Source organism: Bos indicus, chromosome 7 (genome assembly GCF_029378745.1).
Source record: "Bos indicus isolate NIAB-ARS_2022 breed Sahiwal x Tharparkar chromosome 7, NIAB-ARS_B.indTharparkar_mat_pri_1.0, whole genome shotgun sequence".
NCBI lineage: Eukaryota > Metazoa > Chordata > Mammalia > Artiodactyla > Bovidae > Bos > Bos indicus.
This window is the reverse complement of record NC_091766.1, coordinates 103669520-103741608: the sequence shown is the minus strand read 5'-3', so window position 1 is coordinate 103741608 and position 72089 is coordinate 103669520.

The window sequence follows — 72089 nt, the reverse complement described above, 5'->3', positions numbered from 1 at the left end:
AGAGAAAGAGCCTGTTACATATGTACTTGGTCTCAAATTGAAAATAAATTGAAAAATAATATAAATAATATTGAATAATAATATTTATAACTATAAAAATTTTACTTATTTGCAGTCATTCACATTACATAGACATGTACATGTACATACATACCCCCACAGACTGCTATACTTGCAGTAATACTTGACCAAATACTTTCTGTTTTTCCCTTACCTCTAAGACCTTACCACATCCTTAGGGTGAAAAATGGAGTATTATCGGTACCCTAATGTGCTACTTGGAAGAGTGTAATGTGAAACTTAAAATCAGAAAAATGGAATATTTTAAATGTGGGCTTCCAGCTTCTGCTCTGAAGATTTGTTTTAATCTGTATTTTTAACTCTCTATGATATTGAATGTAAAGTTAGATGCTAAATTTACTGGATGTATAATGATACTAAATAGACAGCATGGTCCAAGTTTCTGTTCAGACTTCAGGATAAATTTAGCTTGTTCCGTCACAAAGACGTCAAACCTCCATTTTCATAAATAGAATACGTGGATGGATGGCACCAATTAAAGCAAAATGATAATCACAGTTAAAGAAATGGAAACTAAAGAATCACATAGTCACAGCCAATATTTTTCCGAGCATTTTAGATGGAATCAAAGTCAACATGAAAAAGAACTGATGAAGTCTGCCTAATTAAAGATTTGTTTTTTGCACAAATGAATAAACAATGACGAAGTTTTAGAAATGATAGTACTGAAGCAAGAAGCAGCTATTTCTGCACAATTTTTCATTGTAGAGTATGAGAAATAAAGAGTATAAAAAGAGACTAGAAGAACCAGGATTATTCATGATTATGTTTAAAGAGTTCGGTTCGGTGAATTATTTTTAATCACTACCTCTGTAAAGAAAGCTGAGCGCCAAAGAGTTGATGCTTTTGAACTGTGGTGTTGGATAAGACTCGTGAGAATCCCCTGGACTTCAAGGAGATGCAACCAGTCCATCCTAAAGGAGATCAGTCCTGAAGCTGAAAGTCCAATACTTTGGCCACCTGATGCGATGAGCTGACTCACTGGAAGAGACTCTGATGCTGGGAAAGATTGAGGGCAGGAGGAGAAGGAGATGACAGAGGATGAGATGGTTGGATGGCATTACTGACTTGATGGACATAAGTTTGAGTAAATTCCAGGAGTTGGTGATGGACAGGGAGGCCTGGCGTGCTGTAGTCCATGGGGTTGGAAAGAGTCAGACACGACTGAGTGACTGAACTGAACTGAACAGCATCTATATTTGCGAAAAGAAAGTTAGTCTTGATTAAGGATATATTTCTCCAGTAAGTTCTTTTGTAAGCAGAATTCTAGATTGTCCCCAAGGCTCACATGCTTGGAGCCATGGAGTACATGGCTTCTGTAATCTCTCTCCTTGCTTGTAGGAAGGACCCTTGAATATGATGAGATTAAACTCTATGATACATTGTGTGAAAAACTGTATGATACATTTTTTCAGATATAATTAAAGCCACTAGTCAGTTGTCTTTGACTGAATTAAGATGGGAGATTATCCTGGGGGTCTTGACTTAATCAAGCAAGCTCTGTGAAAGACAGACAGGGACTTTTCTGTAGGCCATTTATGGTTGCTGAATGGCCTGGAGTAGCCACGTGAGCCAAGTGTCTATGCGGAGGTCAAAGGGCAAGGACCTGATGGGCGCTTTGAAACTAAGCAGCCAGTAAGAAAGTGGACCCTCAGTCATGCAGTCACAAGGAAAGGAATTCTGCTAACAACCACTTGGGTTTGGAAGAGGGCCCTCAGCAACAACAAAGAATGCTGCATGGCAACAGCTTCCATTTCCGTGTTTTCAGACCCTGAGCAAAGGGTGCAACAAAGCTATGCCCAGATTCCTGTCCCACAGAAACCATGAGCCAATACATGTGTATCACTTTATACATGTTTACACTGTTTATTGCTGTCTGGGATAATTTTTTACATAGTCATAAAAAAACTAATAAAGCCTCTAACCCTCAAAGTAATCTCCAGCATCTACCTATAGAACCAACCTAAGTGTTCGCCATTATTTTCCTGATAATAAGCAAATTTTAAATTTTTGATGATAATAGTCATATTAATCAATTTATTGTCTATTTTATGATAAAAATCATACTTCACAATAATGTTTCTTAATTTCTCATTTTCAAAACAATACATGCTTCTTGTCAAGAATATATTTCATGTACAAATTCCCTATATATTCCTGTATGAGGGGAAAATACACTCTTCATTTAGAGACAGCAGTAATTTAAATAAACCCCTTACTGTCAAACAGGTCCAATCTACTGCTATTTCAGCCATTAACACATATCTAGTTGTGGAAACTTAACACCCAGAACTAAAAAAGTTAATGTTTTATAGTGCATGTGGCAGCCCAATTTACAAAGTACATTAATGCAATACACAAAGAATTGTAGGAGCATGCAGCCGTGTACAAGCATAACTCCTTGAGGAAGGAAATCATTGCTGAGTTTTAGTTTGCCCTGTTTTTAAATGAGACACAAAGTAATATTTTTTTGGAAAAGCCAAGCATGTTGTTATCTCTGATATTCATCCCATTTGCTTATATAGGTTATTTGGCCAATGCTTATGAATGTGCTAGCCAGGGGGTTATTGATACTACGTGTAAAGCTCTCTTCAATGTACTCTCAGGGATGCTGAGACTGCTAACTCCTCACAAAGGGCTTAAGCCTCATTGCTAGACTGTAGTTATTGTTTCCCCTTCTCAGAAATAATTAACTCCTGATTCCTAATGTTTCTACCTAAGGATAATTAGAATAAGTCTATAACATTGATTTTCTCTCTCTTTTTTTAACCTTTTTCACATGGAAAATCATAACACTTCAAACTAAGTAATCATTCTTCATTTGCTTGCACTCCCTGCTAATAAATTTTCCCAAATAACTTTAACAATTTACTAAGCATCTATACTGGGGAAGCTCTTGTGCACATTGATCTTGTATTTCTTATAGCAGCTCTAAAAGGCAGGTTTCAACCCAAGCTGTAAAGGCTAAAGTTCAGCAACTTAACTTGAAGGCACAGACCTTGAAGCATTGAAGAGATGCTAACCATCTTTCTGACTCTGAAGCCATTTTTCTTGCCCAATTCAATGTCGCTCCATCTTGTCTATGTCTATTGTATCAGTGGCAACTGAATAAACTGGTTTCCCCTCTTTTATTTCCCCAAAGTTCATCCTAAGCCTCATGGTCCTAATCACCCAGTTCTGAAGCCACAGTTAATGAAGAGAAACAAGATGGAAAAAATAAAGAACTGTGTTCTTTCTTGTATATATTTTCATTGTGAAGCTTGTTAGAAAAAAAAAAAAAAAAAGAAGAAGAAGAAGAAAAGAAAGACTGAATAGGGAGGCAGGCTTAGAGTTTTTATTCTTCTGTGGGACTGGGCAATCTTATTTTTCTGAGTCACTGAGACTAAAAGTGATTTTTGGACTATTTATGATATATAATGTGAAGTAAAAGCATGATCCTGTTAGAATTTTCATCTGGATCAGGGAAGTTTACACTCAATCAATGAAGCTTAAGAGGACAGTGGAAGAAGGTAAGTTGTTCCTGCTCCAAACCAAAGTTTGAACATCTTCTTACCTATGTCTATTTGCTTTTCATGCTGCTCTATAATCTTGCTCAAATAGATTTAGTCTCTATAATTAACTATTTTGGTGACAGAAAAATCAATGGAAACCGCCTTAAGCAACCAGAGACTGTATTGACTCAATAAGCACAAATGTAAATTGTAGGCTTTAGTGGGAGTGGCTCAGACAGTAAGGAATCTGCCTGCAATGTGGGAAACCCAACTTTGATCCCTGGGTTGGGAAGATGTCCTGAAGAAGGAAATAGCAACCCACTCCAGTATTCTGGCCTGGAGAATCCCATGGACAGAGGAGCCTAGCGGGCTAATAGTCCATGGGGTCACAAGGAGTCAGACACGACTGAGCAACTAACACTAAATAAATGATGGTGTTGGCTCCTGTTTTCTTTCTACCTTCAACATGTTCACTTCATTCTGTGCTGTGCATAAGGGCAAGGTGTATGGATACAACAGATGCCCCCTTGTTACAGTCCTGTGGAAGGAGATACTGTCTTGAAAGAGACTTGAGAGTCACCTGGTAGCTCAGATAGTAAAGCGTCTGCCTAGAATGTGGGAGACACAGGTTTGATCCCTATGTAGGAAAGATCCGCTGGAGAAGGAAATGGCAACCCACTCCAGTATTTATCCCTGGAAAATCCCATGGACCGAGGAGCCTGGTAGGCTACAGTCCATGGCGTAGCAAAGAGTAGGACATGACTGAATGACTTCACTTTCAGTTTCACTTTCACTTTGATTGGATTGGCTTAGCTTGTGTTCACTTCTAAATTAATCATGTGGCCAGGAAATCTTGTTTAAGGATGGACCTGGTTTACATAAAGCAGAACCTCAGTTTCAGGCCACATAGACTGAGCATGGGGGAAGGATGGAAGACCAAGTGAAAATCAGGGGCCACCTCAGGATGAAAAGAGGAATAGATGATGGGAAAGCAAATAACAGCCCACTGAGAATGGGTTTATGATTGTTACCCCATGGACTGTAGCCCACCATGCTCCTCCATCCATGGAATTTTCCAGTCAAGGGTACTGAAGTGGATTGCCAATACCTTCTCTAGGGGACCTTCCTGACCCAGGGATCGAACCCAGGTCTCCTGCATTGCAGGCAGATACTTTACTGTCTGAGCCACCAGGGAAGCACACTATAGTCTATCAAGATTTATTTATTTCTGCATGTTCCTATAATTATAACAGACGTTAAGAACCAGATTCTTTCTGCTGTGTGACTGCAGCCTTCATATTTCTTTTTCTATTAGCTTTTTACATCTTCCACTGTTATCCACCATCTGCAGGTGTTCAGCCCTGGGTTATCATAAGCCCTCTTCAGAGGTTTTTCCAGAAGCCTGATGACGGTCTTTCTCCCTTGCCCCATTGGCGAAGGTAGATTTGAGTATTGCTCATAAATGTTTCAAGAAGTGAGATGAAATGTCTAAATCAGCCAAATGAGTAGTTAAATGTGTTTTTCAGTCTGTATAACCTTTACTTGATGCTGTGTAACTGAGATTTTTGCAGAAAGCCTCCAGAACTGCAATGTTTCTAGAATTTCTTTGTCAGAACACTCACGGAGTTTAAAAAGCTGAACTGCAATGCTGAAGCCATATAATGGCCTTCAGTTCCATAGCCATTTGCTTCCACTTGCTCATTTATTTCTAGTAGAAATCTAAGTGTTTAGCTTAATTGCCCTACTATGAAATACAGAGATTTATGAAAAGATGTTAACAGCTTGTCCCCATGCCGTCATTGAAAAGGCTCACTGGGTATTCAATAATAGGAAAGAAATAAAGCTTAAGTATAAAGAGGCAAAAATTATTTAGATCAACATGGCAGAGGTTTCTAGGGTACAAAGAAAAATTAAATCAAACAGTGGGGTTCTTTTCAATTGAAGCTTTAAGGAAGCAGGAAGATGTAATGTTCTTTATTTGTCAGATAAGTGACAAAGTTAATCAGTGCTAATTGCCCAGGATTGGCCTCTCAGTTATGACAGTTAATTAAAGTACACCCTCATATATACTGACCAAATCCTTCTATGTGGTGGGTAGGCAGACAAATGAAAGGCATATATAGTAAGACCCTCTTCTAGTGGGAAAAAGAAATCAATACTGATTTAGTTGTAGCAGAATTGAGCCATTTTGTCTGCAGTCTTTATCTGCAAGGCCCTGTGGCCATCAGTGTGGGAAAACATTCATGGAACGAATGCATTTAGCAAGAGTAATCATCATCATTGTGAAGTGCTTATCAGAAATGAAGACAAAATGCAATTAGGCTAGATTTACAGTTGGACCAATAATTACCACTCAGATGTTTCAGCTGAATGGAAAATACACGATTCCAAACCGTGACATTTGTGTTCGATTGCTTTCTCCTCCTTTCTCTTGTAATCCCTAACCCTCCTCCATTTTCTCCTCTTTTTTTTCTTTTTTTTTATTAAATATGTCAGTCATGATGTAGCACAGCTGAATAATTGTCATAGAGTCAAATGCTTGCAGATGGTTAATGGAAACAGAAAATTAAATGAACAGCAGTAAAGAAACTCATACAAAATTAAAGAACTCTATTGCAAATTTAAAGGGTCATTTGGTTTCATCAAAAATCAAATAATATGAATATGTTATCCTCTGCATGAAAGAGACTATGTTAAATTGTTTTGAGAGCTGAAAAATGAGCAATCAATGATGTGCTAATGAAATTTGTGAAAAAATCATGCGCTATTGAAATATGCTGTAAATTGTCGTTTAGTCTCTACAGAAGAAAGTCTACTTTGGGGGATCAGTTTTTTTGAGTTTATTGTTTATTTAAATTATTGAACTAATGATAGGACTTGAAGCTAGTTAAGATTGTTACTAAAAAGAAATGGCAGTAGGATTAAACTTAAGAAAAAAAGAAAAACTAATATTCTTCAAAAGTATCTTGTCTGAGATATTTTCCCCATATGACAGAAACCCAACAATTCATAACACATTCATGATATGTCCAAAGAACAGAATCAATGGCCCCGTTGACCTGCTGGGATTTAAGATGGTTTAGGCCAACTAAGCTCTCATCTGCCTGGCATTTTTGAAATACATAATTGATAAAACTTTTCTGAAAAGAAAAGCTGTCTTTCTGGTGAAGCATTAGATATAATGTTGTATGGTGTCATTCAGAAGTGGATATCAGTTACAGATTCTTTAAAAATAGATTCCAAGATTACAAAGCATTACATTCTTTATTCACTCCTTTTTATTTTTCATTATCCTCTCCATTCTCTGGGAAACCTCGGAGTCAATATGAAATGTCTTTTGTCCATCACAGAAATGATTTTCGTCTCTGATGGTTGCTCATATCAAAGGGGAAGAAAAATAAAGACATGTAATTGAGTCTGCATTGAAAATAACTCAGCCATTTGTAACACTGCCTTGAATGGCTATCTAATAGCTTAATATTTTTAATGACTAACAAAATCTTAGGTGTTTGAAAGTGAGTCAGTTTTTCACATAAAAATTCTGTAAAATAAATATTCCTTAAAAAAGTAGACTTTAAGTATACATAAGACCGTATAGAACAGTCTTATGGACTCTGTGGGAGAGGGAGAGGGTGGGAAGATTTGGGAGAATGGCATTGAAACATGTATACTATCATGTATGAAATGAGTCGCCAGTCCAGGTTCGATGCACGATACTGGATGCTTGGGGCTGGTGCACTGGGACGACCCAGAGGGATGTTATGGGGAGGGAGGAGGGAGGAGGGTTCAGGATGGGGAACACATGTATACCTGTGGCAGATTTATTTCGATATTTGACAAAACCAATACAATATTATAAAGTTTAAAAATAAAATAAAATTAAAAAAATAAAAAGAAAAAAAAAGAAAAAAATAGTAAAAAAAAAAAAAAAAGTAGACTTTAAAAGGTTAAAATAAGTATTTAAAAAGTCCTTAGGATGCTTCATAGTCTTCAAATACAAAACAAAATGTATCTTTCCTTGCACTAATTTTTATTAAAAAAATTATAAATTTTTTTAAATAAATCATACATATTTTTCTTTTCAATATATTTTATGCTTTAAACCATTAAAACTATCTTTGGTAGTTCCTGTTTTCTGCTCTTGCATTTCTGAGTTGTCAGTAGTTTTTTGTATACAAAACTGTTACAGACATGAACATATTGGTTCAACTTTTCATTTGACTAAGTTCAGAATATCTTATGTTAAATCATACCTGGCAAAGGTAACATTTAGTTTCTTGTTATTTCATGTTAAATTAAGATGAGAACAAAAACAGCTCAACAATTTAAATAGTTTATATGAATAAGTTATAATGAAATGTCCAATTTTATTGAGTTAAAGCATTTTTCTGTACATTTTCAAATGTTACTCCAATTTAAAGACGTTCTGCCTTTTTCCTAACTAGACCCTTTTTGCGTAAGAGTGATATTGCTGTCATTTAAAACTCAGCCATTTAAATACCAAATGTATAAGCGTTATCTAGACACTATACAACAATAGCACCTTTGAAAATTCATTACTGAAAAATAATTATCTGTAGATGAAATCTGTAGCAGGGACATTGCTATTAATCCCACTTAATATTATCATTCTTCAGTTTTTCTTATAAATTAAAATTTTACCTTTTTTCAAATAAAATGTAAAATATTTTCATGACAAAAGCATTTAGTTGTGAGTTCTACAAATATCAAATACAAAAATCTCACTGATCTCAAGTTTTAATGAGAAAGACAGATATGTCCTGGTAAAGGAAAAATGCAGGCTTGTTTTATGGGAAAATATAGTAAATTAATCAATCTAGAGGGACTGTCTCTTACTACTACTACTACTAAGTCGCTTCAGTCGTGTCCGACTCTGTGCGACCCCATAGACGGCAGCCCACCAGGCTCCCCCGTCCCTGGGATTCTCCAGGCAAGAACACTGGAGTGGGTTGCCATTTCCTTCTCCAAGGCATGAAAGTGAAAAGTGAAAGTGAAGTCGTTCAGTCGTGTCCGACTCTTTGCGACCCCATGGACTGCAGCCCACCAGGCTCCTCCTTCCATGGAATTTTCCAGGCAAGAGTACTGGAGTGGGGTGCCACTGACTGTCTCTTAGGTGATGATAAAACAAATTAGTCCACATAAATTTAATTCAATTATATCTATATTTGATATTCTTTACCTGACATGTCTTAAAAATATAATACATTTTATTGTGCCTTTAAAAATTACAAACATTTAATCAGGAAGAGTATACCTAAGAAGCCACCTCCTCTGGCTACCTCAGGTGCCAGATTCAAAAAAATCCTTATTCTTCAGGCAAATTTGTAAAATGTGGCATTGATATCCACAGACCTCCGTGCATGAATAATTACAGGGAAAAGATTAAGCTAAATAATAATGTGATGATAATAAGCCAATAAGGTGTTGGTTTAATCCTAAATACAGTCAGTAACAGTGCTGGTTGGGGATCATTCCCATGCAGAGGAGGGGGGATGTGGAACTCACCTCCCCCAACACATCAAACACATCAAAAATATATCTCCACGTGGAACAATTCTCCCAGCATGACAACCAACTGGATACTGACCGAGCTACTCCTTTACGACCAAAACTGCAAGAAAAAGTTCCATATAATGACGTAGGATGGAAAAAAAGGCACACAGTTGAAACCTCCACCCGTAGGGGAGGCATCTGAAAGGAAGGGAAGGTACATACCGGCAGACCCTTATCCTGGGGAGCAAGCAGGCCAAGCCATAGACGGGGCATCCCAGTGCTGGGTCCTGCGTAGAGGAGACGAGCCTGCCCGATTGTTGAGAGAACCGCTGGGACAGATCCGGGTGCTGGAGAAACAGAGACACTCCATTCATAAAGGGTGCAGGGATGCTCTCTTGCAAAAAATAAAAAACGTGGCAGAGAGAGCTCAGCACTGGCGACTTTCGCCTCACCGTGCTCCCCGGTCCAAGGAAGGCGAACCCCCTGGCCATTTTTCACTCCACCTCACAGCTTGGGGCAGGGTGCGGGCCAGCCACAGCCTCAGAAACAACTCCTCCTAGCTATGCAGAGACAACGTCAAGGCCTGGGGCATGACCCTGGAGAAGCAGCAGCGGTCATCGTGAGGGCCCTCTCGAGCTGTGCCTTGAGAATCCCAACACCAGCAGGCCGTGGCTGGGCCTGCTCTCGGCTCTGCCCACTCCACACCATCGTCTGGCGCTCCATCTGGGGCAGACGGGACCTGGATGAAGGGTGAGACAGGGACAGAGCCAAGGCTCAGAGGTGTGGCCTGTGGTGTGGGGCGGGGAACGTCGAGCAGTGACGGTGCTAGTCTATCTGCACCCCCCACGGATCTCTGAAATCTGCACAGTCGCTTCCGTCCTCGCAGCCGCAGTGCCCCAACTCCCAGTCCAGCAAATGTTCCAGCCCGGCCACTCTCTGCCAGGGCCTTGCACTAGGTCTGGGATGAGTACATCAGTGAAAGGATGCAGCCTTGAGAGTAAAGCTGTTGCTTCCTACACAGACAGCTCAGCAGACCTCTGAGCACACAAGCCTTACATACTTCCGCACTCCCTGCAGACTCAAAGGGGAGAGAGAGGCTTGAGCCTGACCCTCAGGATGATTCCTTCAGCAGTATGACAGCAGACCTCACCCCTGACAGGGCAGCAAGAGCCACTGAGCACAAAAGAAGTCCTGCCTCACACACTATGCATTCAAATCCGCCATCAACCCCTCTCCCTACCAAGGTGACAGGGGCCAGTATACCTTAAGGAAGGCTGTGGTTAGTGTCCACGTGAAAATCTGCCCCTGCACAGAGAGACTGGACACACAGACTACAGAGGAATATTCTCACATAAAAATCCCTTTCTAAACCACAATACATAACTATTTCTCCTAAATTCATAGAGAAAGAGAAGGTTGGTAAAATGAAAAAGCAGAGAAACTACTCTATATAAAAGGGAAAGAAAAATCCCCTGGCGGAACAAATAATGACTCAGAGATCATTAATCTACCACCCACAAAATTCAAAAAGGTGGCAAAAAAAAAAATGCTAACTGAATTAAGAAATATTATCAATATAAAGACAGATCATTTTAACAAGGAAGTAGAAAATAAAAAGATGATCCAAACGTAAAAATGACAATTCAATTTCTGATATAAATAGCAATCTAGAAACAACAGCTGGCTACATAACACAGAAGAATGAATGAGTGATCTGGAACATAGAATAATAGAAAAAATCCAATCAGGGCAGCAGACAGAAAAACAAATTTTTAAAACATGAAAGCAACATATGAGATCTATAAAACATGCCAAGTTATGCATAATTGAGGCTCCAGATGGAGAAGAGAGAGAAGGGGATTAAATATGGGTCTGAAGAAAGTATGGCTAAAAACTTCTCAAACCCAAAGAAGAAAACAGATATCCAGGGACAGAGGGTCCTGCCGGGGTCCAGCCTCGGCTGATCCAGGGTATTCGAAGGAGAGACAGCGTAGGCGAAGATCAGGAAACAATTGCTTAATTAAATGTTAATTAAGGATATAAAGAGTAATAGAATGAGGATAGCTCAGTAGGAAAATTCAGTGGAGAAAAGAGGCTGAGTAGCTTGGTTTACGCGGGAGACCAATAAAACTTCAAGACAAGAAGTTTGCACCACTTATGTAGGCCGCAGGCATCCTTCCGTTCTCCCGAAGGAGAGGAGACACTGAGGCCTCCCAGGTCGGATCTTAGAAGCCCAGGCATAATTAGTAAGCATGGTGGGTTCCGCGCTCCAGATGGAGACTCAACCAGAGTGAGAGAGAGAGCGACATGGGGAGACCAGTATTTCGAGAAACTGATCCCAATTCTTTATTTTCCATGGTCTACTTTTATACACTGAGATGTTATGCAAAAGTCATGCGGGGTCAGCAGTCCTGACTTTTATCAAAGTCAGGTGCTTCATACAAATGTATACAGAGGTCTTAGGGGTGTTACATCATCTTCTGGCCAGGGGGGCCTGCTGACAATTTATGACCCTCTCCTTGTGACAGTGGTCAATCAACCAGGACACTTATTTCTCCAGGGGTGATTATTCCTAAAACAGACACCACCCAAATAAAGTTACATTCCTATAGGGTGGCGGTGTAGTGGGTTTTAGTTAAGGAAAGAATTTACTTAGCCTAAGGTCTAACGTGATTAATATCAAAGGTTAATACTTATTTCTTCTATATATTCATTAATGTGTGTAAAGGCAGGGCATGTGGAGACTTAGCAACAAACATTGGCTCAACAAATGAAAAACCCTTCACCAATACAATTTCTAATCAGCCCATTATATTTATACTAATAGTTTTCTAACTTTTCTAAAGAGCCTGTTTTTAGAGGGTTTAAAGCATCTCGTGCCTCTCACGGTTGGGAGGCTGTGAGCAATCACATGTGGCTGGACGAGCCTGTCAGGCAGGCTAGAGAACCTTCAGAGGAGTTTGTAGGTTAAAACACTCTTGTCACACCCAAGAGTTTTTATTGACTGGAGCTCTAGGTTAACTCCTTCTCCGAAAAAGGTGGTGGGGGACAGCCCCCCGTAAAGTCAGAGGTGTAGGTGAGAGCACAAAGTAGTAAAGTAGGCAGGCTCTGGTTATGGGGGTAGATGCTCGAGGATTTCCAGGGGGACTCCCGAGGCTCGATCCCGCCTTTGCGTATGTCGAGCCTCCTTCCTCATGACCTTTGTCACGGGCAGAGTACCTCACTCTGGCCCCCAACAGGGTCCCAAACAGGATTAATTCAGATAGATGCAAACCAAGTCAAGGCATATTATAACAAAAATGGCAAAGGGTAAAGAGAGAACTCTAAAGGCAGAGAAGAACAAAACAGTCATATATGAGGGACTCCTCACAAGACAGATTTCTTGTCTTAAACTGATTTCTTTCTCATAAGCTAATTTCTCTGGAAGAGAAAAATCTGAGAACTTGAATACTCTAACCAACAAGATTGTCATGTATAATAGAAATAATTTCTCAAACAAGTAAAAATTGAAAAAATTCAGCAATACTAAGCTTGCCTTACAAGAAATATTAAAGGGTCTTCTCCAATTGGAAGAGAAGTAAGAATCTACAGGAAACGGAAAATCTCAGTAGGAAATGAGACTATATAGTAAGGATTGAACATTGCCTAAATAAGCCAGTGCACACATCAAAAAATTGTAAAATCAACTATAACAGCAGTAAAATGATAAGCATAAAGATGTAAGAGGACATAAAAAACACAAAATGTGGAGGAGGGGAGTAAAAATTTAGATTGTGGAGAATGTGAATGCAATGATTATCAATTTAAAGCAAGTAGATTTAAAGCAAAATATATGAACTCCATGTTAACTATAAATCAAAAACTACAAGAGATCCAAAAAATTAAAAAGAAAGGAACTCAAATATATTACAAATCAAAATCAAACCACAAAAAGAAAAACAAAAGGAAGGGAAATGGACAAAGAAGAACTATGAAAACAACTGGAAAACAAGGAATAAAATGACAATAAGTACCCAGCTATCAATAATGTCAATGGACTAAATTTTCCAATCAAAAGACATAGGGTCGCTGACTGGATTAAAAAAAAATAATAATAAGACCCTTCAACATGCTGCCTACAAGAGACTCTCTTCAGGGTAGAAGACAGACATGCTGAAAGACATTTCAGTCAAATGAACAAAGACCAGACAAAACAGAAGGGCAAAAACGGTGCTATTTAATGATAAAGTGATCAATACCCGAAGAGGATATTATAGCCAGTAACATATATGCACTAATACAGGAGTACCTACATATATAAAGCAATACTAAAGGGCAGAAAAGGACAATAATATAGTTAAATTTGGATTTAATATATAAATATTTAATATTGAATAATAGTTAAATATTAACTATGTCAATGGGTACATCATTCAGAAAGAAAATCAACAAGGTAACAGAGGTCCTAAATGACACAATAAATCAGTTGGCCTTAATTCATATCTATAGGACACTACATCCAAAAAAGCAGAACATACATCTTTTTTTGTTTGTTTTTTTCAAGTGCACATAGAGCATTCTATAGGATAAATCACATACTGCTGCTAAGTCACTTCAGTCGTGTTCAACTCTGTGCGACCCCATAGATGGCAGCCCACCAGGCTCCCCCATCCCTGGGATTCTCCAGGCAAGAACACTGGAGTGGGTTGCCATTTCCTTCTCCAACGCATGAAAGTGAAAAGTGAAAGTGAAGTTGCTCAGTCGTGTCGACTTAGTGACCCCATGGACTGCAGCCCACCAGGCTCCTCCATCCCTGGGATTTTCCAGGCAATTGTACTGGAGTGGGGTGCCATTGCCTTCTCCAAAGTCACATACTAGGTGAAAAAAAAGAAAACAAAAAAACAAGCTTCACTAAATTTAAGAGGATAGAAATTATATCAAATATCTTTTCCAACTATAGAATACGAAATTAGAAACCAACTACAGAAAGAAAACCGGGAAGAAAACAAACATGTGGTATCTCATAAGAAAATACGAAGAACAGTTCTGCACCAACAAATCGGACAACCTAGAGAAAGAAGACAAATTTCTGGAAACATATAGCCTGCCAAGACTGAGTCAAGAAGAAACTGACAACTTGCACAGACAGATCACTACAAGTGAAATAGAATCTGTAATTAAAAATAAAACTCCCTGCAAATAAAAGTCCAGGACTGAATGGCTTTTACAATCATATAAATATATGCTATATCAGGATAGATATATCAATCTTATAAAGAATATGAGGCATATAGATGTAAAAATTCTCAATAAAATATTAGCAAAACAAATCCAACAATACATGAAAAGTATCATACACCATGATCAAGTTGGATCCATTGCAGGGTTACAAGGAAAGGTCAACATGTGCAAATAAAACAACAATTGTATTGATATACAATCGATAACATCATGAGAAATGCTGGGCTGGAAGAAGCACAAGCTGGAATCAAGATTGCCGGGAGAAATATCAATAATCTCAGATATGCAGATGACACCACCCTTCTGGCAGAAAGTAAAGAGGAACTAAAAAGGCTCTTGACGCAGGTGAAAGAGGAGAGTGAAAAAGTTGGCTTAAAGCTCAACATTCAGAAAAAGAAGATCATGGCATCTGGTCCCATCACTTCATGGGAAATAGATGGGGAAACAATGGAAACAGTGTCAGACTTTATTTTGGGGGGCTCCAAAATCACTGCAGATGGTGACTGCAGCCATGAAATTAAAAAACGCTTACTCCTTGGAAGGAAAGTTATGACCAACCTAGACAGCATATTCAAAAGCAGAGACATTACTTTGCTAACAAAGGTCCATCTAGTCAAGGCTATGGTTTTTTCACTGGTCATGTATGGATGTGAGAGTTGGACTGTGAAGAAAGCTGAGCACCGAAGAATTGATGCTTTTGAACTGTGGTGTTGGAGAAGACTCTTGAGAGTCCCTTGGACTGCAAGGAGATCCAACCAGTCCATTCTAAAGGAAATCAGCCCTGGGTTTTCTTTGGAAGGAATGATGCTAAAGCTGAAACTCCAGTACTTTTGCCACCTCATGCGAAGAGTTGACTCATTGGAAAAGACTCTGATGCTGGGAGGGATTAGGGGCAGGAGGAGAGGGGGACGACAGAGGATGAGATGGCTGGATGGCATCACCGACTCGATGGACGTGAGTTTGAGTGAACTCTGGGAGTTGGTGATGGACAGGGAGGCCTGGTGTGCTGCGATTCATGGGATCACAAAGAGTCGGACATGACTGAGTGACTGAACTGAACTGAACAATTGATAATGTATATAAATAATACATTATGTTAGCAAAAGAAAAGGCAAAACCCACATGATCATCTTGATAGATGCAAGAAGAGCATTTGACAAAATTCAACATCCCATTCACAATAAAAAGTCTCATCAGTACAGAAGAAATATACCTCTACATAACAAAGGCAATTTATGACAAACCCACAACCAACTTAAGACTTAAGTGTGAAAAACTGGAAGCTTTTATGCTGGATTCAGAAACAGGACAAGGATTTCTCCTCTTTCTGCTTCTATTTAACATGGTATTGGACCTCCTAGCCACAGGGATTAGACAATAAAATGAAATAAAAGTATCCAAATTGTAAGGGAAGAGGTAAAATTGTTACCAATGGCAGTTGACATGATACTCTACACAGAAAACCCTGAAGTCTCCACCCCAAAATTTTTAGAATAAATGAATTCAGCTGTTGCCAGTTAATATACAGAAATCTGATGCATTTCTATATGCTAATAATGGAATATCAGAAAGAGAAAACAAATCCCATTTAAAATTACCTAAAACAAATAGCTAGGAAGAAACTTAACCAATGAGGTGGAAGACCTATATGCTGAAAATTATAAAACATTGATTAGGGTAACTGAAGATGATTCAAAGAAATGGAAAGGTATCCTGTGTCCTTGGGTTGGAAGAATCAATATTATCACAATGGCCATCCTACCCAAAGCAATCCCTATTTAATGCAATTCCTATTTGAATACCCAGGACATTTTCCCACAGAAGCAGAAAAACACAATCCTAAAGTTTATATGGAACTACAAAAGACAGCGAATTTCCAAAGTAGTCTTGAGAAAAAAAGAACAGAGCTGGAAGTATAATCTAGATTTCACATATATTTCAATACTCTAGTATTCAAAAGTATGGTATGGGCACAAAAACAGACAAATAGATCCATGAACAGAATAAAGAATCAAGGAACAAACCCACACATCTAAACTCATTTAATCAGTGACAAAGGAAGCAAAAATGTACATTGAAGAAAAGATAGTCTTTTCAAGCCAAGAAAGCTTGACAGCCATTATGTAAATCAATGAAATTAGAACATTGCTTCACACCATACGCAAAAGTAAACCCTAAATGAATTAAAAGCCTAAATTTAAGATATCACACCATAAAACACCTAGAAGAGAACATAGCTGAAACACTCTTTGACATCACATCAGATCAGATCAGTCACTCAGTCGTGTCCGACTCTTTGTGACCCCATGAATTGCAGCACACCAGGCCTCCCTGTCCATCACCAACTCCCGGAGTTCACTGAGACTCACGTCCATCGAGTCAGTGATGCCATCCAGCCATCTCATCCTCTGTCATCCCCTTCTCCTCCTGCCCCCAATCCCTCCCAGCATCAGGGTCTTTTCCAATGAGTCAACTCTTCACATGAGGTGGCCAAAGTACTGGAGTTTCAGCTTTAGCATCATTCCTTCCAAAGAAATCCCAGGGCTGATCTCCTTCAGAATGGACTGGTTGGATCTCCTTGCAGTCCAAGGGACTCGCAAGAGTCTTCTCCAACACCACAGTTCAAAAGCATCAATTCTTCAGGGCTCAGCCTTCTTCACAGTCCAACTCTCACATCCATACATGACCACTGGAAAAACCATAGCCTTGACTAGATGAACCTTTGTTGGCAAAGTAATGTCTCTGCTTTTGAATATGCTATCTAGGTTGGTCATAACTTTCCTTCCAAGAAGTAAGCATCTTTTAATTTCATGGCTGCAGTCACCATCTGTAGTGATTTAACTGTAGCAATATTTTGTTTCAGACCAGTCTCCCAGGGTAAAAGAAAAGCGAAAATAAATAAATGGGACCTAATTAACTTAAAAGCTTTTGCACATCAACAAAATGAGAAGAAAACCTATCAAATAGAAGAAAATGTCTCCAAACAATACAATGACAAGAGGTTTTGATCAAAAATATTCAGAGTTCATACAAATCAACACTTTTTTGAAAATCCAAATATTGTCAGAAGAATTGAAAATAAATGTTTCCAATAAATGCATATAGATGACTGTTTTATAAGATATTCTATATTGCAAATCAATAGAGAAATGCAAATTAAAACCACATTGCAGTATCACCTCACACCTCTCAGAATGACTATCAAAATATCTATAAATAATAAACATTGGAGCATATGTGGAGAAAAAGGAACATTCATACACTCTAAGTGGGATTGTAAAATGGTACATGGAAAGCAGAATGGAGTTTCCTTACAAAAGTAAAAAGAGAAGCACCATATGATCCAGCAATTCCACTCATGAGTATATATCCAGCAAAAAGCAAAACACTAACTCAGATACATGCATCCCAATGTTCAGCAATATTTGCAATACTTAAGATATGGCAACAACCTAAGTGACATCAGCAGATGATTGAATTAAGACAATGTGTATGTATCTACAATGAAATATTATTCAGCTACAAAAAGATGAAATATGGCCATTTGCAGCAATATTGGTTGACCTAGAGAATATTATGCTAACTGAAATAAGTCAGACAAAGGCAAATACTAAGATTGCTTATATGTGGAGTCTAAAAAATAATACAAATGGATATATACACAAAACAGAAACAAATCTATAAACATAGAAAACAAACTTATGGTTACCAAAGGCGAAAGGGAGGAGGGGGATAAAAATTAGGAGTAAGGGATTAACAAATACAAACCACTATACATAAAATAGATAAGCAACAAGGATTTACTGTACAACACAAGGTAATATATGTATTTCTTATCTTATGTGAAAGTGAAAATCATTCAGTCGTGTCTGACTCTTTGAGACCCCATGGACTATACAGTCCATGGAACTCTCCAGGCCAGAATACTGGAGTGGGTAGCCTCTCCCTTCTCCAGAGGATCTTCCCGACCCAGGAATCCAATCAGGGTCTCCTGCATTGCAGGCGGATTCTTTACCAACTGAGCTATCAGGGAATTACATTATCTTATAATGACCTATAATTGAAATAATCTGAAAAAAAATGTATATGTTAACTTAAAAATGAATCACTTTGCTATAGGCTTGAAACTATTGCAATAATGTAAATAAACTATGAAAGTGAAATTATTAGTCACTCAATTGTCTCAGACTCTTTGCAACCCCTGCCAGGTAGCCTGCCAGGTTCCTCCGTCCATGGGGTTCTCCAGGCAAGAATACTGGAGTGGGTTGCCGTTCCCTTCTCCATGGGACTTTCCCAACACGAGAAGGGAACCTGAGTTTCCTGCATTGCAGGCAGATTCATTACGATCTGAGCCACTAGGAAAGCCCCCCCAAATCAACTATAAATGAATATATATAAATATATATATAATATAAATCAATAAAAATGAAGTACTAGTTATATCTCAATTATTGAATATGTACTGTGTCAGATACAGCACTAATAACTGACTTAGTTTTCATTTAGCATAGCACAAAACTATTGACAAGTGATAGTTAATCTGGAGAATCAGTGAAAGCATCTCTGATAAAGAAGTAGAAGTATTTCTTCATCTCTGAGGAAATATTCAGATTCACACTGAAAACGTTTCTTGCAGAAGGAACACTGTGCACAGACCTGCTAGGAGGAAAGAGTGGAGGCTGTCATAACAAGAAAATTGCTAGAAAGGCCCTTGAATCCTAAAAACTGCAATTTGCCCCAAGTAACTTAGATCCAACCTTTATTTATATTTGGTATGATTCCTTTATTTTTTTTCTGATAATTTTGGTTAAGTTACTAAGAATTCTCAAATGGCATTGTTCTAATGGTTTCTCACAGATTACACTGAAATATATTTGTAAGAATAAATTTTATATATCTCAATTTTAAGAGATTTCAAGATATCTTGATTTTAAGAGATTCTTAAAAGCTTGAGATTCTGAGACTATAACTTATTACAATGTTATTATACTCTGAAAGAAAATACTGATAATCTGATAATGAATTCTGAACTTCAACATATATAAGGTGTTATTTCAAAGTCCAATAAAAAAACATGATTTTTTTGCAGTATTTCTGTATTCATTTAAATAATGTATATCTTTTCATAATGCTTTTACACAAATTTTTAATGTAATTGTATGCTCAGATTTTTAACACAAGATACTTTATTAGAATAGCAAGACTTCAACTAGAATTGAAAAAAAAAATCTTAACAGAATGCAAAATTGAGAAAAAATATCTTTTGTGAAAGCCAAAACATAAGTTTTTCACAAGACCATCTTTGTCATTTTTCTTCAAGGCAAAATTAATTGCCACATTGGGGAAATTCTATTGCCTGCAGTGCTGACCATTTTCCTTTACTTCTCATGGCCAGAGTCTATGAGAATAGGTTAATATGAGGAACAGTGATCTCAGGGAGAAAAAACATTAAGGAAACCTCAAATTTCTGTAACTAACCATTTTTTTTTCAAATGATGTTCAATATTGCTTCAAGCTTTTTTTTTTCTCATTTATTCTCTAAATGCTACATAATAATGCATTGGACATTTGCATACCATCTTTCCCTCAAAAATATATTTTAAAGATATATTTAATATATATTTTATATTTATATATATTTATATATATTATATATATACACAAAATATATATATTATATATTTATATATTTAATTTATATTTAATATTTTATATTTAATATATATTATATTTATATTTATATTATAACTTATATACATTTAATATAGTTATATTATATTATAATTTATATATATATTTAATATATTTTATATATACTATATAAAATATACATTTATTTATATATATATTTAATATATATAAAATATATATATTTTTTATATATAAAATAAATATAATATATATAAAATATATTTATATTATATTTATATTTATATTATATTATATTATAATTATATATATATTTAATATATATTATGTAAAATATATATTTATTTATATATATTTAATATATATAAAATAAATATAATATATTTTATATATATATAAAATAAATATAATATATTTTATATATATATAAAATAAATATAATATATTTTATATATATATATAAAATAAATATAATATATTTTATATATATATAAAATAAATATAATATATACAAAATATATATTTAATATATATTTTAATAAAGATATATTTTAAATATATATATTAAAGAAAAAGATGAGTGAATATGAGTATCCTAAGAACAGAGACCTTTAAAACATCACCAAGACTGTTACAAAATTGTTGTTCAATATTATGAAGACAGAATTAGGAATCAAACTGATTTGGAGGAAATATTTTTTTAGAGATGTGAATGCAAAGAATATAGAAAGGAGATATTTAAATATAGGAGAACTCTGGATAGAAAAAAAAAGATTTTATAAAGGAGGAAAAGAAATGGTGATAACAAAGAAATAAAATTTTCTTCCTAAATCAAAACCAGAGAAAATGTTGCATACTGTGTTTGGGTTTTAAGACCCAACAGAAGGTATTTGAAAGTTGACCGCAGTGGAGGGCTGTCGATCTCAGGAGGACCAGGAAAAGAAATAAGGACGCCGTGAACGTTGACAGGCACTCGACCTGGAGAAAACGCGCGGCCCCTAACTCTAGGTAATAAAAGGTGGCACAAAAGTAGGTTGGAGACGTTGCACCATGTGAAGAGGGAAAGTAGAATTACCTAGAAAGTCATCAGGTACAAAGTAAACATACAGCTGTGTTAATTGAATTATGCCTACTTGTGATAAACACACAGGACGCATGGGAGCCACCTGGGTTGGATAGAAGGTGACAATTTATAATGAGAAGCACTGAGATCCTCACAGTGTGAAGGCCTCATTTATATTTTGTCCCTGCTGTCATCTAGGGGAGAGTAAAAGAAAATAGTATATGATTTGAAGTAAAATAGAACAAGGTGAAAATCTTCTATATCCTACTTGTGCAAATCATAAGAGCTTTCAGTTTCCTCATCTCTAATATGGAAACATGTATCTTCATACAAACTAGTTTATAGGTGAAGAATGAGGGGTAAAAAAAAAAAAAAAACTAGGAAGAATATCACTCATATTAAATGTCAACTGTATGTTTCTTTCCCTTTTTATTCCTTTCCATTTCCATGGTCTCCTTTATATCCTCATACCTTCACCTTTAGAATACAGCAAGGTGTACTCTCCAGCATCTTGGTTAAGTGTCTGTGTCCCTCACTAGTATCTGTGAAGGCGATATCATTTTATTCTCAGCCCACTAAGTGACAATGACTTCCTCAATGAGTTGAATTACTTGGTATAGCTGACATGGCCTTCAAACCTATTTCCTACATCCCCATTCATTTATATCTCCAGTTGTAAACTCACATGAACTCTAGCCAACACTTTCCCTGTCATGCATATTGTCTTTACCATCTCCCTTATGATTTCATATTTCCAAAAAACGTTGAGGCTCAGTTCAAGGTCTCAATTTTTCCTTGAAACTGTGTATTTATGTATTTAGCCCCAAATTATTTCCTACAAGCTGGTCTCTTTTGACATTTATTCCCAGAACACCATAAAAAATTTCTATCCACATTTAAAAAACTTGAGGGAGTTTGTTCCCACAAACTTATTTATTTGTTCCCACAAATAAATAAGTTCCCAGAAGCATGGGTGTTTAATACTATTTTTGTATCTGTTATTGAACCTAGTAGAGTTCTGAGTGCATGATCATTAATTAAAAAAATACTTACAGATGGGTTATATGTGAAGGTTATAGGCAGCTTTCTAAATATTAAAACTAGACTGCCCTTGAAAGGTTGTTCAGTGGAAGATACTGATTAAAATAGTCTGTTCATTTACAACATGAGGAGGTTTCCAGCTGATCGATTTTATTGCCTGTTATTTAGACAATCCAAACACTGTAACAGGGAGTATTTTGTAAACAAAATTTGCCTTGACTATTGGGCATAACCAGCTTTAACTGCTATTTTCAATCTCCCCTAAAGGCTCAGAGGGAACTAAAATGTGAAGTGTTTAGCAGGGAGATAGACCAAAAATCAAGTTAGTGCAGAAAGTAACTTGAGTAAAAAACAGAGACCACAGAAATCACACATGCTCTAAGAATCATGCCCTGTATCTCTCCAGTGTTTCTTTCATTCATGTTTTTGTACCACACATTACATCTTCTCTCAGTACTCACAAGTCTAAGGGTAACTTGCTATAAATCTTGTCTTCAAAGAGAGGTTTATACATCTTTGATTACCACTGATTTAACTATTCTTAACTCCTATCATTTGGATAATTGAACCGTGGCCACCTCCTTCCTTTATCCCACCATGCAATTTAATGCATTTTAACCGTAATTTATGGGATTGAGATTAAATAAACAAGGCATGGATGACAAGCGTGAAAAGGATCCAAAGGGAGCCAGAGAGCCATTGGTGATCTAAAATCTAAGACATAAGCTGTACTTTTTTTTTTTTTTTCATTTTTCTTTTCCAGCAACAAAAAATAGACTGGTGAAAGCATGACTGGATAGCTTGTAGATAGTACTTTGTTTTTTGAAAGAAAGGACTTTGCCATTTATGTCTTATGGATCACCTAGAACTTTATAAGAGTAGAATTACAGAGTTGGAGTGAACCTTAGAAGTAATCTTGTTGAGACCTTACTAATAACTGCTAACTAAATTATTTTCTATGTCGCCTGTTTCAGAAAATTGTTGTCTCTTCCATTGCCAAGTATGTGACTGAGCCACTGATAAAATGATGATATATATGGTTCCATAGGAGATCAATGATTTGAGTGGCCTATCAGTGGAATCTTTGCCAGGTCTGGGAATGAGCCTTCCCAGTACCATGGGACACAATGGCCATGAAACGCCTCTGCAAAGATTAAATCATGACCACTACAGCTGCTGCCCTTCAACACCCCCTAAAAGGAATTCAGGGCGCATATTAGGAATTAGGCACTTGCACTGTGCTCTTCAGAAAACGGGCAAAAAGGCCTTCAGAGAGTCAGATATTTTCAGATATATATACATATATATGTCGAAATTCTTGCATCTTCTCATACGTAGAGAAAGGCTAACATCATGGGCCAAAGTCTGGTCCTGGTTCTCCTGGCTAGCCTTTCTTCTAGGCACATTTTCAACTCTTCTACCTTTATGCATGCTTTAGTGAAAGTGAAGTTGCTCAGTCGTGTCCGACTCTTTGTGATCTCATGGACTGTAGCCCACCAGGCTCCTCTGTCCATGGGGTCAGGCAAGCGTTCTGGAACTTGCATGCTTTAAGATAGTTTCCTTGAAAATGCAGCAAGTGGATCTCTAAATGGTAATACAAGAACATGCTCAATCGCTCAGTCGTGTCCAGCTCTTTGCGACCCCAGGGGACTGCAGCCCACCAGGCTCCTCTGTCCATAGGATTCTCCAGGCAAGAACACTGGAGTGTATTGTCATTTTCTTCTCCAGAGGATCTTCCCAACCCAGGGATCAAACATGCGTCTCCTACATTCCCTGCATTGGCAGGCAGAGTCTTTATCACTGAGCCACTGGGGAAGTCCCAGTACAAGAATATCACCCAGCCAAGACCCAAGACAACTTCACCTGCGCTACTGCTGGTCAACAGAAGAATAAAAACATACACTCTTTCAAATGTGATTTTAATGTTACTCTTCCTGCCCATACAAGGTGTAGGGTTGGATGGACATTATGTGCCAATTTCATGTGTTACCTGTTGTTTTAGAGAAAAACATTGATTACCTCATTTTCACCAGAAATTCTCTAAGTTTTGATAACTGCAACCACTTACTGACAGGCTGTGACAAGGCCACAGAAAGACTGGACCAACTTCTTGAGTTTGAGAACACTGCTTATTGGAACACTCCATCAATTACAGTGAATGGACTGTTTTCCCTAAGCCTGCAGTATGTTGTGCATTGTCAATTACAGAATGAATAAGACTGCTCTTGCTGTTATTCTGCCAGATTCCTATGCCCTTCAACCTATAATACCCTGGGGCTGACTGTTAGGAAAATTAAACAGTCTCGTTTAGGCTTCAGAGACAAAGCGTAACAGGCTCCTTGCGTTGCTTCTAACCTGCCCGGGCATTGCTCTGACAGTGAGTGCCTGTCCTGAGTGCCCTGACTGCCTGCTGTGAGTGCAAGCCTTGCAGCACCATAGATGGTTGAGCCCCTAGAGGGGCTCTGGCCAAGCAAGCCCCAGGCTTAGCAGCATCCAAGTTTTAGAAGACAAAACAAAACAGCACGAGCATGAAACCAGACCTGCGATTTGTTCACAGATTGATGAAGATGTCAGTTTGTGTCCTGGGATTATAAGCAGAACCGAACTGCAGTTTTTCAAGTCTCACCCATGGAGGGGACTCGCTGCCTGGGACCTTTTCCCAGTTGGGACTCCAGATGTGCTGTGTCACAGGACTTCCCAGGATTGTTTAAGTCTAGATGTTGGTCAAAACCCAATTTGATGACGCATCCTCTGTTGCTTCTATTTCTCTTTTCTTTTAATGCTAGTTTACTGAAAGTAAGCTAGAGAATTCTCTAATAAATATTGGTATTATTTATTTGTGAAAAAAAAGAAATAATCTTGTTGAAACTTTTGGACAATACTGTGTATATTAAATAATTAAGATTGAGGTTTTATATCCACAAAGTATGGATAATATTTTCTCCTTGATCTTTATGATTATTGAAATTGAAAATATGAAAGTCACTTGGAATTACAAATATGTTTTATAAATGAATTTTTAAAAAATGAAATATACTGGCTCCTCAAAATGTTAAACATAGAACTAACATTGACCCCGCTCTGCGTACTCAGTCATGTCTGACTCTTTGTGACCCCATGGACTATAGCCCACCAGGCTCCTCTATGCATGGGATTTCCCAAGCAAGAATGCTAGAGTGGGTAGCCATGTGCTCCTCCAGGGGATCTTCCCAACCCAGGATTGAACCTGCCTCTCCCAAGTCTCCTGCACTGCAGGCAGATCTTTACCACTGTGCCACCTGGGAAACCCCAGAAAGCATCCTTCAATTCCAGTCCTAGGTATATACTCAAAAGAGCTGAAAACAGATATTCAAGTAAATACTTGTACACATATATTCATTACCCAGAGGTGAAAACAACTTACATGTGCATGAGCAGATGAATGGATAAACCAAATGAAGTATAATCATACAATGGAATATTATTCAGTCAAAAAGAAGAAATGGAGTACTTATGCATGTAACAGTGTGGATAAGGCTGAACTTTCAAAATATTATACTAAGTGAAAGAAGCCAGACACAAAGCCTACGTATTCTGCAATTCCGTTTATATGAAACATCCACGGGAGGTAAATCCATAGAGAAAGTAAGCATATTGGTCATTATAAGACATTGGTGGTAGATAGACATGGCACCCCGCTTGCAAGTATAGGGACTCCTCTGTGGATGACAGTTTCTTAGAACTAGACACAGATGATGGAACAACGTTATTAGTGTACCAAATGCCACTACACTGCATACTTTCAAAGGGTAAATGTTATGTTATATAAATTTTACCTCAATTTAAAAAAAGAAAGAAAGAAAGAAAAAAGAGGTTGAAATGTTTCTATCATACAACTCATGTTGTAACTGACAGTATCATCCAGTTTAAATCCTCAAATTTTTCCTTGTACCCTCTCCCATTTCTCTTCATGATCCATATTAATTTCACTAATATTATATTTGGCAATTCACAGAGATCTATCCAACATAAATAGCTGCTTCTGTTTCTAAGTACATCTGTGGTAATTGGTTGATTTTTAAAAAAAGAAATAGTACACATAAATATAAAGATTATAACCCTTCTGTGATTTACATTTGAATGCCATTTATGTTGCATTTGCGTATTCTTTACGGAAAAAGCTACACACTTCAGTTTGTATTCAGCAATATCCACCACTTTAAATTATTGGCAGGGAGCAGCTATTTTGCATTAGTCATTTTGCACAGTTTATAATTTAATGATTATAATCCAACCCGAAGGACAAAATACTATATTGCCAAGAATGAATTGGACTAACATTTATCTTTAATGTAGAATACATTCTATTTTAAAATGCAGAAAAAAAAATTTTTTTTAAATAAACAGCAGTCATGGAGGGTCAAAGTTGGGAAAATCTGTTATGGACTAGCTCGGGCATTAGTTTTTGACTGTTCAAGACATTAGTGAATCACCTATGACAAGTCTAATTAAAATAATCTCAGCTCTGTAGCTGGGATACTAAGCAGATGGTAGAAATAAAGACGTGCTGAACTAACCATAAATAACCGAGACAGGGAAAAGTACAGAGGGAAGTGCAAGCTAGTGCCAGAAGTTTGTGTGAGCACGGGTAGCCTCCCAATATGTTAGCATATGCCTTTAGCATTGTACCTTTGCAAATACACGTTGTGAGATATACGACATTATCCTTGGAAGCTGAGCATTTTAGATGCTATAAAGATAATCCATAAAATGTAGCTAAGGCTTAGGACAATCTATTGAGGAATGACATAAAAAGCATATAAATGAGATAGACAATTGGAAGGTGATATAAGGGTTCATAGTCCCTATGAGCAATGAATTGATAGTAGTAATTTGATTATATAATTTCTCATCATAAAGCCAATACTCATTTTCATAGTGAAATCTGCTTCTCCTCCTGTCCAGAGGCTGCCAACAGAATGGAATTTTACTGTGATGGGATTTAAAATGTTAAAGCGGAAAATGATCCTTTGTAAGTTCTCCTGTCTAAACCATACAATAGTCAGGGAACCGCACAGCACAAGCAATGACTGTTCACAGAGCATGTATTCCCAGAGCAAATTCCTTGACTTTTACTACTACCCATGACACTTGGTCAAACAGCATCTCTTGGGTTCACTTGGAAGAAACGGGTGAAATAGACCTAGATGTGCCATAAAAGAGAATTTCTCAGGAATTCTGGGTGTGAATAAGCAATTCAGGCAACCTAGTTATCTTCTCTAGACTTCTATTTTCTCAACATGCATCACAAATGGTAGCGAAGCTTGAATATTAAGCTTGACGGGAGATGTCCTCTGCTCAAGAGTCTCCTGGCAGTCTGATCTAAATGTACTCCTGGCTTAGGTATAACAGAAGAGCAGCAAGGGAAAGTCATAGAATTCCAGGGGGATAATATTCAGTGTTTTTTCCTCCTCTTTAAAAATACTTCTTGGATGAACACACAGCTTAGAAGGTGCAGCAGAAGTCTAAAGCGGAGAGAGACCAAACTTGAACTGAGCCGTAGGAGAGGACACCACGTCTCCTCCACAAAGCTCACCACCACCACTGGGAACCCCCGAGCTTTCTCGCCTTCATTTCCCTTGAATCTTTATTATTTTTTCCATTATCACATTATCAGTAGTTACACCCCATAATTAAAACATCTGGAGCCTAGAAGAACTTTGGTTACCAGAGGAATGAAAAAGAAACTAAAAGGCATTTATGGACAGTGGCATGAAGTGAGCCCATCATGGCTTGCCCCAAATGGCAATGTTCATACGGTGTGACGTTAACATCTGCTGACTTATGAGTACACTTTTTTTTTTTTTAATCATACTATATTTCTGTCCTTTTCTATTTACCTTCTCTGTGGACACCAGACTTTTAAAAGTACTTCCTGCAGGTAAAATTTACTTGGTTTGTTACTAATTTAAGAAATATCTGATCATTGGCATACATGTTTATTTGATTACCAGCAAGCTTAGGAGTGAGTACTTTGGGGAAACTTGTCCTTGATTCTTGTTCTGATTAAAAATAAGTAGAGAACATCTGAAGTTTTATTTGGGGAACTGAGCTAATGCCTGGGTGTAATGAATGGAAGAAGGGGATTTTACTAAAAATATTTAGGAGTTACTGCAGAAGATTGAGAATAAACGTTGCTTAAAAATTTGAAGTAACATCTGATACATTATGAAAATACAATCATTCAGAAAATAAATAATGGCTCTAGAATAAAATGATGCCAGAATAAGTATTAAAACTTTAATTCATTTCAAAATTCTTATTTCTAAGTAACTCTTTGATTTTTCAATTAGAATTGTTTCTAGCTCTTTTTCTCTCTTTGTTTTTACAGTCCTCCTGGGTTTTGATGCTGCTTTTGGAGAAAATGTTCTTAATTTTAACTCAGCTGAGGGTACTCTCCCAGTTTACATTTCACAGATTGTGGAATTATTTATTACCTTTCATAAGACAATATAGTTTAAAGGAGGCTTTAAGTCCCTATTTTCCTTTCTAATAAACACAGCTCTGAAAACTGTCTGGTTAATAATAAAGAAATTCTTAAGTAGGATGGAGAAAGGAACAATGAAACCATTAGAAATGATAAGAGTTACCAAAAGTGAAAACAGAAAATGGACCAACGATGAGATGTAATTTTGCTTTCGTGAAGGCTTAAAGAACGACTGCCTTTATGAAGAATGATAAAATTAAATTTTAGAGGCAGGGAATGCAGAGGTCTATAGAGGAAGACTTAGCCTTTCTGTTAATACTAAAAATGATAGCTCTACTTAAATTTCTTTTGGCACTAGAAAAATCTTGTGAAATTAGGCTTCATATTCCATTGACATGTCAAGATATCTTATTCACCTAAGAAACACTTTCACCTGAAAATGTGACTTGTTCTGCACCATCAGAGGGCTTAATTTAAGCATAGCACTTCTACTTTCAAGGAGCATCATGCTTGTATCAGCTTCATCAGGGTTACAAGGCAAGTGGACAATTAAGGCCATCAATTTTAGGCCCATAGAGTTGAACCGTCTAGATTTTAGAAACTGACTTAAAACATCTGTATGGGTTGTATTTATTGGTTTAGGCCACAGAATAATGAGATATATGAAAGAATTATTTTAAGTCTGAATTTAAAATAATCAGTAAGCTTAGTTTGTCATTCACTTCCAGAAAGATCTCATATGAGAGTGAAATATTAGAAAAGACAGAGGTCATCTAAAAATGCAAAGAAGGTCAGTAGTTCAAAACCCTTTCTTTCATATAAAAATGTGAGTACAGTCTGCATTTTAAATAGTGATAGAGGAAAAATGAATATGTAAATAATTATTTAAAAATATAGACAGGGATGAAACAAACTTCTAATGAAAAATAACACTTTGCTTTGAAAACTAAGCTAGATTTTCTTTGTGGAAATCGCACACAATTACAGGGAACTAAAATACCCAAATCACCAATATTGAACCACAGAAAATTTCAAAAGGGGTACTACAAATGCGCTTTCAGGAAATAGTTTAAGTAGATTCACCTGTGACTTTGTCTCTCTCTCAAATATGAAGGTGAGGAAATAAAGCTGATTATGCTCTGACAATTACAGTAACCAGGAAAATGTTACTGTGTTCTTCAATTTACAGCCCTAAAGAATATCCTGAAGATAAAATGAATAATCAGTAAGATGGTGTTAAAGGAGAAATTGCTAATGACCCTTCTGTTGTCGGGAAAATCGTACAGGATTAATACTTTTGCAATTGAAATGTGAAGCCATCTATTTTCAGATCAGTGACTCCACTGATTGCCAGGTTGGTCTATAGATCTTTCTTGTTTGGAGGGTTATCCTTTCTCATCACTTACTAGCCTGCATGCAGTGGGAAAGGATGTCTGTCTTGAGAAAGAAGTAACATTCTTCTTTCAAAGACATAAATTTTCTTTAAACTATTTGTTGAAAATGTATTTTGCCAACAAATGTTCTGTTGTTGTTCAGTTTCCCAGTCGTGTCCAACTCTTTGCGCCCCCATAGACTGCAGCACACCAGGCCTCCCTGACCCTCACTGTCTCCTGAAGTTTGCCCAAATTCATGTCCACTGCATTGTTGATACCATCCAGCAATCTCATCCTCTGACACCCTCTTCTCCTTCTGTCCTTAATCTTTCCCAACATCAGGGACTTTCCCAATGAGTTAGCTTCTCATATCAGATGACCAAAATACTGGAGCTTCAGCTTCAGCATCAGTCCTTCCCATGAGTATTCAGGGTTGGTTTCCTTTAAGATTGGCTGATTTGATCTTTTTGCTGTCCAAGGGACTTTCAGGAGTCTTCTCCAACACCACAGTTTGAAGGCATCAATTCTTTGTCGCTCTACCTTCTTTACGGTCCAGCTCTCACATCTATACATGAAGTTCTAGGCCCTGGTGAAAAGCATGACTCTGCACATTTCTCTCCCTATGAGGAAATGTTGCTCATGCAGTTTGTCCTCTGCTAGATGTATGAGTATTTTTATTTCTCTACTGGGACCATTGGGTGAAGAGCATGGGGCAGGCGCTCCAGCTCATTCACACTCTGGACCATGACTATCAGTTTAGTGTTTCTGAACCTGCTTTCTTTCAGGCTGGGATTTTTTTTTCAAGACCAAAGGAATACTAATCAACTATATTGAAACAAGTGAACGAAAAGACAATTAAAATCGTTTACCCTCAACTCTCTAATGAAGGTCATCTTTCTTGAGACATCAGTCCATTAATTAGTCAGTATAATCCCCTCATGTTTTTGAACATGGGATAACCTGTTGAGCAACAAGAAACCTAAGAATCTTGTTCGGAGTAGCCTCCCCATCAAATTCTGGGTATCTTTAGTAGTTAGTACCATCCTTTCAAACTAGCCATCTATCTGAAAGTGGTAAGGTGTAATTATGACAATTCTTAAAGGGTGTGTACTCTCACATTCTTTAAACACTACTGGAGTAAATGTAAATCTTTATCAAAATAAAGACTTGTTAGCAACTCAGGCGGAGAAGGAAATGGCAACCCACTCCAGTATTCTTGCCTGGAGAATCCCACGCACAGAGGAGCCTGGTGGGCTGTTGTCTGTGGGGTCACAGAGAGTCGAACATGACTGAAGTGACTTAGCAGCAGCGGCGGCAGCAGCAACTCAGGTATTGCAAATATCTACAGTAGAATTGTTAAGAATCTGAAGTGTGAGCTTGAATTATTAACAAAAGCACTTCTCATTATTTTAATATGAAATTTATTATAATCAATTACATACTCTCCTTAGAGTAGACCAACTCTATCAGGACAGAATCTTGACCAAGATTTTTGGGGCAATTTCCATGAAAACTAGGAGATTTTGTTTGGGATGCTAAAAAAAAAGGGGGTAATTTTAAATAAAGAATTTGAGTATGAGCTAAATCCTCTATTTATTTCTTCCTCATGCTGTATGCCATTTGAGAACTTGTTTCACAGTTTTACTCTGGGACCTAGTCTAATAAAGCAGTTTCCACCAAGAATATTCCCAATTACTGTTGTTACAGAACAGAAACATTTCAAAGTAAGATCTGGCATTTAAAAACATTCTGCATTGAACCGGGCATACACCAAACCAAGTCTAATGGCTATGACTGACTTCAACAGGGTGGGAATGTACAATTATCCCACAGAAAGAAGTACTATAGAAAAGGCAACTTGAATATTTAATATAAAATATTTACATTTACCTTGATAGTAAGCCCCTGAAAATTAAATAGCATCAATTCATATGATATGATGTTTTAACCTTATATTACATATCAATGGTGAAAAGAGAAATCTGTATTAATTTCCAAGTGATAATGCTAGAGTAGAAAACAAAGAAAAAATATGCTTGACTTTGTGATAAGTGTTATGTATCATCTTGGCAAATCCACTGAGTATTGCTAAAAAATATATTATGCAAATTTATAGAGCCACTATGGAGAACAGTATGCAGGTTCATTACAAAAGTAAAAACATAACTGCCATATGACCCCACTATCCCACTACTGGGCATATACCCTGAGAAAACCATCATCAAAGACACATCCACTCCAATGTTCATTGCAGCACTGTTTACAACAGCCAGGACAAGGAAACAACCTGTGTGTCCATCAACAGATAAAGAAGATGTGGTACACACATACAATGGAATATTCTCTCTGTGTGTGTGTGTGTGTGTGTGTGTGTGTTAGTCGCTCAGTTGTGTCTGACTCTTTGCGACCCCATGGACTGTAGCCCACCAGACTCCTTTGTCCATGGGATTCTCCAGGCTAGAATACTGGAGTGGGTTGCCATTTTCTTCAGACATGACTGAGTGGCTGAACTCAGTTGACCAGAAGAATGAAATGCAAGGCCAGAAAGGCAAAAATTCATTGACATAGTGAGTCTTAACCAAACGTGGCTTTAATACTTCAGCAGGGATGCCAGCCTAACTCTCTTGTAGGGATGCTCTTAGAAACCCAGAGAAAAGTGTTGGCTAATATTAAGTAAAATGGAAATGCCTGATTTTCCCTGGAAGAAAGTAAAGGAAGTAATAAAGAGGCTGAGGCAAGTAGGTTTGTTGGAATGGATCTATTATGAGAGGTAAGAAAACCTCCTATTTGGTTACATTCCACGAGAAAGCCCTGAAATCACACTATTCATCAAAGCCATCAGCATGTACTGATGAGAGGTGCATAGGATCACTAAGACAGTGATGGTTCTCTCTAGTCAAAGGCTAACATAAGAAAAAGTTGGCTCAGAACTGGGCTGGATATATCTGAGATGACATTGCCCTAAAATAGTAGAGGTGCCCTAAAATCCGGAAGCCATAGAGCAGCAATTATGGTAAAGACTTGCATGATCAAATAGACCAGGAAGGGAGCCTGACCCACAGAGAGTTGTGGAGATGATTAATTGAGCACTGAGACTCTAGGGCAAAATAGATGGGTAGGTGACAAAGTTGCCAGTTGATATCTACATCCCATCCTCCCAAAAGCAAGAATGAAGACACAGGGGTCTAGATAGGTCTCCTCAATAAAAAGTTTTCAGACCAGTGCCAATTTTCAGACCACTGCCAATTGAAAGACATTGACTGAACAGGTTGTGAGTTCCCTTGGAGGAGGTACCATGCAGCATGACAGAACATTATAGGCTGAAGAAAAGGGAAATGCCCACACGTTTGAGGATCATCAGAATCTGAGTGTGAGTTGACATTGATAACCGAAGACCCAGAGTGTCATAACTGTCCCATTTTCAGAGTGGAGTCTTAAGCACAGCAGAAAATTAAAGGGATATTGACTAAAATCTAAATTACAAAGGCCCTACTCTTTCCATGGATTTACTCAATGGTTGCTTCCTCTGTCCCCAAACATAAATTGGGACTTTATTTGGCAGTTGGAGGATAGTCACATGTGGTTCTTGGCTTGTAGTGTAAGAGCCATGACAGTAGAGAAGGTCAAGTCTCAACTCCTTAAAAATGCCATCTCCTCTCCAGGTAAGACAGTAAATAAAAAAAAAACAATGTCACTTTTTCAGAGGGGTGTTGGAGATTACTACTGCCACTCAAGATCTAAAGGTTGCAGAGGTGGTCCTTATCATATCTACATTTAATTCCCTTGTCTGTGCTTACAGAAACTCAGATAGATTTGCAGGAAGACCACAGATTCCTACAGACTTAACCATGTAGAAGCTCCAGCTGCCCTGCCAGATGGAGCACCATCACTAGAACAGTTTAACAAGGTCTCAGATACATGGTATACAGCCATTGATTTGGAGAATGGGTACTTTTTCATTCTGATAATAAAAGAGGATAAGAAATTGTTCACATTCATACATAAAAGTAAAGAATATTCATTTTAAGTTTTGCTTCATGAATAGTTTAATTCTTTCTCCCCTCTGTTGTGCTTACTTGTTAAGTCACTTCAGTCATGTCTGACTCTTTGTGACCTATGGTCTGTAACCCACCACACTCCTCTGTCCACGGAATTCTGAGTACTGGAGTGGGTTGCCATGCCCTCTTCCAGGGGATCTTCTCGGGGATCAACTCAGGGATCAAACTTATGTCTCTTACATCTCCTGCATTGGCAGATGGTTCTAGCACCACCTGGTCTGAAGTGAACAGTCTGGCAATCTCATGGAATATCACTGTGACTCATAACATCAGCAACATTATGCTGATTGTATAGTATATGTAAGAAGAGGATGATTCACTGGCCTTGGTGAGATGTGTTTCATATAATAAATGCTGGAGAGCATATGGACAAAAGGGAACTCTCCTACTGTTGATAAGAATGTAAATTTGTACAGCCACTATAGAGAACAATATGGAGGTTCATTACAAAGCTAAAAATAGAACTACCATATGATCTAGCAATCCCACTCCTGGCATAGAGAGAAAATAATAATTTGAAGAGATGCATGCACCCCCATGTTCACTGAAACACTATTTACAATCGCCAAGACAGAGAAGCAACATAAATGTCCATTAACAGATGAATGGATAGAGAAAATTTGGTATAAGTACACAGTGGAATATTACTCAGCCTTAAAAAAGAATGAAATAATGCCATTTGCAGCAACATGGATGGACCTAGAGAATAACATACTAAAGTCAGTTAGACAAACACAAATATCATATGACATCATTCATATGTGGAATGTGAAAAATGAGAAAAATTATAACTTATTTACAAACCAGAAATATACTCATAGACTTCAAAAACAAACTTATGGTTACCAAAGGAGAAACCTGGAGGGAAGGGGTAGCCTAGAGTTTTAGATCAACATACACATACTACCATATATAAAAAAAGATAGTGAATGAGGACCTAGTATGTAGCACAAGAAACTCTACTCAATATTCTATTATAACCTATATGGGAAAAGTCTGAAAAAAAGAATAGATACATGTATATGTATAACAGAATTACTTTCTTGTACACCTGAAACTAACACAACATTGCAAATTAACTATTTGCCAATATAAAATAAGAGATTAAATTTAAAAAGACGTGTTTATATGATAGGTAGTAAAGTCTACAAAGATTCAGGAATAAACAACTCAGCAGTGTGATCACCGTCCAGTGTTCAGGTGTGTGTTAAGAACCATCCCCAACATAAAAGACACACCAATGCGTTGGGTACTCTTTACCACGAAGAAGGAAGCACAGCACTTGTTGGGTCTCTTGGGAATCTGTGGAAATACAGTCTGTGTCTGGAATGTTGCTGTGGCCCGTATACCAGCTGACATGGACAAAGGCCCCAAAGAGAGAAGGTTCCCTGTTGCTGCAGTTGATCTCAAATCTCAGCATTAACCATCACCTTGGCAAGGAGCTACAGTTCACTTCACTAACCTATATATCTGCCTCAACAAGTGAGGCCTCTGAGTACATATGTACTGTGTCCATGATTTTCACTGGTTGCTCCCAGCCAACGAGTGAATGTAGAAAGACAAATTTCTACAAAATGCAAGACTCATCTCACTGGTGATGTTGACTCAAGGGCTCTATATTTCCATTAGGCCAAAACTTTCTTAAAGCTGTGCTGCATCGGGGATTTTCCTGTGTATCTTCCTTCCTTCCCTTTCTCCATTGCAGGAGTCATATTTCATCTTGCTCTGATGGGTTATCCTGCCTCCTCCAGCTTCCTCCGTTTTTCCCCTCATAAGTAACTTTTCCTCAATAAATCTCTTGCACTTCTCTGTTTTGTCACTGCTTCTCTGAGGACCTGAACTAATATTCATTCCAGTAGGCAGGAAACTGAGATTATTCCCAAAATTCATGCACTAGGTAGTCATAGTCTTCCTGGACTAGTGATTTAAAAAAATATATACTTTAAAATTATAACAAGTAGATGTTTTCTTTAGGCATTCACATGGTAAAAAAATGATGGATGCTATCCATTTCTTGAGAAGCCAGTTTCAAAGTTTCTCTCTGATGAGAAATCAGTTGTTGCTGTTTTTCATATTTATACCCGTAACCAAGATGGTGATTTTCTGTCCTTTCATCTCATTATGCATATACTCATGTATAATCCTTAATTTTGTATAAGCTTAAACATACCTTAATATTCCCAGGTTAGGAGGAGAGACTGAATCTAAAACAGAAATCTGAGCATGCATGTATTAGTCAAAGCTCCCTAGGATCTACCCATTTCCATGAAAAATGCCACTTTAATGGTGCTATCTCAAATTCCAATGAGTTATTGATTTCAGAGTCTTTCTTCCCAGGAGTCACTGTTCTTCCAGCATTACAAATGTGTGAATATTGTGCATGGTGCAAACACTGGGTAATAAATGGAGGAGGAGGGAGGATCTTTCCTGTGGAAGTTGTTTTGTCTTTGTTACTATTTGCTTCTCTTCATTAGTAGGCAAGGACCTTAACCTGTGTGTGAGGCGGATCCACCAGGCTAAAGCTGGGAGGCTCAGACTAACAAGATCTGTGCATGATAAGGCTAATGTCATGCCTTATCACATAATAAAGGACACAACATTTCTATTCCCGCCTGAACATAACTCTTTTCCAGATTCGTTTTTAGTATTATTATCATGGATTGTTTTTTTTTTTTTTTTTTTTTAATCAGGTCTTCAAGTTAGTTTAGATAATTTACTCTCAAAGTGAAGTGAAGTGAAAGTCACTCAGTTGTGTCCGACTCTTTGCAACCCTATGGACTATACAATCCATGGGATTCTCTAGGCCAGGATACTGGAGTGGGTAGCCTGTCCCTTCTCCAGGGGATCTTTCCAACCCAGGGATTGAACTGGGGTCTCCTGGTCTCCTGCATTGAAGATGGATTCTTTACCAACTGAGCTATCAGGGAAGCCGTAGATATCCTCATTTTCTGCTTCTAGATCCCACCTGACCTTTCATTTGAAAAAGGAAAAAAAAAAATAATCAAGTTCTTGAACTGTGTGAGGCAGAATGGTCTCTCAAAAATGCCTATACTTTAATCCTAGAATCTCATGACTATGTTGTGCTAGATGGGAAAGGAATTTTCAGGTACAATTACAGTTATAAATTTTAAAATAGAGAGATTATCCAGGATTATCTTGATAGGCCCAATCTAATCAAATGAACCTTTTAAAGCAGAAACTGTCCTGTACAAGGACCAGAGAGAGGCCTCTAGGGGAAACAGAGACCTTGTAGGACTTCAAAGTCCTACAATTTCAAAACTGGATTTGGCCAACAATTCAAGAGGTTCCTGATGAGAACCCAGTCACATATCATCTTGATTTTAATCTGATTGAACCAGGAGGAGAATAGATTATGATCTACACATTTACATTGTTTTAAATTAAATTTGTAATAAATGTTGCCACAGCAATAGAAAACTAATATATGAACTATCCATACTCACTTTTTTTTTCCCTCCTCAGGCAAATTTGGGATAGCTCAGTTGGTTAAGAATCTGCCTGCAATCCAGGAGACCGTGGTTCAATTTCTGGGTCGAGAAGATCCCCTGGAGGAGGGATAGGCTACCCGCTCCAGTATTCTCGGGCTTCCCTTGTGGCTCAGCCGGTGAAGAACTGCCTGCAATGTGGGAGACCTGGGTTCGATCCCTGGGTTGTGAAGATCCCCTGGAGAAGTGGCTCATGTGGTAAAGAATCTGCCTGCACTGCAGGAGACCAAGATTTGATATCTAGGTTGAGAAGATTCCCCTGGAGAAGGGAAAGGCTACCCACTCCAGTATTCTGGCCTGGAGAATTCCATTGACTGTATAGTCCATGGGGTCTCAAAGAGTCAGACACAACTGAGAAACTTTCACTTTCAGTGGCTCATATGGTAAAGAATCTGCCTGCATTTCAGGATACCAAGATTTGATATCTGGGTTGAGAGGATTCCCCTGGAGAAGGGAATGGCTACCCACTCCAATGTTCTTGCCTAGAGAATTCCATGGATAAAGAAGCTTGGTGGGCTCCTTTATCCAGGGTTTGCAAAGAACTGGACGTGACTGAGCAACTAACACCCTGTCAGGCAAAGTTAACCACCTACTACTCCATGTGTTCTGTGTATTCATGCACTTAATAATTTATTCAACTTTGTAACTTTAAAAAAATCTCCATCTTTATTCCTAACTCATCTGTGAGATTCTCAAGGGTCTCATTTATCTTTAAATTTCTGGTGTCTACTAGAGTAGCTGAACTTCTGAAACAAATAAGGTGTATAATATTTAGTACTGACACAGGTCATACAGTATTTCACCCATTTATAAATGGTTCAAATACAACATAAGTGATCAAAGCTTAACCGATTTCCTTATTTACTTATTATAACATATTCCACCTCAACTTTAAGTGAGTTAGTGAAATATTGTTAAGACAAATGATATTGACTTTTCCATATAAACTGCAAAGTGCAAAGAAAACCTTTTGTAGAAATCTATTTACGTATTTCTTAGGAAAAATGCCTTAGATACTGATTCCTAAAATGTTTTTATACATATTTCTCTTTTTGAAATGGTGAAAAAGGGTTTTTCTATAGATACTCATATTTTATATTCAAAGACAGCTTTCAAAAATATCAGTTGTTTGGTTATTTAATCATAAAAAGCATTTCACAGTGGCTTTCATATCTAATAATGTGATTATATTGTACAGAGTAGATATCATCATTAATCATTGCTGAGATCCCAAAACAAATCAGAACTTCCATCTTGCACGCTCAATACACTTGCAAAGACCATATTTTCCACCAGCTTTTCCTCAACTTTCTATACCTGATTTGATATCTGGATTTGTTAATGTGTATAATATACTTAGCCTAGATAATATGATTCCTATGACAGTTATTTATATATAATGCATAGCTCCATGCTTCATAAGATCAAACTACTCAATAAATGAGAGTAAATCTGTGGTTTCTAGAGCTTACTGTAAGTAAATTTTCATGTGGTTCTTCTGTAGAGAAATTATATTCTGGATGTTAGATTCAGGAAAAAGCATATGTAATTATCTGAAAGCATGTTTGACTTGTGTCCCCCTTATTTATCTTGATGTAATAAATTATTTCAGAAGATGACTTTAAACAATCATCTTCCTAGTCTAATTTTCCTATTTGTGGGATAGGGACTCTGGCAGGACTTAGGTGAGTGGTTTTTCAGTCCTATGTGATGTCAACAGGAGTTGCTTGGTGGGTTTTAGCCATAGGCTAGTCCAGTGGGTATAACACGGCTTGACTCATGGGTCTGCTTGGCAGGGATCTGATTGGAATCTGGCCTCAGATGGTACTGTTGACTTGGGTGCCTATAGCTTTCAGCATGCTGGTCATAAGTAATCAGATTTCTTATATTGTGACTCTAGATAACAAGGGTGAAAATTTTAGCAAAGGAGAAACTGCCTGGCCTTGTGAAAACTAATATTGACATTCTCATCCTGTACTTCAATCAGTTGCTTTATTACAAGCTCACTCAGATAAAAAAATGAAGAATTACTTTATGGGAAGAGCACCAAAATTTTGTAACCATAGTCAAAAACTCACATAATTACAGCTTACTGTTTTATTACTTACATCACTCTATTACTTAATTACTATCACTAATAAAAACAGTATCTTAAGAAAACCAGAAACTGTAATATCTGTGATGTGTAGGAAAAAAGTAAAGTGGAACTTCCTGTAACCATTTCAGGAGTTTAAATTGGATCTGTCTAAAGTCATATTGTCACCCTGCTTATTTAACTTATATGCAGAGTACATCATGAGAAACGCTGGACTGGAAGAAACACAAGCTGGAATCAAGATTGCCGGCAGAAATATCAATAACCTTAGATATGCAGATGACACCACCCTTATGGCAGAAAATGAAAAGGAACTAAAAAGCTTCTTGATGAAAGTGAAAGTGGAGAGTGAAAAAGTTGGCTTAAAGCTCAACATTCAGAAAATGAAGATCATGGCATCTGGTCCCATCATTTCATGGGAAATAGATGGGGAAACAGTGGAAACAGTGTCAGACTTTATTTTTGGGGGCTCCAAAATCACTGCAGATAGTGATTGCAGCCATGAAATTAAAAGATGCTTATTCCTTGAAAGGAAAGTTATGACCAACCTAGATAGCATATTCAAAAGCAGAGACATTACTTTGCCAACAAAGGTCCGTCTGGTCAAGGCTATGGTTTTTCCTGTGGTCATGTATGGATGTGAGAGTTGGACTGTGAAGAAAGCTGAGCGCCAAAGAATTGATGCTTTTGAACTGTGGTGTTGGAGAAGACTCTTGAGAGTCCCTTGGACTGCAGGGAGATCCAACCAGTCCATTCTGAAGGAGATCAGCCCTGGGATTTCTTTGGAGGGAATGATGCTGAAGCTGAAACTCCAGTACTTTGGCCACCTCATGCGAAGAGTTGACTCATTGGAAAAGACTCTGATGCTGGGAGGGATTGGGGACAAGAGGAGAAGGGGACACCAGAGGATGAGATGGCTGGATGACATCACTGACTTGATGGACTTGAGTCTGAGTGAACTCCAGGAGTTTGTGATGGACAGGGAGGCCTGGCGTGCTGCAGTTCATGGGGTCGCAAAGAGTCGGATACAACTGAGTGACTGAACTGAAAATCATAATTGAATGACATTTTCATGTATTCATATATATCATCATATAACCTTTTATGTTAGATTTTCTTTCAAAATAAACCAATAAAATATACAGAACAGAATTATCTCTATAAATTATGTTCTTTTCCCATCTGGATTGTGAGTCAGTTGGACATTATATGAACAATTCATATTACAAGTGAAAGGAGAAATTTTTATAACACTATAAGTCTCTTAATCTTCACCTTAAGTGGAAAAGTAACAATTAATGGCCATGGCACATGATTGGATCCCACAAAAGTAAGTCACTCTACTTTTTGGTGAAAAATATAATTGACAATATTTCATCATAACATAAATTTCAAAATAGTAGAATGAATAGCACTGGTGATTTCCAAGGCAGTCATTACATGTATAGTATATTTGGAAGTTCTGAGTAGGACTTCATATTCTGTAACTTTCTAAACACTTTAGAGTGAAATTGATCTCTGCTTTAAATTAGTCAGATTTTAGATTATGTAGATTTTCCAGACCGTATCTATTCTTGTCAATAGAAAATAAATTGTGCATTATGGTAATGAAAAAAGAGGGAAGAAATTAATAGTCTCCAAAAGTATGGTACTTTATTACGACAAACTTAATCCTGGTTAGCTCCATTCTGAAACACAGACTAAAACAACTAAACATACACAGACACAGTAGGGTATTAATCACTACACATGTAAAATGAGCTAACATTTAATAATTTCAAGTCCACAGTTTGAATAACACCAAGAAAAATTCAGGTGAAATATGGAAATGGCTTATATTTTTGTTCCCTGAAATTTTCTCTGAGATAGTAATTTTATGTTGCCACACACAACATAAATATAGAATTTGTGGTATACAACTATGGATGGAGGTTTGTAATACTGTACAGAAGGTGGTGACCAAAACCATCTCCAAGAAAAAGAAATGCAAAAAGGCAAATGGTTATTGAGGAGGCCTTACAAATAGCTGAGAAAAGAAGAGAAGTAAAACGCAAAGGAGAAAAAAGATATACCCATCTGAATGCAAAATTCCAAAGAATAGCAAGGAGAGATAAGAAAGTCCTCTTCAGTGAACAATGCAAAGAAATAGAGAAAACAATAGAATGGGAAAGACTAGAGATCTCTTCAAGAAAATTAGACACATCAAGGGAATATTTCATGCAGAGATGGGCTCTTAAGGACAGAAATGGTAAGGATATAACAGAAGCAGAAGAGATTAAGAATAAGTGGCAAGAATACACAGAAGAACTATACAAAAAATATCATAATGACTTAGATAACCATGATGGTGTATCACTCACTTGGAGCCAGACATCCTGGAGAGCAGAAGTAATGGAACTTCAGCTAAGCTATTTCAAATCCTAAAAGATGATGCTGTTAAGTGCTGTGCTCAATATGCTAGCAAATTTGAAAGACTCAACAGTGGCCATAGAACTGGAAAAGGTCAGTTTTCATTCCAATCCCAAAGAAGGGCAATGCCAAAGAATGTTCAAACTAAAATACAACAGCACTCATTTCACATGCTAACAAGGTAATGCTCAAAATCCTTCAGGCTAGGCTTCAATATTACATGAAACAAGAACTTCCAGATGTACAATCTAGATTTAGAAAGGGCAGAAGAACCAGAGATGAAATTACCTACATCCATTGGATCAGAGAAAAAGCAAGAGAATTTCAGAAAAACACCCAATTCTGCTTCATTGACTACACTAAAGCTTTTGACTGTGTAGATCACAACAAACTTTGGAAAATTCTTAAAGAGTTGGAAATACCATACTACCTTACCTGCCTCCTGAGAAACCTATATGCAGGCCAAGAAGCAACAGTTAGAACTGGACATGGAATAATGGACTGGTTCAAAATAGGAAAAGGAGTACATCAGGTATGTATATTGTCACCCTGCTTATTTAACTTCTATGCAGAATACATCATGTGAAATGCCTGACTGGATGAATCACAAGCTGGAATCAAGATTGCAAGAGAAATATCAATAACTTCAGATATGCAGATGATAATACCATAATGGCAGAAATCAAAGAAGAACTAAAGAGCCTCCTGATGAAGGTGAAAAAGGAAAGTGAAAAACTTAAAACTTGGCTTAAAACTCAACATTCAAAAATCGAAGATCATTGCATCCAGTCCCATCACTTCATGGAAAATATATGGGGAAACAATGGAAACAGTGAGAGACTTTATTTTCTTGGGCTCCAAAATCACTGTGGGTGTTGACTGCAGCCATGAAATTAAAGACACTTGCTTCTTGGAAGAAAAGACATGAGAAACCTAGACAGCACATTAAAAATCAGGGTCATTACTTTGCTGACAAAGGTCTGTATAGTCAAAGCTATAATTTTTCCAGTAGTCACGTACAGATGACAGACTTGGACCATAAACAAGGCTGAGTGTTGAAGAATAGATGGTTTCAAACTGTGGTGTTGTAGAAGACACTTGAGAGTGCCTTGGACAGCAAGAAAATTAAACCAGTCAATCCTGAAGGAAATCAATCCTGAATATTCACTGGAAGGACGCATGCTGAAATTGAAGCTCCAACACTTTGGGCACCAGATGTGAAGAGCTGACTCATTGGAAAAGACCTTAATGCTGGGAAAGAGTGAGGGCAGGAGGAGAAGGGGGAGACAGAGGAAGACATGGTTGGATAGGACCATCGACTAATGGACATCAGTTTGTGAAAACTCAGGAAGACCGTGAAGGACAAGGACTCCTCGTGTGCTGCAGTTCATGGGGTCCCAAAAAGTCAGAACGACTGAGCAACTGAACGACAGGAAAGTGATAGCATAAACACATGTTGACATGCCTGTCTGCACAAAGGTTTGCTATATCTATCTCAAAATTCTGAATGAGTACATTCTTGTATATCCTCTTTTAATATCCCTAGTTCTTCTCTGAAAATAACACAAAGGAACATCTTAAGACATGTTTACATCCTTTAATAACCTTTAATATCATATATATTAAGTTGAATTATCTATGTAAGAACAAGAATATGCTTTCATATATTACTGTTAAACAGTAATAATAATGCTTAGGGCACAATAGTGCATCTGGGGCAGGAGCTATGACAATAAATCTATGAGGGGATCAAGATAGTGGAGGAGTATTGCATACATACATCAGAAATGCATCTATATGTGGAACGATTCTCACAGAACATCTATAAACACTGGCTGAAGACTTCAGACTACCAAAAGGCAAGAAAATCTCCATTGGGTGGGACAAAATTGTAATTGAGTGGGACAAAATAAAAAATAAATATAAGGAAATCAGGATGGAACTTGCATTCCTGGGAGGAAGCTGGGATAAAGGAAAGGTTTCCACACCCTGGGAAGTCCCTTTGCTGGTGGGGAGATCAACTGGGATTGAGGAGGAGTTTCAAGGCCTTGGAGGAGAGCACAGCCATAGGTTTGCAGGGGATAAAGTGGAGACAGACTTGTATAGATGGTTGGTGCTATCTCCTGAGAACCCCTAGCCTGACACGCTTGTCTGCCGTGTGGAAAGGGGCTGGATGGTGAGGCTCTGACTTCAGGGTCATACCCAGAGAGAGGACAGGGATTAGCTGCGTGCAGACAGCCTGAGATGTGGGGTGAACCACAATCAAGGGTGCATGGGAAGAAGTCTGGGACCGCCAGAGAGGCAAGACACCATGGCTGGGGGATGTGAGGCGGGGGCACCACCATAGGAGGTCCTTTCTCTGAGGCAGCAAGGCACCGCCTACCTGAGCATCATGAGTGGCTGCATGTGGCATGAGCAGGTGTGAGCTGGCCTCCAAAGGCAGGTGTTGGCCGGCACCACTGCTGAGTGTCCTACAGGTAGAAACCAATCGCTGTCCCTGCCTTCACGACAGTGTGTGCAACCTGCACACCCCTATCAAAGGGATAATGGCCAGCACGTGCTGAGGAAGGAGACAATGCATCCAAACTGCATTAGAGCAACCCTCACTCCAAAACAAATTTAAAACCCACACAAGTTATACAGGGACACTCCCACATGTACGTAGCCCTCCAAGACTACATTAGATTCTCCTAGACTCAGAGTAAGAGAAGTATAAGAAAATAAAGAAGCAGAGGAACCACTTCCGGTTTAAAGACCAAGAAAATTCCCCTGAAGGAACAATGAAACAGACCTCATCTGTCTAAACAGACACTAAGTTCAAAAGGAGGAAATGAAAATACAGAAAAAATGAAGAAAAGCTATTGATGGAAATGCAGGTTATTGCAAAAATGAACTAGAAATTAGAAACTTTTCTAAGAAGACTTACAAAAGTAATTTACAAAGACAAAACTGAGCTAAAGGCAATGAGTAGCAGAATGAATAACACAGAAGAAAGAACAAGTGATCTGGAAGACAGACTAATGGCAATTACCCAATGAAGACAGCAGATAGAAAGACAAATTAAAAAAAAAAAAAAACCGAGAAAGCAACATAAGAGACCTATTGGATAATATAAAGCATGCCATTTTATGCACAATAGGGATTCCAAAAGGAGAAGAAAGAGAAAACATATTTGAAGAAATTTTGGCTGAAACCTTCCCAAACCTAAAGAAGGAATCAGGTATACAGATACGGGAAGCACTGTGCTGTGCTTAGTTGCTCAGTCATGTCTGAGTTTTTTTGACCCCATGGGATATAGCCCATCAGGCTCCTGTGTCCTTGGGAAATCTCCAGGCAAGAATACTGGAATGGGTTGCCATGCCCTCCTCCAGGGGATCTTCCCAACCCAGGGATAAAACCCAGGTCTCCCACATTGCAGTCAGATTGTTTACCAACTGAGCCAAGAGAGAAGCCCACAGGAAGCAGAGAGGGTTCCAAATGAGATGAATCCAAACAGACCTACCCCAAGATTTAGTATAATAAAAATGGCAAGAGTTAAAGATACAGAAAAGATTTTAAAGGCAGCAAGAGAACAATAAAGAGGCCGGATTACAAAGGAAGCCTCCATAGGTGATCAGCTGGTTTTTCTACAGAAAGGCTGCAGGTGAGAAGGGAGTGACAAAATATACTCAAAGTTATAAAAGGGAAAAATTTGCAACCCAGGATACTCTGTCCTGCAAGATTATCATTTTTAAAATGAGGAAAGATAAAGAATTATTCGAACAAGCAAAACTTAAAAGAATATAGTGATACTAAACCTATCTTTTGTTGACCATGATTCCTGCCCTAGAATGTTGACATTCACTCTTGCCATCTCTTGTTTGACCACTTCCAATTTGCCTTGAATAACAGACTGGTTCCAAATAGGAAAAGGAGTATGTCAAGGCTGTATATTGTCACCCTGTTTATTTAACTTATATGCAGAGTACATCATGAGAAATGTTGGACTGGAAGAAACAAAGGCTGGAATCAAGATTGCCGGGAGAAATATCAATAACCTCAGATATGCAGATGACACCACCCTTATGGCAGAAAGTGAAAAGGAACTCAAAAGCCTCTTGATGAAAGTGAAAGTGGAGAGTGAAAAAGTTGGTTTAAAGCTCAACATTCAGAAAATGAAGATCATGGCATCCGGTCCCATTACTTCATGGGAAATAGATGGGGAAACAGTGGAAACAGTGTCAGACTATATTTTTTGGGGCTCCAAAATCACTGCAGATAGTGACTGCAGCCATGAAATTAAAAGGCACTTACTCCTTGGAAGGAAAGTTATGACCAACCTAGATAGCATATTCAAAAGCAGAGACATTACTTTGCCAACAAAGGTCCGTCTAGTCAAGGCTATGGTTTTTCCTGTGGTCATGTATGGATGTGAGAGTTGGACTGTGGAGAAGGCTGAGCAGCGAACAATTGATGCTTTTGAACTGTGGTGTTGGAGAAGACTCTTGAGAGTCCCTTGGACTGCAAGGGGATCCAACCAGTCCATTCTGAAGAAGATCAACCCTGGGATTTCTTTGGAAGGAATGATGCTGAAGCTGAAACTCCAGTACTTTGGCCACCTCATGCGAAAAGTTGACTCATTGGAAAAGACTCTGATGCTGGGAGGGATTGGGGGCAAGAGGAGAAGGGGACGACAGAGGATGAGATGGCTGGATGGCGTCACTGACTTGATGGACGTGAGTCTGAGTGAACTCCGGGAGTTGGTGATGGACAGGGAGGCCTGGCGTGCTGCAATTCATGGGGTCGCAAAGATTCGGACACAACTGAGCAACTGATCTGATCTGATCTGAAACCTATCTTAAAATAAATATTATTAAAAGATTTTCTATTTCCCCAAACAGAAAACAAGCAAGAAGATACAGGAAAGTAACCTAAACCAGTATACAAATCAAAAGGAAAAAAACAAAAAACAAAAAAACCTCCTTGTGAAAATGATGATAAACAAATGTAACACAAAAGGATAAATATGAATATGTAATGAAGGACCTAAAAATCATAAAATATGAGGAAAGAGGGTAAGAAAATATAGATTCTTTTTTAGAATGGGTTTGAGCCAAAGCAAGCAGATATAACAAGCAATTAACATACTTGAAAAACCAAAAATCAAAAACATACAATAAATTCAGAAAAAAAAAATACAAGCATAAAATGAAAGGAAATCATCAAACCACAAAAAGAAAAACAAAGGAACAAAGAAGAAAGATAGAATCAACTGGAAAACAAAGTTTATAATGACAATTAATATATATTTTTAATAATTACCTTAAATGTCAATGAATTAAATGCTACAATAAAAATTATAGAGTCACAGACTGCATTAAAAAAACAAGAGCCTGTGATATGATGCCTGTAAGAAGCCCATTTTAGGGCAAAATACACACACAGATTAAAAGTGAAAGGATGGAAAAAGATATTTCATACAAATGGAAATGATAAGAAGTGGGAGTTGCAACTCATATATAACAAAATAGATTTTAAAACAAAGGCTGTAAATAAAGATAAAAAAAGGATACTATATAATAATAAAATGATCAACACAAGAAGAGGATTCTACATTTGTTGACATATGTGCATTTAATATAGGAGCACCCATATACATAAAACAAATACTAGTAGACATAAAAGGAGAAATTGATAGAAATACAATAATCATAGGAGAGTTTAACACCCCACTGAAGTCAATGGACAAGAATTATAGACAAAAAATCAATAAGACAACATAGATGCTAAATGATACAAAACAACAGTTAGACTTAATTGATATTTTTAGACATTACACCCAAAGAAAACAGAATACACATTCTTTCAAGTGCACATGGACCATTCTATCACTGACCACATAGTAGGACACAAAGGACTTCCCTCATAGCTCAGTCGGCAAAGAATCCACCTGCAATGCAGAAGACACCAGTTTGATCCCTGGGTCAGTAAGATCCCCTGGAGAAGGGAAAGGCTACCCCCTCCAGTATTCTTGGGCTTCCCTTGTGGCTCAGCTGGTAAGGAATTCCACCTGCAATGCAAGAGACCTAGGTTCAGTCCCTGGGTTGGGAAGATACCCTGGAAAGGGGAAATGCTACCCACTCTGGTATTCTGGCCTGGAGAATTCCATGGACAGTATAGTCCATAAGGTCATTCACAGTCAGACACAACTGAGCAACCTTCACTTTCATTTTCATTTTAGGACACAAAACAAACTTCAACAAATTTTAGACTATAGAAATTATTTCAAGCATCTTCTCTGACTATAATGTCATGAAACTAGAAATCAACCACAAGAAAAGAAATGAGGGGAAAAAAATGATTTCATGAAGACTAAACAATGTGTTACTAAAACACCAGTGGGTCAAGAAAGTGAAAGTGAAGTCACTCAGTCGTGTCCGACTCTTTGCGACCCCATGGACTGTAGCCTGTCAGGCTCCTCCATTCATGGGATTTTTCCAGGCAAGATTAGACAAAGAAAAATGAAAAAAATCTAAAGTCAGCAGATAAAAATAATAACAGGGAGGAAAGAAATAGAGGTTTAAAAAAATAGAAAAGAATCAATAAAACCAAGAGCTTATTCTTTGAAAGGGTAAACAAAACTGACAAACTTCTGCCCAGGGTCACCAAGGAGAGAGCACAGATAAACAAAATAAGAAAAGTAGAAGGGGAAATCTCAACTTATAGAATAGAATAAAAATTAAAAAAAAATAAGAGAATACTATGAAAAATTATATGCCAAGAACTCTGACAATCTAGAAGAAATGGTTTTCTCTTGTGCGCCATCGCGGCCACCTGCAATTTGTGAACCGTGAAATTCCAGATGTTCAAGCTGGTTTTAGAAAAGGCAGAGGAACCAGAGATCAAATTGCCAACATCCGCTGGATCATCGAAAAAGCAAGAGAGTTCCAGAAAAACATCTATTTCTGCTTTATTGACTATGCCAAAGCCTTAGACTGTGTGGATCACGATCAACTGTGGAAAATTCTTAAAGAGATGGGAATACCAGACCACCTGACCTGCCTCTTGAGAAATTTGTATGCAGGTCAGGAAGCAACATTTAGAACTGGACATGGAACAAGGGACTGGTTCCATATAAGAAAAGGAGTAAGTCAGAATGGACATCATCAAAAATATCTACAAAAAAACAAATGCTCAAAAGAGTTTGGAGAACAGGAAAGCCTCCTACACTGTTGGTGGGAATGTGAGTTGGTCTAGCCACTATGGAAAACGGTATGGAGTTTCCTCAGAAAACTAAAAATAGAATTACCATATGATATAGCAATCCCACTCCTGGGCATACATCCAGACAAAACTAGAATTCATAAAGATACATGCATTCTAACATTCATAGCAGCACTGTTCACAATAGCCAAGACATGGAGACAACCTAAATGTCAATCAACAGATGAATGAATAAAGGTGTGTGTGTGTGTATGCACATAATACATACATACACACAGTGAATACTCAGTTCAGTTAGTCAGTTCAGTTGCTCAGTCGTGTCTGACTCTTTGTGACCCCATGAATCACAGCACGCCAGGCCTCCCTGTCCATCACCAACTCCCGGAGTTCACTCAAACTCACATCCATCAAGTCAGTGATGTCATCCGGCCATCTCATCCTCTGTCGTCCCCTTCTCCTCCTGCCCCCAATTCGTCCCAGCATCAGAGTCTTTTCTAACGAGTCAACTCTTCGCATGAGGTGGCCAGAGTACTGGAGTTTCAGCTTCAGCATCATTCCTTCCAAAGAAATCCCAGGGCTGATCTCCTTCAGAATGGACTGGTTGGATCTCCTTGCAGTCCAAGGGACTCTCAAGAGTCTTCTCCAATACCACAGTTCAAAAGCATCAATTGTTTGCTGCTCAGCCTTCTTCACAGTCCAACTCTCACATCCATACATGACCACAGGAAAAACCATAGCCTTGACTAGACGGACCTTTGTTGGCAAAGTAATATCTCTGCTTTTGAATATGCTATCTAGGTTGGTCATAACTTTTCTTTCAAGGAGTAAGCGTCTTTTAATTTCATGGCTGCAGTCACCATCCGCAGTGATTTTGGAGCCAAGGAATATACTCAGCCATAAAAAAGAATGAAGAATGCCAGTTGCAGCAACATGGACAAAACTAGAGATTATCATACTAAGTGAACTAAGTCAGAAAAAGACAAATATCATCTGTATCAGTTATATGATAAGATGTAACAGAAATGAACCTGTGTATATAAAAGAAACAGAAACACAGACATAGAGAACAGACTGGTGGTTGCCAGGGGGCAGGGGTTGGGGAACCATAGAGTGGGAGGTGGGGTAAGCAGATGTCAACTTTTATAAAGAGAATGGATAAACCACAAAGCCCTACTGTATATCACAGGAAGCTGCATTCAACATCCTATGATAAGCTATAGTGGAAAGGAATATAAAAATGTATGCATTTATATTTATAGGGGCCTCCCTGATAGCTCAGTTGGTAAAGAATCCGTCTGCAATGCAGGAGACCCTGGTTCTATTCCTGGGTTGGGAAGATACCCTGGAAAAGGGAAAGACTACCCACTCCAGTATTCTGGCCTGGAGAATTCCATGGACAGTATAGTCCACGGGATCACAAAGAGTTGCACACGACTGAGCAACTTTCACTTTCACTCTGATATATCTACAACTGAAAAAAAAAAAAAGATAGTAAAACTATTTCTATTATCTTAGGTTATTCAACTACTGGCCACCATGTACTTACTATAAACCAAAATGTTAAAACGTCACTAGTGAGTTTTCTTGCCTGGAAATTCCCATGGACGGAGGAGCCTGGTAGGCTGCAGTCCATGGGGTCGCCAAGAGTCAGACATGACTGAGCGACTTCACTTTCACTTCTTACTTTCATGCACTGGAGAAGGAAATGGCAACCCACTCCAGTGTTCTTGCCTGGAGAATCCCAGGGATAGGGTAGTCTGGTGTGTTGCTGTCTATGGGGTCGCACAGAGTTGGACACGACTGAAGCGACTTAGTAGCAGCAGTGAATCATACCCAATCTGCAGCTCATTACAAATTATTACCATTATATCTTGGAATCAGAAGAAATTTTCAAAATCATCTAACCAATGCAGATGTGGTAAAGCATATTTCTTAAACTCTTCCGCAACTGTGGTATACCTGGACCCACAAACAGATATTCTCTGTAAGCGTATAAGATTATATGATTGTCATGCCGTCAATATTTATCATCAATTTGAAAGCAGCTCTCAGAATTGGAAAATGTAAATCAAAACCAACTCAATCAAACCACCAAGAATGAAACATCTCTGATACAAGGAACTAGAAAGTTTTCAATGAAATATTCAAAGATTTCTTTCTAGAAGGGAGAAGGATAAGCAACTAAATTTATCAGTGACTTTATTTTGCTTGTGCATGATTTATTTAAAAATAAGTGATATATGAAGCATAGTACAAAATGTTATCAAATTACTGATGATCGAACAGACTAAAACTGGAAGTTACACTTCAGACAAGAAAGTAAAATCAGGTCAAGCTTGAATATCTACACATTTATTGTATGGATTTTGCTTTTCTTTAGTTTTAAAATTGGCAGATGTGTTATCATTATATTGAACAGTTTGGGAAAGAAATTTTATAGTTATGATTTTGTTCCTTTCATAGATCTCACTCACCTATATTAAGCAGGAGTTGCTACCTTGATTTATGATGTTATGTAATATTTTAAAATATTTAAAATCTTTTCAGATCTAAGGCAATGGGATATTAATGGAAGACAATTTTTTTTCTACTTATCCTTTATGAACAAATCCAAATTTGAGTCTTAATTCTCCCATCAATAGTGATATTGGACAATGTATTTAACTTCTTTGATTTTCAGTTGCCATCTCTTTTGAAGAAAATAGTAATAGGAAACAGCTTAAAAGGTTTTAACAAGAATTCAGTAAATACATATGCTTGTTAATGAAAATACACTTATGCCACCTTATATGAGGCAAAGTAACTCAGCTCAGAGAATCAGAAATGGGTGGACCCTATCTCCTGAGAGTTCTATTGCAACAACTCACCCAACATTATAATAACCTATCAGAAATTTATAAGTGCCCTCGAATTCTACTAATTCTCTATAGCTAATCAGAATTGGGAAAAAATTGCAGCTTCATGGCTATATTCAGAAAGTGACAATAAATAATTGAGCTCAGGATAGATGCTGGGTACAAATGGGGTTAAAATGTCTGACGAGTATTCTTAAGTCTTTCAAAGCAAGGAGTCCAGAGAGCAAGGTCCCAATGAGAGTGGCTTAGCAGCTTTCCCATCCCCAGTCACAGATCTGTTCTTCTCCTCCATCATCACCCCCTCCCCGAAAACACAAGATATTTATTGTAGCCTATTTCTGAAGTTGGAGTTTTATCCCATGATTTGATTTTAGCATGCCATGTTTTCTCACAAATGAAAGTGCTGTGATCAGTAGATACCTAGCACATGTGTTTTTTATATCTGCATGAAGATCCACATGGAGAAAATGTCATCCTGTAATAATTTCAGTTTATATAAATCAGAATGTTAACATGTCAATCTGAAAAAAAAGAAAAACTCAGAAGTGTATTGTTCTTCTCTGATTCCAATGGCCAGAGGCTCTGGAGTGGTGGAGTGGGAGGAAATTAAAATAATGATGACATGCTCAGTCATCTTGATGATCTTCAATTTCTTCAGCTCTAGTTTTTAGCGGGAACTTTGATATAAATAACAAGCTAACCATGAAACTACTTCCATGGTGCAGAGGAAACATCTAACTCTGTAAGAAGAATAAGAAAAATGGAAGTGTCTGTGAATAGGAATAATTGTGTTAGAAAAATTGTCTGAAACTTTGAAATAGGCAGAAGATATTACTGTTCTTTCAGTGTGGTTCTGAGCTTGAACTTTTGATTTATTTTGTATTGACTGGACTATTTTACAACTGTGTAGGAGTAGAGTTTCGGAGAAGGCAATGGCACCCCACTCCAGTACTCTTGCCTGGAAAATCCCATGGATGGAGGAGCCTGGTGGGCTGCAATCCATGGGGTCAGGACTGAGCAACTTCACTTTCACTTTTCACTTTCATGCATTGGAGACGGACATGGCAACCCACTCCAGTGTTCTTGCCTGGAGAATCCCAGGGACGGGGAAACCTAATGGGCAGCCATCTATGGGATCGCACGGAGTCGGACACGACTGAAGCGACTTAGCAGCAGCAACAGCAGGAGTAAAGTTTAATATATAGATTCCTTTTTTTCTTTTTGGTGGTCCAGAGAGGTGCAAATAATTTCTTTGAGTGGAAAAGCTAGCCCCAAGGATAGTACATTAAGTAGTTTTGTATCTAACCCAACAATTATATACTAGCAATCCTTTATTAAATTACCCATAAATACCCAGTTCCTCAAATGTTCTCTGAACTTTAAAATATATATATATATATTACTGGTTCTTTCATTAAGTAATACATTGAATGAAACTTTAGAGATGTGTTCATTTTATATTTGCACGAGAATTACAATAGGACCTTTCTGAAAACTACACTTTAATTATGTCTCTCTTGGCAAAGGACAAAAGGATCTAGGTGGGAAATGTGAGATAGCTTACACTATTCATCACATAAGCATTCAAGAAGAAAGAGTTCTTATTTGTCAATCAGCTCCTGGCCACTCCATTATTGTAGAGTCCAGGTTATTGTCAAACAAGAAAATTGGAAGAATCAAGAGGGCTAACTTGATCCACATTAAAAAGAGCTGAGTCACACGGCTGACAGGTGAGATAATGGACAACCTTATGAGCTGCATTCTGGTGGGAGAGTATTTATCTCTGTTTTGGAATTGTTGAGGATGCTCTGGAGTAGTTGCAATGAGGCAGAAGTATAAAAATTGACATAAAGAACCAAAAGAGAATACTAGGGAATTATGTTATGCATAACAGAAATATATCTTTTAAAATTTCTTGAAAAGGTAAAGACTTTTTTTTTTTTTTTTTGCTTTCTATTCTATTTCTTTAAATATGCTAAAGCATTCAGACAGCATATTTGTGATCCTGTGTCCAAAGTTTTATTTTACATGTACTATTAAGGAAATATGCTTCTGAGAAAGCCATTTCAAATACTTAACAGAGCATTTTATAGGAAAAGAGTGACTTGATTAAATTGATAACATGGGTGCAGGAAGGAAAGAGCTTGCTGAAGATTGTTAAGTGACTAGATTGGTTAAGGTGCCCTGCCACTTGAGATACTTGGTTTGAAGTTATTAGACTGGGCGCAAGAGTGACTGCTGACCAGTGCTGACCTTTCAGAGATTTCTCTTCATTACATCTAGTGATAGAGGTGGCCCCATCTTATCTTCCAGAAAATAACTCAAATATGTTTTTCTCAAACATGACTGTTGGCATGATATTGGCCTGTTCTTAGGTTTGGAAAAAATGAATGTGATTACCTGATGAGCTTTATATATGTAAAATGTAGGCAAAGTGCTTAGTATAATTCCTGAGAATAGACACTTAGAAAAGAAGGAAAAAAAAAAACAAACCTAGGTCTCCCCAAAGAACCAAACATGAGTACTAAGAATAACACAAAATGAATACAAACTTTTGAAATTACATGAAAAAAAAAATTTGCACGCCATTGCACACACATACACACATATGCATATATTTTACAATCTACATATTCATCACTAATCCTGAAATGAAATGAACAGCTATCGGTTGAGAAATAATTATTTTAATTTCTCTTCCATTCATTTCAGAGACACCCTCGGCAGTGGGCAGCATTTATTTCTTGGAGTAATAGTTCCCCTGAAACTTTCCTAAACTGATTCCTTCCCTGTTCCATCCGAAATGCCATCCACTGCTTCTTCAGTTCACTGATTCTCATCTCCCAAATTCTATACAATTTTCAACTCCGATTTCAAACGCTAGAGCCTCAGTTAAGTGCTCTCTGATCCTCCAGCCTAAAGCATTTCTCCCTCCTCTAATGTTCATAGGCATCTTTTATATTTTTTCTCAAGGCAAGTGTCACTCACAACCATCTATTAAATATATTTACATCTTTCCTTCCCTATTGAACCCTAACCTCTTTTTAAACCACAGCATTTCATTCTCTAAACAATTGCATTTTAATTTTGCCTCGTTGCCTACATCAATACTCTACGTCAGCGTGATATAATTAAGATTTTGCAGAACATGAAAAGCAATCTGAGTTCCTCTGCACACAGCTAAGGATGATGTGTGATGCTGGTCATCCATCTCCACCACAAAATACGGCAATTATAGCCATGTCTATTCTTCGTTCTTAATCACAGGAGAATATGGCCCAGAAAGCTAAAGGTGACTGTAGAAGGGTGGTGGCAGCTGGGTGTAACTGAGTCCTAAAAATTCTTGATAGGATCTCCTTTCTCACAGGTCAGTGGACTGAAAGCTAATTCCCTTTTACAATCCCTTGCCCCTGAAGCAACTATCACTTTTCCAGCAAGCAGCAGTATTTTTTCTTGCTGACAGATACCCTCTGCATGGAGTTTCAAACACTCAGGCCAGAAGCACTATCTATGCCTCATTACCATTTAAATAGGCTGATCAATGAGAATTAGCATGTAATTTGAATTACAACACCCACCTCCTGCTTCTTAGAGCCAGGGTCCTCCAGCCTCTTTAAATAAATGTTACATTTTCCTCTGAGGATTCCTCCCTCTCTTCAAATCTGAAAACAGGTGTTTGCCTGTTCTTCTGTGCAAGAACTTTAATGGAGGGATGGATCCCTGGTTCTGACTACTCCTCACCTGCATTCAGGACAGCCTACTGTCCCTGTGAGAACACCAAATAGCAGTCATCTCAGCCAATCTGTACACTGAATATTTTGATTCAATGTCACCTTAATTTTAAGTCTATAATTTCACACCAATTTAACCAATAAATAATGTTATCCATATGGGTCAGGGGACAGAGTATGCTGAATGCGGATTCCGGAGCTTTAATGGTTACTCACTAGTTATAAGAAACTTGTACAAAATATAGGAAAATTAGTAAAAGAAATGAAAGCCGCTAACCCACTGAGTAAAGATTTTTCATTTGCCTGTCTTGCCTATGTTGTAAGGCCTAATGAAAATTAATTTTGTGATGATATATGTGAAAGAACTTTATACATATTACAGTGTCATACAAATGCACTATATTGCATTACTCTATTTACAGATATAGTGATATGACCTAATTAACTCTCACAGTAGGATTCTTTTACTATTTGATACATCTCATCATGATTTATATAGGCAACCACTTCATATTTTCCTGGTTATCAAGTTAAGATAGTGAAGAAGCATTTTCTTGGATCCAGTCGTGATTTCCAGTCACTGGTACATACTCTGAACTATAAGCAGTTTCCAAATGAGTGCACCCAGATTATTATTTAACATTAAGATGATATAAAATTCTCTCCTGTACACTAACCAGTAATTCTTTTAGACTTCAAGTTACTTTCCAACTCTAGGGATTCATAATTTTGATTTATTAATAATAGGTAAAAGAATAATAGTATTATGCAGTAGTACAGTATTCTCTAGGGGTTGGGACTCAAAAAATATTTCTGTATCTACATACTAATGTTGCATTATTGTTCTCATCATACTGTTTTTATTTAAAAGTGTAACTTTTTTGTCGGATATTACTCTTCTCCAAATATGCCAGGTGACCTTGATAATTTGTCTTTCGTTTCTGTATCTTCAGTACTATCATCGTCTCTGGATCACAGTTAGCAGTAAATACCTATGTGTTCTGCTTCATGGGTCACAGCCTTGTCATGGCAAAGGGGCTTGCATAACTCAGCGCAGCTATGAGACATCCATGGAGGGCTGCTCAAGATGAATGGGCATAATGAAGAGTTCTGACAAAGCATGGTCCACATTCCAGAGTGTGAAGTAGGCCTTAGGAAGCATCACTATGAACAAAGCTAATGGAGGTGATCGAATTCCAGTGGAGCTATTTAAAATCCTAAGAGATAGTGCTGTTAAAGTTCTGCTCTCAATATGTCAATAAATTTGGAAAATGCAGCAGTGGCCACAGGACTGGAATCCAGACCCAAAGAAGGGCAATGTCAAAGAATATCCAAGGTTCCACACAATTGCTCTCATTTCCATATGCTAGCAAGGTAATACTCAAAAACCTTCAAGCTAGGATTCAGTAGTATACGAACCAAGAACTTCCAGATGTATACGCTGGGTTTTGAAGAGGCAGAGGAACCAGAGATCAAATTGCCAATATCCACTGGATCATGGAGAAAGCAAGGGAGTTTCAGAAAGATATCTACTTCTGCTTCATTGACTACACTAAAAGCCATTGAGTGTGTGGGTCACAACAAATTGTGGAAAATTCATACAGAGATGGGAAAATATGTGTGGGTCAAGAAACCACAGTTAGAACTGAGCATGGAACAACTGACTGGTTCAAAATTGGGAAACAATTACAACAAAGCTGTATATTGTCATCCTGCTTATTTAACTTATATGCAGATTACTTATGCAAAATGCCAGACTTGATGAATCACAAGCTAGAATCAACATTGCCAGGAGAAATATCAACAACCTCAGATATGCAGATGATACCACTTTAATGGCAGAAAGTGAAGAGGAACTAAAGAGCATCTTGATGAAAGTGAAAGCGGAGAGTGAAAAAACTGGCTTGAAACTCAACATTCAAAAAACTAAGATCATGGCATCAGGTCCCATCACTTCATGGCAAATTGAAGAGGCAAAACTGAAAGCAGTGACAGTCTTTATTTTCTTGGGCTCCAAAATCACTGCAGATAGTGACTGCAGCCATGAAAATCAGATGCTTACTCCATGGAAAGAAAGCTATGATGAACCTAGACATCATATTACAAAGCAGACATCACTTTGCCAACAGAAGTCTGTATAATCAAAGCTATGGTTTTCTCAGTAGTCATGCACAAATGTGAGATTTGGACTGTAAAGAAGGTGGAGCACCAAAGAACTGATGCTTTTGAATTGTAGTGCTAGAGAAGACTCTTGAGAGTCTTTTGGACTGCAACGAGATCAAATCAGTCAATCCCAAATGAAACCAACCCTGGATATTCAAGGTGAAGCTCCAATACTTTGGCCTCCTGATGGAAAAAGCCAGTTAATTGGAAAAGACCGTGATGTTGGAAAAGACTGAAAGCAAAGGGAGAAGGGGGCTGCAGAGCTTGAGCTGGCTAGATAGACTCATTGACTCAATGGACAGGAGTTTGAACTAACTTCAAGATATAGAGGATGGAGGAGTCTAACATGCTATAGACCATGGGTCACAAAGAGTCAGATATGACTTAGTGACTAAATAACAACAAACCCATGTGTTGGATGAATGAACAATGGATGGCCCAACTTGTAATTTGAACTGGCTTTAATTTCCTGTTGAGCTCCGTTAGTTAACAAACCTACCTAAAATAAGCACACCATAGACATAAAATCCAAGGTTACTTTGAAAATACTCTCACAGGGAGTTCTATAGCCTATTTTCCATCCAGGTTACTACCTGTAGACACCTTCCACATAGAAATAAATGAAATAAATACATGAAAACAGCTTGGCCAGAAGACAAATTATGAGGGAGTCTAATGATGTCCCCAAATGCATCATGCTCTTCACAGCCACTTTTAATGATGATAGCACACTGGAATCCATAGACCTCTTATTTAGAATTGTATAGGTCCCTGTGTACATATCTATATAGATTTTTTAAACTTTTATTTTAAAAAAATAAAGACTCAGGAAGTATATACAGGGTATGATATAAAGTCATTTTTGTCATCAAATAATTTATTTTTATGTTTCTATTATTTTTCTTAAAGTACACTGTTTATCTTCTCTAGTAATCTTCTGTTTACAAGGACTTGAAGTAACAGTTTATGTGATCATTCAATGAGGTAAGAAAACAGTAAGAATAAAGACAAGGAATTCAGAAAATCCCTCTATAATTTTTCACTAGGACTTGTTTATTTTGGTGATATACACAGTGTATTTGGCTAAGTACAAGTACAAGCTACTTTTCTAACTTTGTTCATTATTTTTTATATGTTATGTTAAAAAATAATCCCTGTACATGCCCTGAGGTCTCTGCCATGGTTCCATGCTTAGGCTAAAAGCACTGTCTAGAATTTGTTTCTTGTTCTTCAAAATTTCTTGTGAATCCTATCTAACCTGTTAAAAGTTAAACGGAGGCATGTTAAAAATTTAGAGTTTATTTGATCAAAATCAATTTGGAAGGGTACTCTATCTGGAGGAGGGCATGGCAACCTACTCCAGTATTCTTGCCTGGAAAATCCCCACGGACAGAGGAGCCTGGTGGGCTACAGTTCATCGGGTCGCAGTATAGCACTGAACTCTACCAATAGGGGAACGACTTTTATAGGGGGAAAAAAAAAGTCAAGGAAATTTCTGATTTTCTATATCTTAGAGCTTAGTTGACTGTGATTGGCTGCCCTTAAGCTCTGATTTCTAACCTTGAAGCATTTACAGACTTCAACTTTGGTTTTGTTAGATTGTTTACATAGGCTGCCATAGCATTAGAACCAGCTCAATCTAATGGCTTTCTTGTTTAATTAACTCAATAAATCTTAAAAAACAAATTCAAGCATCATAGACTCACTGTGGCTTTCTTTAATTCCATCAGCTAGATGAATTTCCTTAGTCTTCTGGATTCCTCGTTTTGTAAAAGTATACTCTCTTGGTACTCAGGTCAGCTTCTATCTCTGTAAGACCCATTTATAAGAGTCAGGATCTTCCCTTTTGGCTACTATGTCCCTGAGGCCCAGGTTTGTCAGTTAGTCACATTTCTATTTCCCAGCTTCTAGTTGATAATTATTTTTGAAACAGTTAAATAGAATTTAAATTTATGTCCCCAAATAGCTAACCTAATTTCCCAAACGTTATGCTAATCACTCAAAACTTGAGAGAGGGAGGGATACAAAGAAAGAGAGAATAAGAGAGAAAGAGAATCTTATACTATACCTCTGGCTTTCTCAATTTAAATGTTTCATCTTGTGTTGTGCTAGAAATAAAATTCATGCCAGCAGGTTCAATGTTTTACATTCTCAGAAATAATTGTTATCCTAAGATACTAACATATATAAGGTCAGAATGGTAAAACTAGTCTTGTTAGAAATCACATTTAAATTAAAGTCATTTATTGTGAATGTACCAGGTTTTCTGGAATGCTGAATATAGTACTTAGTCAGCTGGAGTTCTAACCCAATTTATTTCTTTACAGCAATCATTCCGGAAGGACCATAATATCTGGGGACTCATCCTCAGAACCAAAAATAAAGTTTTTTTAACCCAGTCCTAAACTTAGTCACTATTTTCATAGCTTTTATTATCCCTATATATTTCTGTAGAACAAAGGAAATTTTAAAGTAAATTATTAACTAATAATATCAAATATGTTATTAATTTACAAGTTGGTGAAATAATTTCCACTAGTAGTGAAGGGAAGAAAATTCAGGGAGGACAAACTGCTGTACCCAAAGGTATTTTTTTGTTTGGTTGGTTGTTTTCTAAAATGTAAGCCATTTTCTGGCTATTTATAGCTAATTTTTTAAAAGAATAATATTTATAAATTATTAATATGATTCAAACTCCTTTTTTTTAGTAAAATGTACCTTCTGTAATTTTAAGGGGGGGGGGGGTGCGTAATACCGGCAAAGATCTGCTATTCTGTTGAAAGGATATAATGTTGCATTTCCAAAATTATTCCATTGATTTATCAGTGATAATTTATGTAAATTTATAAGAATTGCTGTATATTTGAGACAATGTGATTTATTAATTTAAAGCTAATTTTAATTTTGAAATTACTAGAAGGGATAGGAATATGATCATGACTTAAAAACAATTAAATAAATAAAAATAATTATCTCATTTATAAATTTCACCAAATCAAATGAACATATGCCTCCACTAACCTATGGATTTTTTTCTCTATCAGTATCTTGGAGCCGTCAACTGTCACTGAGTCAGTAATTTAACAACACACCATGATGTACTCAGCATTCCATGGTTGATAGTATACTGTTTTATCTTATCTTTTATTGTATCTTAAAAAAAAAAAAAAAAAAAAACTGTGTTTTTTCAAGTATTCAAATTCTCTAGACAAAATTGAACTATTGCTAAGTTTAATACAGTGACTTAATAAATATGTCTCATCTTTAGTTTTAATATGGCCCATGATAATGTTTTGCCATTGAATGCCAGCATTTCAATCGAAGTATTAGTCAGTGTCCTTCATATAGAATGAAAGTAAGTCTAATACATGGGATTCAAGAAGACAAGTCTTACATAATAATGAATAAAGTGGTATTTTCTAAGTCTCTTTTTAGAGCAGTTTAAGGTGCATGGCAAGATTAAGAGGGAAATACAGAGATTTCCTATACTCCCCCTACAACCACATATGGATAGCCTCCTACATTACCGACTTCCCCCACCAGAGTAGTACGTGTGTCACAAACAATCAAAAAGCCTACACTGCCACATCATAATGATCCAAAGTCCATAGCTTACATTAAGTTCCCTCTTAGTGAGTACATTCTATGAGTCTGGACCATTGTGTAGTGACATAAATTCATCGTTATAGTTATCATACGAGCATTTTCACTGCCCTAAAAATCCTTTATGTTCCATGTATTAATCCCTTTCACTTCCAACTCTTGATAATCTTTTTATTGTCCATAGTTTTGCCTTAACCATAATATCATATAGTTGGAATCATATAGTATGTGGACTTTTCGGTCTAGCTTTTTTCACTTAGTAATATGCATTTTCATCCCTGAATATTCATTGGAAGGACTGATCCTGAAACTGAAACTTCAATACTCTGGCTACCTGATGCAGAGAGCTGGCTCTGGAAAAGACTTTGATGCTGGGAAAGATTGAGGTCAGGAGGAGAAGGGGGCAACAGAGGATGAGATGGTTGGGTGGCATCATTGACTCAGTGGACATGAGTTTGAGCAAACTCCAGGAGATAATGAAGGATAGGGAAGCCTGGCATGATGCAGCCCATGGGGTCATAAAGAGTTGGTTTTGATTTAGAGACTGAACAACAATATGCATTTAAGATTCCCTCATGTCTGTTCATTATCATTTAAATATAAATTCCACCAACTGTATTTGTTTAAGAACTTTAAAAAATGTCATTTTAATAGTATCTGTTCTTTTAAAGACAGCTCTTGGGAGTCAGAATTATATATGATTGAATCCATTATGATGGGCTCAAGGGAAAAGATTAGGTTGGGCTTGCCCTAGGGCTGCCAGCATCAAACACATGAAGTTATTATAAGCAAGGTCTACAAAGAGTCGTAAAGCAGCAGACTTGAGAAAAATGAAGGAACCTGTGAAAGACACTGTACTATTTGTTCACTGGGAAGAGGTTGGGAAATGATCACTGACCTCTAAGTAACAGAGAATGGAACTCATCTTTCACTTCTGAATGAGCCCCTTGCTGTAATTGATGGCATTTCCTGAAATGGCTGTGATCATTAGGGCTCCAGTGACTGAATTAAAAGAAAATGAAGGATGCAGATGGCTGTACTAAAGCATGGAAAATGCATTTCTTCCTGGTGACAGATACAACTGATCATTTTGCAAAGAAGTGCCTCACTGACAGTGTTTCAGCTGTGTAGTTCTCAGGGAAAATGAAGAGTAATGCAAAAATTGGACAAGATGAAACAAGCAGTTTCATTCCAGGTATTGACTACACAAGTCACTTTCAATAAATCAGCTGCTTATTGTACCTAAGACAGCAGTTTGTTAATATTATGAAAGTGTTATAAAACGTTCTCTTTGGTTAGGCAAACTTTGAGCATCATATGATAAAACACGAAGTTTTACTTAAATTGTTTTTTCTATTTGTTTTCTAGCTATCAACACTTGAATTATTAGGCATGTTCATTTAGAAATAACCTTGATGATCAAAAGCAGCCAAGGGTCAGCAAAATTTTTCTGTAAGGGGCCAGATATTGCAATTTTAGACCTCTATGCATAATATAGTCACTGTAATAGCAAGTCAATTCTACCATTGTCAGGGGCAAACATCCATAGACAATCATAAAAGAACAGATATAACTATGTTCCAATAAAACTTTATTTACAAAAAACAAATACCATCTGAATTTGGCCCTCAGGCTATAATTTGTGGATCTTTGGTGTTTCCAGTCATCATGTATGGATGTGAGAGTTGGACTATAAAGAAAGCAGAGCATAGAAGAATTGATGCTTTTGAACTGTGGTATTGGAGAAGACCCTTGAGAGTCCATTGGACTGCAAGGAGATCCAACCAGTCCATCCTAAAGGAAATCAGTCCTGAATATTCATTGGAAGGACTGATGCTGAAGCCGAAACTCCAATACTTAGGCCACCTGATGTGAAGAGCTGACTAATTGGAAAAGACCCTGATGCTGGGAAAGATTGAGGGCAGGAGGAGAAGGGGATGACAGAGGATGAGATGGCTGGATGTTGTCACCGACTCAATGGGCATGGGTTTGGGTGACCTCTGGGAGTTGGTAATGGACATGGAGGCCTGGCGTGCTGTGGTTCATGGGGTCGCAAAGAGTCAGACACGACTGAGCGACTGAACTGAACTGAAGCTAGCGTATTGGATGATACTGCAATTTGGAGCAATAAGGAAGCTTAAACAGCTTGCTACAATAAAAGGAATGAAATGCTAAATACTTTAACCTTCTATGGGAAATGAAGATATGAGCTTTAATCCCATTTAAATAAACACAGAATACTGTTTTAAAAGAACCATATGTTGATGACATCCTGCATTGTTCAGTAATTAAGAGAAAAAATAATTTTATGATAACTATCATGCACATGGAGAGGCTCAGTGGACAATTTTACTAGGTATTTTGAGTGCTGCCCATCTTTATTTTTGACTTCTAGCCTTCTACATAATATTGTTAAAGCACTTAATTATATATTTAAAATCCTTTGCAAATACGGATAATTTTTAAGTCACAAGGGTTCACCATAAAATCAAGTACGGGGTTTCCAAATCATTGTATCAGAGTGTTTTAATAATAAATTGTTTTAAATATTTAAGAGATTTTGTAAAAAATTGAAATTACTGTCTCATGGAGTCATCACTACAGTTTATATTTTAAGTGCTGCTATTTTCAAACTTCAAAAGAAGAAAAGAACACTTTAACTAAAGGGACTCATCAGGACAAGAGCTTCATGGCCCTTTAAAATTTTCAGTATGTACGAACACTTGTGGCAATTACTTCTCCCAATACAGCTAAACAGTTACATTCATTGTCCAGAAAGTTTGTTATCCTGTAGTCTAAAACATTATCCAGCATTCCTGGAGCCAATTAGAACTTGAAAGTTCCCTTCAGTCAAGATATTCCTAGTAACTAGTAATTACTTCACTGAAGACATCTACCTTAGACTTTACCCTTCTGAAACTACGGAAGCAAGACACCATATTAGCTTGATTTCCAATTCAATCTCTGTTCCGTTATTTTCTCCTGCAACAAATCTGTAAACTACAAGGTACAGCCTAGGACCTTTAATCATTTTTTTAAAGTTAGAACTTATTTTATGTTTTCATACCCAAAAGAGAAGATTTCTCAAAGTCATTTTATTCTTCTTAGATGCAGTTTGTCACTTCCACATCCATACATGACCACTGGATAAGCCATAGCCTTGACTAGACGGACCTTTGTTGACAAAGTAATGTCTTTGCTTTTTAATATGCTGTCTAGGTTAGTCATAACTTTCCTTCCAAGGAATAAGTGTCTTTTAATTTCATGGCTGCAGTCACCATCTGCAGTGATTTTGGAGCCAAAAAAAATAAAGTCTGACACTGTTTCCACTGTTTCCCCGTCTATTTCCCATGAAGTGATGGGACCAGATGCCATGATCTTAGTTTTCTGAATGTTGAGCTTTAAGCCAACTTTTTCACTCTCCACTTTCACTTTCATCAACAGGCTCTTTAGTTCCTCTTCACTTTCTGCCATAAGGGTGGTGTCATCTGCATACCTGAGGTTATCGATATTTCTCCCGGCATTCTTAATTCCAGCTTGTGCTTCTTCGAGCCCAACGTTTCTCATGATGTACCCTGCATATAATTTAAATAAGCAGGGTGACAATATACAGTCTTGACATACTCCTTTTCCTATCGGAACCAGTCTGTTGTTCCATGTCCAGTTCTAACTGTTGCTTCCTGACCTGCATATAGGTTTCTCAAGAGGCAGGTCAGGTGGTCTGGTATTCCCATCTCTTTCAGAATTTTCCACAGTTTATTGTGACCCACACAGTCAAAGGCTTTGGCATATATATTTGTATCTAGGTGAATTAATTAGGGGATTATGACTGTAGAAATTAGTGGACAGTTTATGCATTTAACAGCTTCCCTGGTGGCTCAGAGTGTAAAGTGTCTGCCTGCAATGCGAGAGACCCAGGTTCCATCCATGGGTCAGGAAGATCCCCTGGAGGAGAAAAATGGCAACCCACTCCAGTATTCTGGCCTGGAAAATCCCATGGACGGAGAAGCCTGGTGCAAGGCTACAGTCCATGGGTTGCAAAGAGTCGGATAAGACTGAGCGACTTCACTTTATGCATTCAAAGAGTGGTTAATAGAAGAAAATAAAATGTGTCTAAAAGGGTAATCATGGTGCATATATATATGTGTGTGTGTGTCTGTGTATAACAAGAGTATCTTTAGGAGAATGAGAAAAAAAAAATAAAGACTTAGAAAAAATGGGACCAAGCGTGACTTCTGTAATAATTATATAAAAACATTCAAAAGACTATGGTTACAAGCTAAATTCAGCCTGATAAGTATTTTTGTATACCAAATGAGCTATAGAAGGTTTTATAGTTTTTAATGGTCAAAAAAAAAAAAAAAACTCAAAACATTTTGTGGCCCTTGAAAATTATATGAAATTCAGTGTTCACAATTTTGAATTTCACTAATAAATATGTGTAGAAACATGTCTTTCTTTATATGTAAGCTGCTACTTAATCTCCTGATTTTTGCCTCTTGACTATCCAAGCATAAAATACTTCCTATGTGCCATCATAAAAAATAAATAAATAAACAACATTAGTATCTCCTCTCCTAATACATCTTCCAAGATATTCTTTATCATAAATTTGTTCTCTGATTTCATAGAGAATGAAAGATATTTATTCCTTCACACTGGTATTGTCTAGAGAAATTTAGAATTATAATAAAAGTCAGATAGAATTTTCTTCTAAAGTTCTGGGCTTTATAAACTATTATACATATAGGATATTTTCTTTGAGAGTAAATCTCAAGTTGGAGATACTCAAAAGTATCTTAAAAGTATAAATGTAAAATTTGATCCATTATGAAAATGTTGTAGTGGAAAATTTGGGGAGATTTCTTTACTTCTACATAACAGTGTTGTAAGTACCTGAACAATTGTGAATCTTTCAACTTCCTGTGGCTCATCTAGACACATAATACTGAAAGAGAAATGAAACTGAACACCTATGACAACAGAAGTTTAAGCCATCTCCCAAACCCCACTTCCTGTGTACCAGCCCTGAATAAGTCCATCTTCTTAAGAAAGAAGAAACACTCCTCTTTCCTGGCAAGGACTCAGCCAATGAAAAGCCATGAACTCTGTTAAGTCTGTTTATTCTTTGTAGGACTATGAACTGCTTACCTTTCCTCCCTATAAAAGCATTCTCCTTCACTTGCCATGAAGGGACTTTCATGTTGCTGACAAAGGTGGCAGATCTGGAACCGCAATTCTCTACTAAACCCCAGTGAACCCATTTTGCTAAAGAAAAATCTGGCCATTTGTTTGTGTCACGTCACATGCTTGTGTTGTTTCCAGCTGCTTAATTTGGTAAGGTGTTGTCAGTCGAGTTCAGTCACTCAGTCATGTCTGACTCTTTGCGACCGCATGGACTGCAGCACACCAGGTCTCCCTGTCCTTCACCATCTCCCAGAACTTGCTCAAACTCATGTCCATTGAGTTGGTGATGCCATCCAACCGTCTCATCCTCGGTCATCCCGTTCTCCTCCCACCTTCAATCTTTCCCAGCATCAGGGTCTTTTCCAATGAGTCAGTTCCTCACATCAGGTGGCCAGAGTATTGGGCCTTCAGCTTCAGCATCAGTCTTTCCAATGAATAGTCAGGACTGATTTCCTTTAGGATTTATTGGTTTAAATTCCTTGCAGTCCAAGGGACTCTCAAGAGTCTTCTCCAACACCACAGTTCAAAAGCAACAATTCTTTGGCGCACAAGATTATTTGAAAATCCATGGCTTTAACTAGAAAGACCTTTGTTGGCAAAGTAATATCTCTGCTTTTTAATATGCTGTCTAGGTTGGGCATAGTCTTTCTTGCAAGGAGCAAGCGTCTTTTAATTTCATGGCTACAGTCACCATCTGTAGTGATTTTGGAGCCTAAGAAAATAAAGTCTGCCACTGTTTCCATTGTTTTTCCATCTATTTGCCATGCAGTGATGGGATTAGATGCCATGATTTTTATTTTTTGAATGTTGAGTTTTAAGCCAACACTTTCACTGTCCTCTTTCACTTTCATCAATAGGCTCTTTAGTTCCTCTTCACTTTCTGCCATAAAGGTGGTGTCATCTGCATGTCTGAGGTTATTGATATGTCTCCCAGAAATTTTAATGCTTCATCCAGCCCCTCATTTTGCATGATGTACTCTGCATATAGTTAAATGAACAGGGTGATGATATACATCCTTGACATACTCTTTTCCCAATTTGAAACCCATCTGTTGTTCCATGACTAGTTATAGCTATTGCTTCTTGACCCGAACACAGAGTTCTCAGGAAGCAGGTCACCTGGTCTGGTATTCCCATCTTTTGAAAATTTTCCACAGTTTGTTGTGATCTACACAGTCAAAGGCATTGAACTAGTCAATAAAGCAGTAGTAGATGTTTTTCTGGAACTCTCTTGCTTTTTCAATGATACAATGGATGTTGATAATTTAATCTCTGATTCCTCTGCCTTTTCTAAATTCAGTATGAACATCTGGAAGTTCTTGATTTATGTTTTGTTGAAACCTCACTTGGAGAATTTTGAGCATTACTTTGCTAGCATGTGAAATGAGTGCAATGTGTGGTAATTTGAAAATTCTTTTGCACTACCTTTCTTTGGGGTTGAATGAAAACTGACCTTTCCTAGTCCTGTAGCCATTGCTGAGTTTTCCAAATTTGCTGGCATATTGAGTGCAGCTCTTTCACAGCTAAAATCATCTTTTAGGACTTGAGATATCTCAGTTGGAATTCCATCACCTCCACTAGCTTTGTTCCTAATGATGCTTCCTAAGGCCCACTTGACTTCACATTCCAGGTTGTCTGGCTCTAGGTGAGTGAACAGACTGTCATGGATATCTCAGTCAAAAGATACTTTTTGTATAGTTCTGTGTATTCTTTCCACCTCTTCTTAATATATTCTGCTTCTGTTAGGTCCATACCATTTCTGTCCTTTATTGTGCCCATCTTTGTGTGAAATGTTCCCTTAGTATCTCTAATTTTCTTGAAGAGATCTCTAGTCTTTCCTATTCTCTTGTTTTCCTCTATTTCTTTCATTGATCACTTAGAAGACTATATTATCTCTCCTTGCTATTCATTGGAACTCTCCATTCAGATGGGGATATCTTTCCTTTTCTCCTTTGCCTTTCACTTCTCTTCTTTTCCAGTTAATTCTAAGGCCTCCTCAGACAATCATTTTGCATTCTTTGCATTTCTTTTTATTGAGGATGGTCTTGATCACTGCCTGCTGTACAATGTCATGAACCTCCGTCCACAGTTCTTCAGGCGCTCTGTCTATCAGATCTAGTCCCTTAAATCTATTTGTCACTTCCACTCTATAATCGTAAGCGATTTGATTTAGGTCATGAATGATCTAGCGGTTTTCCCTACTTTCTTCAATTTAAGTCTGCATTTGGCAATAAGGAGTTCATGATCTGAGCCACAGTCAGCTCCCAGTTTTGTTCTTGCTGACTGTATAGAGCTTTTCCATCTTCAGCTGCAATGAATATAATCAGTCTGATTTTGGTATTGACCATCTGGTAATGTCATGTGTAGAGTCTTCTCTCGTGTTGTTGGAAGAGGGTTTTGCTATGACAAGTGAATTCTCTTGGCAAAATTCTGTTAGCCTTTGCTTTGCTTCATTCTGTACTCCAAGGCCAAATTTACCTGTTATGCCAGGTATCTCTTGACTTTCTACTATTGCATTACAGTCCCCTATGATGAAAAGGACATCTTTTTGGGGTGTTCTAGAAGGTCTTGTAGATCATCAGAGAATTACTCAACTTCAGCTTCTTTGGTATTAGTGATTGGGACATAGACTTGGATTACTGTGATATTCAGTGATTTTCCTTGGAAACAAACAGATCATTCTGTCATTTTGAGACTGCACCCAATGCTGCAAATTGGACTCTTTTGTTAACTATGAGGGCTACTCCATTTCTTCTATGGGATTCTTGCCCACAGTAGTAGATATAATTTTAATCTGAATTAAATTCACCCATTCCAGTCCATTTTAGTTCACTGATTGCTAAAATGTCAATGTTCACTCTTACCATCTCCTGTTTGACCACTTCCACTTTACCTTGGTCCATGGACCTAACATTCCAGGTTCCTATAGAATGTTGCTCTTCACTGCATCAGACTTTACTTCCATCACCAGTCACATCCACAACTGGGTGCTATTTTGCTTTGGCTCTGTCTCTTCATTCATCTGGAGTTATTTCTCTACTCTTTCCCAGTAGCATATTGGGTACCTACCGATCTCGGGAGTTCATCTTTCAGTGACATATCTTTTTGCCTTTTCATACTGTTCATGGGGTTCTCAAGGCCAGAATACTGAACTGGTTTGCCATTCCCTTCTCCAGTGGACCATGTATACACCAACAGAAAACAAATGCACATTTATTTCAAAGGGAAATAACACATTTCATCCTCTTTCTTGAGACTCTTAGTATAAGTTTAGGTTTAATCATCTATGTATGATTTTTCAGCTGGGCTTCTCTTTTGGCTCAGACTGCAATGAAAGAATCTGCCTGCAATGCAGGAGACATGGGTTTGATCCCTATGTTAGGAAGCTCCCCTAGAGAAGAGAATGGTTACCCACTCCAGTATTCTTGCCTAGAGAATTCCATGGACAGTATTCTTGCCTGGAGAACTGCTGGCAGGCTGCAGTCCATGGGGTCACAGAGAGTCAGACATGACTAAGTCACTACAATTTTCACACTTTTATTACCCATTATCTCTGTTCTTTCTTAGATACTATGGTTAGGGCACTTTCATTTATGGAATCATATGAAGTGACTGGAGTTGGCAGAGAGAAAAATAAAATGTCACCAAAACAAGGTAAATAAGTAGTGAATAGCCTTCAATAATTATCCTGTGATCCTAAGATTATAAGGGAATTTGACATGTTTTCTACCTATCTACCTTTCTACCTTTCTACTATCGCTAGATTCTCCTGTTTGTTTATTTGCATGATATCCCCCAAATTCATAATCATATACTAGAAGAACATTTAGTCTAATCTTTGGCCATTCAAGTTTTTCCTAGAGGCCTCCTTTTCATAATCAAATATGCACATATCTGTCTCAAAAGAAGAATGTTCTTCCCTAAAAGAAACCACTTAATTCACTCATATATTCACAATATCGTGGTTGTGGGAGAGAAACAACATATTTACAGACTGCAATATGTAAATGCAATATTAATATAAGGTAGTTAAAGGCACAAAATGTTTGTAGGATAGTGGGATAAATTAGGAATTGCATATGAGCTTTGCAAAGAAGCTTTAAAAATTACTATATCCTATGCTAGTGGTCTTTTCACTATATATTAAAAATATATTCAAAATTTAAACATGAAATTGACTTGCTTTCCTGCAAATGTGCTGTGAATTAGATATATACACTCCAATGGATTTGTTGTATCTGTGAGTGCTGTCCCAAATGTTGGACTGTAAAATTTAAGGGGATAACTTCAAAAACATTTGTAGTATTTTAATTTCACCTATATTAGAGATTGCCTTTCTCAAATTTTTTTACCTCTGTTTAATCATGCCTTTCTTCTTTTCTATCTTTGTATTCTCTATTTGAGCAAAAATAGAATATTTCTTCTTCACTTTCTGGGATGTTCCTTTCAAGTCAATCTGCATTTTTTTTTCCAGTAAAAAGGACTCTACTTCTCTTTATCAGTTCTAAACAGTGTGACTCCTCCTTTATATTTCTGCACAATTGCAAAAAAGATTGAAGCAAATGGGTATTTTCCTTAAACTTCAATGCTAGTCATTTCAGTCCCTTCAATAAGTTACAAACAGTATACAGATAAAGCTAGTTTTGTCTGTGACAAATGGACAGCCACTCCGTGCACTTTCTGCTGCTTTTCTCTGAAAACCATGTCTTCCAGATCAAAATATGCCAAAATATGCCTTTATGCCAAATTTTTTAGAGTTTAAATAATAGTAAAAAAAAAAAAAAAAAACTGATTCAATTTAATCACTCAGTTCAGGTCATTTCAGTAACTCAGTCGTATCCAACTCAGACCCCATGACTGCAGCACGCCAGGCCTCCCTATCCATCACCAATTCCCAGAGTATACCCAAACCCATGTCCATTGAGTTGGTGATGCCATCCAATCATCTCATCCTCTGTTGTCCCCTTCTTCTTTCGCCTTCAATCTTACCCAGCATCAGGGTCTTTTCAAATGAGTTAGCTCTTCACATCAGGTGGCCAAAGTATTGGAATTTCAGTCCTTCCAATCAACACTCAGGATTGATTGCCTTTAGGATGGACTGGTTGGATCTCCTTGCAGTCCAAGGGACTCTCAAGAGTCTTCTCCAACACCACAGTTCAAAAGCATCAATTCTTCAGGGCTCAGCTTTCTTCATAGTCCAACTCTCAAATCCATAAATGACTACTGGAAAAACCATAGCCTTGACTAGACAGACTTTTGTTGACAAAGTAACGTCTCTGCTTTTTAATATGCTGTCTAGTTTGGTCATAGCTTTCCTTCCAAGGAGTAAGCATCTTTTAATTTCATGGCTGCAATCAACATCTGCAGTGATTTTAGAGCCC